This window comes from Arachis hypogaea, chromosome 13, assembly GCF_003086295.3.
Source record: "Arachis hypogaea cultivar Tifrunner chromosome 13, arahy.Tifrunner.gnm2.J5K5, whole genome shotgun sequence".
Taxonomy (NCBI): Eukaryota; Viridiplantae; Streptophyta; class Magnoliopsida; order Fabales; family Fabaceae; genus Arachis; species Arachis hypogaea.
The window spans coordinates 50,700,821-50,772,909 of NC_092048.1; the positions used below are offsets into that span (position 1 = coordinate 50,700,821).

Below are 72,089 nucleotides of genomic sequence, written 5' to 3' on the forward strand. Positions count from 1 at the left end.
TGTTATTTTAATTTTAAATCTACAAAGAGAAAAAAAAGGAACACAATGATTCGAAATAAATAATACCAAGAAACATTATTTTTATAAACAATCCACAAGACAAAATGAAAAAACATTTTGAACAAAATTTCTGACCTTGGAGTCACATTAGTTATGTGCTTCAAACAAAAATCACAGTAATATGCACCATTTTGAGGATAGATACCCTTTCCACACACACAAGCAGAATACCACCAACCTCCATCCTCAACAATACCTTTGATTGTACTAAAAATGATAAAAAAAAAAAACCCTCCTACGCAATGGACATTTTAAAATTTGTTAACAATATGAATGAAAAAATAGATTTGGAAATTGTTCTTTGATTTTCTTTTTCTGTTCATTTGTGTATTAAATAAATACAACTAACTCAAAAGATATCAACCTCATTGCTATCTTGAAGCTCTTCAATAGTGCATTTTCTAGTCAAACGCATGAAATCATCTTCCAAGGAGACAACTTTACCCTCATTTGCGATAAACAGTGGTTGGGTACCATTGACACCTTGCTCAATCATACTAAAAAAAATGATGCAAATACTTGTACTTTTTACTCTAGATTGGTTTTAAATAAAGAATACAATAAAAATAAACCATGCTAACCTCTGCGTGAATTCAACAACTTCAGGAAGATTAGGATTAAATAACATTTGAGTGGCATATATCACATTTTGAAGACCTACTTGACCTACACAGCAATACAAAAAGAGTCTAGCAAAGTTTATTGGAGACAACACATGGAGTAGCAATGAGATGTACAGAAAATAAACAATGTACCCCTAAAGAACTTGACTTTTGCAAGTTGAATGACAACAACAGGCTGCTCCACATAGCCAGAGGCAAGGAAATAATTTACTTGATTAACATAGTCCCCAAACAATGCACATCGCACAGTAAGACTGAAACTCAAAACGTGACAAAGAATGAAACAGAAAATAAGGAAAAAAGATTATTAAAAGATAAAGAGAAACCACCAGAAATGACTCAATCAACATACTCTTTTGAAGTTAATTCCAGCACAATCATTTTCAAAATTTTCCCCTCTTTTGCATATTCTTTCTCTTCTCCCACTGAAGTTAAAAGACCAATGACATCTATTCCAAATAAACACAGTCTATTAAATATTGAAAGGGTTTCTTTAAAAAACTTAAATAACAGAATAAAAAGATGATATATACACCAACTAAAAAATCATAATTTTGGGTCATGTTCAGCAGCTCAGAAAAAGGAAACATGTTGAAACAAGTTTTAGGGATAACATCTTCATCAACAGCTACAACAGTAATTGGTGAAGGAAAACCAATTTGAATTCATGAGAAGTTGCTCTATAACTACCATGATTTGACACAACAGTAAAGTATGCCATTCTATAAACTTGACCTTCAACTATATGATCCCTAAACCTATTAAGGAGTGGTTTCTTAATTGCAGCTTGAATTTTTCCACACTCGAAATGCAACAAAAGAACAAAATCATATTAGTGAAGTAAATATTTTCAAGTTAAAAACTTAACAAACAACAACTAACACAATATTTAAAAGAGAAGCTAATAGGGCGCGAACATGCTCATCAAGGAGGATCATTTCCATTGAGTTAGGAACCTCATGGTTACCAAAAGAGGGTACAACCCAAAGCCTTAGAACCCTAACTTTCAGCCTCCAAGCCTCTCTAGGAGGATGCATCTTAGAAATCATATCAAATGGAGGAGGCATTGTAGAAAAAAGAAAGCAGGTAAATAGAATTGATGAAATAGATGAAGATGTAAACAAAGAAATTCTGAAATAGATAGAGCTTAGCAGGAAATAGAAGACAGCAGAATGCTTGTGCATTGAATGTGGTTCACCAACCATCCTTTTATAGAAAAAATCCAAGACACAAGGCTGACCTTTTTGAATTCAAATTGAAGATGAAAATGGAGGGAAAACAAAATCTCAGTCCATATGCATCTCCATTCGATGAATGCTAGGGAAAACTAATCACAAAAGCAAAACCTGAACAACAAAAAAAAAAGAAAAACAGGAAAAACAAGTGAAAGTTTGAAGAAATCAACAAATAGGGACCAAAAATGAGATATCACACCATACCTACTACAGTGCACCTACATATCATTAGACCATAGGGAAACACAGTCATCAACTACCCCAAACAATGATTCTACTGATGGCAACGAGAGTTGGTAAACTTGTTAGGTAGGGATGCATTCGAAACAGCAAATGGATTTGAAAAAAAATTATAGACACACATCAATAAAATTCTGTCAATCACATCAACATTCATGAAATGAATCAGATTGAAACCTCATACCTTGATAATGATTCCCAAATTTTCAATGAAGAATATATAGCACAACCTTATTATGTGTGCAGAACACATTTTCATGGAAAATTAGCTGTTGGATAGATTTCTCTTTGGATGAAGAGATGTGCTAGTTAGACAAACAATACCATGAAGCCATTTTACTGGCACAAGCCCATTCCCTTGTAAATGAAGCACACAAATTCAGGTCAAACAGGTCTAGTTCTATGCAAGAGATGAAATATATAGCAGGTTTTGCATAATCAAAAAACAAAAAAAAAATTGAAATTCAATTGAGTTGACTAACCAAAGATTTCATCAAAATGCAAATAAATGACCAAGAAGCTATACATCAAAAGTACCATGATGCCATCTTAGTGTCACAAAACCCATTCTTTTCTCAATGAACCTCTTAAGTTCAGGGCAAAGAGCTGTATGTCCATACAACAGCTGAAATATAAAATAATTTTTACACAAACAACAAAAAAATGTAATGCAATTCAGTTGAAATTAAAAAATAAATAAATGATCAACATGCTACATCAAAATGCAAATAAATCACCAAGATGCTATCAATCAATTCCTATCAATGACATCACCACTCATCAAATACATTAGATAGAAGGAAATTCCCTACTAAGACAAACAGTGGACTGCTGCCATCTTATTGTCAGTAAACAAATTCCTTTCTCAATGACATCTTAAATTCAGGACAAAGATCTACATGTCTTTCCAAGAGCTGAAATATAAAATAATTTTTACATAAATAATAAAAAAAATGAGGATTCGATTGAGTTGAATAACCAAATCTTTCATCAAGATATAAATAAATCACCAAGAAGCTTTCAATCAATTTCTATGAATCACATCACCACTCACCAAATAGATTAGATAGAAATCCCATACCTTGATAAGGATTCCTACATTTTCAGTGAATAATGTATGGCAGAACATCAATATGTGTGCAGAAGATATTTTCAATGGAAGATAACCTAGTCCACATATCTCTCTTTGTAGGAGGGAATTCCTAGTTAGACAAAAAGTGCTTTTATGTAAACAATAAAAAAATAGAATGCAATTGACTTGAAATCAAAACATAAATAAATGACCAGGAAGCTATACATCAATTTTTGTCAATCACATTACTACTCATAGAATAGATTAGGTAGAAAACCCATTCCCTCATAATGATTCACACAACCCACATGCAACCACCAATCCACTTTATCTAAACTTAATGGATTTGTTGAATATACATAAAATAAAAAAATAAAAATAGATTCATCAAATTTTAATATTGGATTTAATGGCTCTACTTTCAATATAATTATTTGAGTGCTTCATAAAATTTGACATCAAACATAAATAACAGAACATGATTCTGAATGCAGAAAACATTATAAAAACTCAATTGATTTTTTGAATATACACAAAGTAAAAAAATAAAAATAGATTCATCAGTTTTCAATATAGGATTTAATTGGTATACTTTGGATATAATTATGTGAGTGTTTCATGATTCTGAATGTAGAAAACATTATAAATTCCTACATTCAGCCCAAACAATTCAAAGGGATTATTGAATGAGAATGGAAATTGGAATGCAAAACCTGAATAGGAGGGAATAAAATTGGGAATGTAAAACTTGAATAGGAGAAGCTAGGTTTATAAACTCAGTTTGGTGAAGAAACTTTGTCAATCACATCACCATGGAGAAAGCAGATTAGGTAGAAACCCCATACCTAGACAATGATTCACAAAACCAAACTCATGATCAATAAATATAAGAAAACGTAAGTAAGAAGACAATCTTTATAATCATTATAAAATCCCAAAAATTTATGAAATACACAAACCACATGCGACAAAAAAATTCAATAGGTAGCAAAAGGAGAAATGATAATCAGATCAAATTGTAAATAATGAAATGAAGAAGATGAAACAGATTCATAGACCATACTCAAAATTAACAGCAACTTCTAAAGAATTTAACCAAGAACATGAACCCAGAAATAAACCAAGTCAGATAGACAATTTGCAAATTAGGAATTTCAAAAACCCTAGACAATAAAACCTGGGTTAACCGTCGAACAGATACCAAAAATGATCACAATTTGCAAAATTAGAAATTTCACAAACCCTAGACAATAAAATCTGGGTTAACTGTCAAATAGATACCAAAAATGATCAAAATTTGCAAAATTAGAAACTTCACAAAACCTAGACAATAAAATCTGGGTTAACCATGGAAAAGATACCAAAATTGATTACAACGATGTACACAATGAAGGAAAAGAAAAACGATGAAGAGGAAAATAGGTTTGGATGCACCTGATTGATTGATTGGAGATCTTGAATTTGAGACTTCATTGGGAAATCGCTAACCCAGATGAACGGCGAGGAACCAAACTCCCAAGAAACAGAGCTTGTACACATCGTTTGGTAGGGTAGAGCAAAGGAGATTAGGAGAAGAAGGAAAAGGTCGTAGGGCTCAAAGTAATCATTAGCTGTTCAACCAAATCCATCAAGAAGGCAGGTTATGTGAGTGACTCGGTGAAAGGGATAGCTAATGGCGGAATGACAGAGGAGCACATGCACCCCTGAAGATGAGAAGCCACGCTGGAGAAGATGCCACGGTGGAGGAGAGCCTCCACCTGGGATTGGAACCGGCGTGGAACGCGGGGAGGTCTCCAGCTCGGAGATGAAACCACGGCTATCTATTGTTTTATAGATACACACACAAACTAGAATACAGGAGGAATCATCACCGACGTAGAATTTTTTGGAATTTTCGAGTTTTCTCTAAAATAAAAAACAAAAAGCACAAAGGAAGAGATCTATCTGCTCCTAGCATTATTAGTTGGTGCTCAGCTACGCATGGTCAGAGAAGTGGGTGAAGTCAAAGAGAGTGGGTGACTTATTTGCTGCCCACTCTCCTCCTTCTCTCTTTTCCTCCCCATCTTACCCTTTTTTTTTAATTTTTTCCTCTAAAACTCAGATGCACTTTCTTCATCCAATTTTGAAACCTTGCTGTCCCAATTCTTTTTCTCCCAATTTTTTCTCTCTCTTTTTCTTATTTTGATGATTTCTTTGACTCAATCCTCTTTTAACTTTGGAGGATAAATATTCGTGAAGAAACGGTGAGCAAAGATGTCATTGGAATCAAGAGGTGGCCAGCAGGGTTCTCAATGTCCCTGCACAAAGTACCTGAACTGGTGTCGTTTCACCGATTCCTCCTGACTCGGAAGTTATTCAACTCAATAGAAGCAGTAATTTCTATTCAAAGCTGGATTTCGAGAGTTTGATCGTTGTAGTGAAAAGCGATGTCTCGATTGGAGGAGGGAGTTCAACCAAGAGGCACAAGATGAATAACGATAGAGTGGTTCTCCCGATTCTTGAGCACTCACCTTCTGCCATCATCGTCATCCCCTGAGGTGCTGTCATTACCGGGGCTGCAATGGGCTTCTTCTTCGGCGTGTCTAAACGAGATCATGAGCGCTAGCGTGGTGAAGCAATTTGGAAGGTTTCTCTCTGTCGCTCTCTCTCTCTTTCTTTCTCTCTCTCTCTCTCTCTCTCTCTCTCTCTCTCTCTCTCTCTCTCTCTCTCTCTCTCTCTCTCTCTCTCTCTTGCTCTCTCGCTCTCTCGCTCTCACTCCCAAACCCTAGCTCTTCAACCTGGTTTTTTTACCTCCAGTTCGTACTTCTCTTTAATCTTCGCCAATTTCTTCCTTTATTGTTCTAAAGATCACCAATAACTACGATCCCATCCCACAATCCTAACCGTAGCTACTCGAATTTGTCATCTAAGAGCACAATGATGGTGATGACGCTGTTGGGATTCTGGCGACTCCAAACGAGTGACGCTCTTTTGAACCTCAACAATCTTGTTGACACATTTTGATCCGAGATCTCAACTGGCGTCCACCTCATGTACGGATTTTCTCGATCCCTGCTTCTGAATTTTTTATCTTTTTTATTTGGGGTTTCTAGCTGTGTTTTCTTTGCCCAGGTTTTGAGCTGTTTTATTTTATAAAAGTTAACTTATATCTAGGATAATAATTGTCAGTTGCATCATGATTCCATTGAATGGGTTTTGTTTCTTATGGGAGTTGCTAATTCATTTAGTTCTATTCTGTGTTTGAATTCTGTACTTCGTCAAATTTCTATTTCTCTAATAAGTTGATGCTGCACTTTATAAACTGATAGAGTGATGGAATCATAGATGCTCTTTGCAAAACTCATTAAACTTTTTGTGGAAGCTTTTTCATTCAGCACAAAGCTGTTGAGTGATGTTTGTTGTTTTGTAATGCTTCAGGTATTTTTGTCTCTTTCATTTGATGAAGATCTTGGGATGTCTGAGAAGAAAGACGAAAGAGAAGTAAGCATGAATTGATCGCTAAGATAAAAGAGGAGGTAATTTTTATATATAAATCACTTATTATGATTGTTCTGGTTATTGTTTGAGATAAGATTGAATTCATGCTTTCTATAGGTTAAAGCTGACTACAAGGCTGCATCGTTTGCCCTATGTGTTACGAAGATGAGACGAATGCAATCTAAAACACTCTCTACCGTGTTTGACACATATTTTTGCATTTTGAAGCACACAATACATGTTATAGCACCAGGTTTGTATTTATATAATATGTTTGTGTATTTGTATTACAGTGAGGCACCATTGGTTATTGGATTGATAGGGTGTAACAATTTTTATTTTTTTTATTATTTATCAGTTTCTTTACTTAAACTTTTTGATGTGTTTCTTGCACTTATGCTGAAGAGTACCTTATGCCCCTGCTGGTAACTGGCCCTCTGTAGGGTGCTGCAAATCCGGTTGAACTTCACTGTGAGCCTGTGAAGTCTCTTTACTCCATTGTGCAAGCATATGTGTATACGCATAGGGTTCAGTAATAGTATGTGAGTATTTCTTGCATATGATGCTCAAAAAAGTATCAAGACTCCCTTTTAATATCCAAACATTGTGATATGTCAGTTTAAACTTGATGATTTCCATATCTTTTTTCTAGTTTCATATATTGTTATATCTTACAATTTTCTTTTCTTTATTTTTCTAATTAAAAAAATTCATTCTTTTTCTTTTACAGTGTTTATTTTTCTCTTATGTTGTATTTAATTTTTGGGGTGGTTACTTGTCATATTCTATTTAAATGGATCATAATTTTCTTCACTTTCTTTTTCAAGCCTAAAGTAAATACTGGGACATCATCTGCTGAAGTGGAATTCCCCCATTGTTTGCTCCTTGTCTCAAAAGACTGGAAAAGTTTTCACATTTGATTGACCTTGACTTTATGTGGGATCTAATGAACCATCTCAAAGTACTTGCTTCTGATGGTAGTAACTCGGGCAATAGTTCTAAGAGGTGTCCAAAGTTTTTATTGTGACCGAACGTCTCCAATACTGTATTGTTGCTTTTAAAGTGATGAGGAATAATCTTTGATGCTCTGAATGTTGATTTGCAAGACTTATTCGTCCATCTTTACAGTTTTATATTTGAATACATGCCTGGAAGGTGAATTTAACATTTTCATCCATCTTTACACTCTCTTTGCTTCTGAACTTTTTATCTTTTTGATTTGGAATTTTCAGCTGTGTTGTCTTTGCCGAGGGTTTGAGTTGTTTTGCATGTTTATTTTTAATCAAGGTAACGGAGCTTCTAGACTAGCTTGAGCTTCCGCTGAGCGTTATCATCGGGTGTGTGGAGTTGCGGTGGCCCGTAGCCGTTGCAAAGCAAAGAAATATTTCGGCGGTTGCGTTTTGGACTATGTCGGCGTCGTTTTACTTAATGCTGCATCACCACAATGTGTTTAAACGACAACAAAATTTGTTGGCTACTACTCTAGGTAATGAGAATGATTTACAATCGTTCTTAGTTTTTAATTTATATTTTGGGTTCTTTTATTAATAAGTTGTGATTTTTCAACCTTTTCTGCATTTTCATCTTTTTTTCTACATTTTCAATTTTGGTGTGTGTATTTTTTAATTTATTCTACTTCTGTCATTTTCTGCATTTTTGTATTTTTTAGTAATTTTTTTTACTTTTTTTGTCAATAGTAGTTTTTTAATTATCTATTATACTTTGTTGCATTGAATTAGATAAAACTAGGATTTTTTCAGTGTTAAAGTCAATTTAAAATTTGTTTGTTATATCTCTACTTCGACTTAAATGTAAGCTTGTGGTGATCGAGGCTTTGGTCAATTCAATGATACTTATTTAGTGAGATAACAAGCTTAATAATTAACCAATTCGTTAGAAGGGGGAGGCTTAGGTTTTGATGGTTGTAAAATATAGTTAATTACTTTAAAATCTCCTTTTAGGTTTGTATAGGGACACTAGGACATAGATAATATATCAATTTTAAAATTTAAGAATGATGGAGTGTGTCGAGTGATGTTAATAGCAATTGTTCTGCCTAATTTGTTTTGTTTTGATGGATGGTTTATGTGGAAGTGATTAAATCCAAGCGACAATGGGCAACTAGCCAAGATCTCAAGGCTTTTATGTATAATCCAACTTTAAAACTATCTTATGTCACTTAAATAGCAATTTTTTAATTTAACAGAAGATTATGATCCTAATCAAGAGGCTATTGCTTAAGGGAATCTATAAATGATTTTTGCATTTAGTTTAACTAAGTTATGACTTAGGAGTATATCATTCATTTTAGTATGTAATATTTTTCTTTGGTAATTTTGCATGTGTAGCTATTGCTCTTGGTTAAAAATGAGTTAGTATCAACATATATTTTTTTAATTAAAGCATTATGCATACTATGTGGTTGGTTTGGATTTGATTAAGAGAGCATTTGACATTGCAAAATCTAATTGTCAATTTTCCTTTTAGGTTCAAGTTCCAGTTTTTCATCTAAAATCTAGGAAATAGAGGATGTATTGTATGTTGATGCGCCTTTAGATTATGCTTCAATTTTGATTTTCTCCAACCAAAATAGGTTAGCTTTTAGTAGTACAATATAGCAGTACTCATAATGTTTTTTCAAACTAATTGTGCATAATAAACATGTTAATATTGAACTCATAGTTCTATTTGTAAACTAATTGTACTTTCAATTAGTTTTGCTATTCATCTCTTTTACTCCGCTCAGCTAATTATTGCAGAGAAGAAGTTGTCTTCTTTAATGTTACACTACAAATTTCTTTTTCAATATAATCATCATTTTAGTCGATCTATTTTTTTTGAAACAAAAAGCTTATTTGAAAGTGTTGCAAGTCCTGCTATTCTAAAAGAAGTCTTACTTTAAATGGGTATGTCTGTTCAAAATAATGGAAGTGTTATCAGTAGCAAATACAATCTAACTATGTGCATGTGTGGTAATGAGAAAATATTAATATATTTTTTATGGGTAAGTTAAGTATAATTTCTATTAGTAAAATATAACCAAATAAGAACAGATCTAACACTAAATATTTCTCTGGTTATTGAACATAGGGGTAAATTATCACTGTTATTGATAAATACCTTTAGTATATCAGTGTTTGGTGATGCTAGATTTATCATGTTTGAGGATTTGCTATTGTGCAATATGAGTGAAGCATATATCTAAGAAAATATGATGCTTTAGTCACATTTGTGTTTGTATATTTGAATTTCTAAAGAACTCAATTTTTCTTGCCACAGGCAAGTGTGACATAGCATTCCATTTATTAGATGCTTACATTAAATTTAATTTAATATTTGCTATTGGACATGATTTTAGATGTGTTAGATTTTACCCTTTTTGTGCTTATTTGGGGTTGTTTTAAATCAATTCTGAGTAATTTTATTGTATACCATTTTTAAATAAAATTTTACGTTTTTTTTAAGTTCTTTTTTTGGAAAGCTTATAGTAGTTTGAATAGTTTATTATTTATATTAATTTTTTATTTCTTTTGGTCTTTTTTGATGTTATTGTTATTAAATGACACTAACTTATTGTTGTATTTACAGTATGTTCCAATCCGTTTAATGTATTTTGGGTGACTTATGTTCTTTCACTTTCTTTTTCATGCCATTTTTAAAGGCTTGGTTCTGGTATCGGTAACCTCTCACCATTTCTTCTCCTTCCACCATTTGTTCTCCCCTCTTTGTCGGTCTCTACCTTTTTTTGCACTTTGCATCGTCTCATTTCTAAAGTATGTTAGTTGTTTCCCTTTTTGGAATTTAACCCAATTTCCCTCTCATTCTTCTTCATCGAATTCTGAAGCTCACCACCACGTCCACTACTATTGTCACTGCTTGATAATGGCATTTGCTCATTATTTGGTTGTAATTCCCATTCAAGCTTTCCCAAAGATCCCAAAACCTTCCTTATTGATATCCACCATTTCCAATTTCATCAAACATTTTAAATTCTTAAACTTTTTCTAAATGTTCAGGTAATATACATATTCTTTGGTTTGTTAATTGATCTGTTATAAGATTTAATTTTCTTTCATCTTTTTAATTTTATAGTCTGTTGACCCTTGAGAATGATATCACTTCCAAACCACAATGATAGAAAGGGAGACTTGGTTTATCATTCTTACAGAATCAATGCGAGTTTAGGGTTTGATTCTTTAAACCAATTCCTTCAATTGAAATATTTGTTATCTAATGCAAAGTTATCTTATCTTTCAGGAATTTTAAGGGAATATTTGTTATACAAGTTAATAGATGACATAAGGTGTGATTTACTTAACCTTATATTCGTCTGGTGTATGGATTTTATGATAAATGCCTTTGAAAATATGGTTCAATCAGTGTTTGGAGATATTGTTCTAATATATTCAACTACTTAAAGTTTGTTAATATCTTATTTATCACAAGTTTTTATTGATACAAATGACTTTCTGTGGTTGATAGAAAGCAAAATAGAGATACTATATAAACATTACTTGATCCATGCGTTCCATATGGGTTGGGATATTGATGAATCCACATTTTATGATATTTATTTGCTATAATTGGGTGGATTTTATCAACTTGCACTTATCCATTGAAATAGCATAGTTTCATGATTTCTTCCTAAATTGTGCTTAAAAGTGAAAACATGCTTTTTAGGACTTTTAATTGCTAATTTTATTCACTTTAATCCCATTTGAAGAAGTGAGAAAAAGAGCACGCAAAAGAGAAGAAACCATGAAGAAATGGAGTTTGGAAGTTCCAGCATCCGTGCGTAAGCACAGATGATGCGTGCACGCGCACAAGTGCGAGCTCAGCGATGCGTACGCGTGATCCATGCGTACGTATGGGAGTGAATTTCGCCAGGTGACGCGTACGCATGACCCACACGTACGCGTGACCCGTGTCACGTGAGCTCATTAATTGCAAATCGCTGGGGGCAATTTTGGGGCTCCAAAACACAATCCAACTCATTTCTGAAGCTATTTCAACCCTAATTCAAGTGGAAGCAAGGGGGCAATTAGGTTTAGTTTTTTTATGTTTTTCTCTTAGTTTTCTAGAGAGAGAAGCTCCCCCCTCTCTCTAGAATTAGGTTAGATTTAGTTAATTTCTCTTTAATTTCATGCTTTAATTCTTGTTTTAATGTAGTTTCATTTATGTTTTCATGCTCTCTTGTCTTAATTCTCTTAGTTCTTCTTCTTAATTTTCCATTTTTGTCATTTTTATGTTTAAGGATACTCTTGTTAATTTTAATTTTAATTAATGCAAATTTATATTTTCAAGTTAATTGTAGCTTCCTTTAATTATTATTATTATTATTATTATTATTATTATTATTATTATTATTATTATTATTATTATTATTATTATTATTATTATTATTATCATCATTTTCTTGCTTTTGGTAGTTAGATTTTATTTTTGATATAATTTAATATTATTTTATTTTCATGCATACCAGGTGTTTGATAAAATGCTTGGCCTAGTTTTTCCTCACTCTTGGCTTGGTGTTGAGGACTTTGGTGACCCTTGAGTCATTGATGTCTATTCTTGTTTGATACATTAGAGTAGTTAGTTGATTTAGTTTCCATTGACTCTAATTCTTCCATTAATAGTGTTGACTAGGACTTATGGATTGGGATCAACTATGCCTATTTGACTTATCCTCGATGTAGGGTTGACTAAGTAGGATTAACTCTTCATAATCATCATGTGTTTGTGGTTGTAAGAACCGCAACTAATCAACCGGTTAATAAAGTGATTAATTGCCCAAATTAGACTTTGAAAAGTTAGAGTGAGAATTTGAGAATTTAAAAGTGATTTTCGGACTTAGTAGGTCTTTCTGAGTCATAAAATGTGCTTTCTGCGAAAAACCGTGAAAAACCGTGAACCGGCAGTTGAACCGGTCCAAGTCTGCCCGGTACCGCATGAGAAAAAGTAAAAACCAGAAAAAACCTTAGAAAAATATTAGAAGTTAAAAACCGGACCTTAATTTTAAAGGTTTGGCCCGAAGTTGGGCCAAACGGGCTAAAATGCTAGCGGGTTGGACCGGGCCCAAGTTGGGCCCAAGCCCAACATATAAAAGGCTCATTAAGTGAACTAAACCAGCCACAACTCCATTAAACACACACACACACTTCAGAAATAGAAAGGGGAAGAGAGGAAGAAGAAGCACTATTCACCATCTTCTTCTGAAGCTCATATCTTGAGCTATAGAGCGCCGATCGCTGCACCGTTTGCGGCTACGCGTTCTTGTAAAGAGCTCTACAAAATCCATACAAGAAACCGGAGAGGTAACCCTAAAATCCTTTCTATTATTCTCTCCAAAATTTTGGTTCATAGGGTTTGTGATTAAGTGAGTTTTTGTGATTTTAGATGTTTAGGTTTGTTCTAATCGTTGCTTAGCCTTGGGTTTTGACATCCAAATCTGTTGGAAGAGGTAAGAGCCATTAAACCCTTATGAACTTATATTTAATTGGAACCCTAGGTTGATTTGAGGTGATTTATATGTATATTGTTTGATTATTGTGGCTTTGGGAGCTTTTGGAACTTAATTGTGCTTATTGGAGTGGAAGTGAAAGCTTGGATTTTGGTTGAAAGCTCTTGGGTGCTCAATTTTGAGTTTTGGACATATAGGGGATCGGCCAAGGTATGGTTTCGGTTTCCTTTATGTAGTATATAATATTCATTGACACTTAGGCTAGTGACCCAGAGGATAAGATTGAATTTATATGGTTGTTGAGTTGTTAAATGATGATATGTGGTGATTTATGATGAATTAAAGATTGTTGGGTTTGAGTATGATGAATGATGGTAATATGATAATGGTGATTGATTGTGTAACTTGAAAAGGCATAATGATGATGTAAGTGATGTTGAATTTGACGATTTGGCATTATGGTTGTAAAAGTGTGATATATTGGTGTTGATGTTGAAGATGATGAAATGTGAAGGAAAATGTGGTAATGTTGGTGTAAATGGTGAACTTTGGTAATGTTTATGGAATGTGTATGGTAAGAAATTGTGTAAATGGTGAAGTTTGGTAAAATTGGGTTTTTGGTAAACTTTGCTCGATCATAACTTTTGCCTCGGTTTTTGAAACTAATTGAAATTTGTTTAGAATTAAAGATCTTTGAAACCCTTTAAATCGATATAAAGTTTGTGAAAATTGGAATTTTCTAGAGGAAGTTATAATCATTCAAAGTTAGTGTTAAAAATCTAAAATTCTGCAGAGTTGTAGAATTTTGTGATTTCTGATATGTGCGCACGCACAGCCTTGTGCGGATGCACAACCTGCAAAAATTTTGATCTGTTCAGACGCACACACCTGTGCGCATGCACAGGTAGGGAAATGCATTCTGTTTGCGGCGCTAGCACAGCTTGTGCGCGCACATATCTAAGGAAGAATTTCAACCTGTGCGGACGCACACATTGGGAAGGCCAGTCTGTTGGGGGAGCTAGCACAGGTTATGCGAGTGAACAGATCTTGGAAATTTTGACACTTGTGTGTACGCACACCTCTGTGCGTACGCACACATTTTAAAACTCAACCAGAACGTGTGCACGCACACTCTTGTGCGGCCGCACACGCCCTATTTCTCAAAATTTTATTTTGTTTTCAACTATTCTACCTTCCCAACAAGGTTGTAAGCTTCTCGAACACCATTTTAGGGCTATTGGGCCTAGTTTTAGAGTTTTGAAATATTTGGAAAGAATGTAGGGATAGTAGATGATATTAATTGGAGAACTTAGAAAACGGAGGCCTAGGTTTCTGGCGTGCTGAGGAATGATAAACTGTTGATGTATGGAAACTAAGATATGAATGGACAGTAGTTGAGATGAGTTGGGGACTCGGAATGTGATGATTGATCCATGTGTACTGAAAATGCTTTCTGAAAACCACTGAAATAATGTTTTTACTGAGATTATGAGACGCTATGCACCCGGCAAGGACGGTGGTTAATCCCGCCTGTCGAGGTAGCGGCGGCGGCGTAAGGATGGTGGTTTATCTCGCTTACGTTGAGATGTGAGGTCTGAGGCAATAGTATCCCGCTCGCATCCCTTCAGATCAATAGAGCGTGCAGGCGCAAAACCTTGGACAGTGATCTGAGCACTATATCTCGGGGGTTCCCATTGATGATTCCGAAGGGCGACATCTCCATGGAGATGTGTCGGGTTGGCAGTTGAACCAAAAATGTGATATCACAGCCAGTAGGACAGGCATTCATCATATGCATTTTCTATCTGTTTGTATGCTTTGTCTACTTGTAATGGCTTGCCTATTTGTATAATATGTCTAATTGCTATTTGAATTAATTGCCTTATATGTAGGGGTGTAAGTTACCGAACCGGACCGAAATTTACCGTAAAACCGAATCAAAATTTACAACAACCGAATGAAAACCCAAAAAACCGGTTTTTTCCGAATTAAACCAATCCGTTCGGTTCGGTTTTTGGTTGGCTCAGTAAAAACCGAACCGAACCAAATCGAACCGAAATATTGGTTCAGAAATCTTGTTTTTACACATTTACCCTTTAACCTAATATGCAATCCTCTAACCTCCCAATCCCTACTCACTCAGCGCAGCCATAACACAAGTCACAACCGCACAAGTCACAACCTCCATCTTTCTCTTCTATGACCGATTGCCTGAGACCCTGAGAGAATGAGAGCTTGAGAGAGCCAGAGAGCCAGAGAGCTGATAGCACCGTCGTCGAGTCACCGTGAAGGACGTCGTCGATCTCCATCACGGGCATTGCAAAGAGCTGTCTTCACGCCATCGTCTCACTGTCGTCGATCTCCGTCTGAGCCGTTCTTCTGTCTAGCAGTCCTCGTCACCGTCCAGCAGTCCTCGTCGCCGTCCAGCAGTCTCTGTCGCCGAGCCTTCTTCTGCAACTCACAATGTCGTCTTCTGAGGTTGGTAACTCGATTTTTTCACAATTTGTTGCAAGTTATTACTTATTAGATGTTCTTGTTGGTAGGTTGATTGAAAGTTTGTTGCTGTTGCTGTTAGTTGAATTGAAAATAAAAAATAAAAAAATTAAATAAAGTTTGTTGGTGGGCTGATTGAAAGTTTGTTGTTGTTGCTGTTCACAATGTTCTTGTTCGTTGATTTTTTTACAATTTATTCTGAATATTAACTCATATAACTAAAATAAAAAAATTTGGTGCTTACAGAGATATTTTACCTACTTTAGTCACTGATTTTGTCTCCCTGATAAAAAAATTTTGTTGATTAATCTTTAGGACTGGTTTTGTCTCCCTGATCTTTAGTTTTTTTAAAATTTATTGCAAGTTATTAGATATTTTTGAGTACCTTTTTCTGTCTATGAAGCTGAGGGATTTGGATACCTTTTTCTGTTTAAGTATCTTCATAATTTAATTTTTGGTGTTCTTTTTTCTTTAAGTTATGGATTTGGGATATTGTAGTTAGCCGGAAATTTTTAAACATGGCATGTCCTTATATCTGCATTATGTCATGCAGTATCCCATATTTAATAAATCAAGTTTAGAGGTAAAAATGAACGTGAATAGTAGTCCTCTTTAGTATTTTTTAGACCAAAAGACCAATAATTACTTTGATGCAGGTTTGATAACACTAACACAGAAAGATTAAATAAAGAGTACTTAATTTAGAAAATAAAGAGTACATAGCACATGGGTTTACTGTTTCTTTCACAATGGTTCTTTCACAATGAAGCTTAGAAATAGGTACATGGCACATGGGTTTACTGTTCTTCATTCAATAATTTAGGCTGCATAAGTGCATATATATGGCTGCATAAGTGCATATATATAGCTGCATATAATTAATATGTTTCACAAGTTTGAATGCTACAATTAATAATTTTTGGTGCTGTTGATGAGTTAAAATGCTAATTTTTTATTGTTATGTTTATATATATGCAGCCAACAAGCAATGAACAGCCCAATGAACCGATGCCTGAAGTTAGGGGTGAAAATTTTGAGTCCGTGGTACGTTCTTCAACGGACAGCGGCGTGCTTACCAAACCCTTGCCCCATCCAAGATCAAAGAAGAGGAAGGTTGATTCAACTAATGTGGGTGCAACTCCGGGAGTAACTCCTACAAATCCAGCTCCAAGCACTGTGGAAACTGATGAAGAGGATGGCAAGGATGATCCCAATGAAGGTAACAGAAAACCTTCTAGACCTAGATCTTGGACTTGGGAACACTTTACAAAGGATCCTAAGTCTAAGCCATCACATCCTAGGGCTAAAGGTAATTGGTGTGGTGCATCATATGCATATGACTCTCATAGAAATGGTACAACTAATATGTGTTATCATTTGTTGAATCAATGTAAAAGATTTCCTAGGGACTCGGGTGACCCTAGTCAAACAATCCTTACCTTCCAACAAAAAAAGAGAGGGTGAAGGGGTATTTACTGTCGTTACTTTTGATGCTGAAATGTGTAGAAAATCCCTTGCTAGGATGATAATTGTTGATGAACTACCGTTCAAGTTTGTTGAGGGGGAGGGATTCAGATTCTATATGAGTATTGTGCAACCTAGATTTCCACTTCCTGGAAGGATTACTGTTGCTAAGGATTGTTGGAATCTTTATATTAGTGAGAAGAATAAGTTGAAAACTGTGTTTAAACAACCAAATCAATCTGTTTGTTTAACTACTGATTGTTGGACTTCTGTGCAAAATCTGAATTATATGTGTCTCACTACTCATTACATTGATCATGATTAGAAATTACAAAAGAGGATTATCAATTTTTGTCTTATTAAAAATCACAAGGGAGAAACATTTGGTAGAAAAATTGAGAGATGTCTTTTGGGGTGGGGGATTTCTAGAGTGTTCACAATTACTGTTGATAATGCTAGTTCTAATGATACTGCAATATCTTATCTAAGAACTAGAATGGAGGATTGGAATTTACATCCTTTGAAAGGAGAGCATTTACATGTTAAGTGTTGTACACATATTCTTAATCTTGTTGTTAATGATGGATTGAAAGAGATGCATGAATCTATTAGCAAGATAAGGAATGCTATTAGATATGTGCGTGCTTCCCCTAGTCACATGAATAGGTTCAAAAATTTCATTAAGGAAGCTAGGATACAAGACAAGTGTACTGTTCAACTTGATGTTCCCACTAGATGGAACTCTACATACACCATGCTTGAAAGTGGTTTGAAGTTTCAAAAGGCATTCAAGAGGCTAGGGGAGAGAGATATAGAATATGCTCTAATGCAAGGTGGGATTCCGAGGAATATTGATTGGGACAATGCAAAACACTTTATAGAATTCTTGAAAATTTTTCATGATGTTACAAATAGTGTGTCTGGTAGTTTACTTGTAACTTCTTCTCAATATTTTCATGAGTTTTGTAAGATCTTGCGAGTGTTCAAGGAATCTTGTGGTAGTCGAGATCCATTACTTGGGAGTATGGCTGAGAGGATGAAGCTTAAGTATGACAAGTACTGGGGTAACATAAAAAATATTAATATGATGATTTTTATTGATGTGGTTCTTGATCCTAGATACAAGTTGGAGTTTATGAACTTTAGCTTTGAAAAGCTATATGATAAGGATGATGCTGATTTTTTGGGTGTAAAAGTGAAAGAGACCTTCCCCAAGATGTTTGAATGCTATGTGAATGCAAATAATGGGGGTAGATATTTTACTTCAGCAACAATGGATGGTGCATCAGATGTGAGAGTACCTGATGGCGACATGGCTGGTGATTTTTTCAAGCAGGTGCATTTTCATTAGATCATCAACAAGAATGAGGTGGATTTGTATTTGATGGATGGTTTAGAGAAGCCTCGTGATCAAAATACTTTTGACATATTGAATTGGTGGAAGGTAAATTCTAGCAAGTATCCTATCTTATCCCAAATAGCTAGAGATGTCTTAGCAATGCTGGTCTCGACTGTTGCTTCAGAATCCGCTTTTAGCACTGGTGGAAGAGTGCTTAACAACTATAGGAGTTCTTTAACTCCAAAGACAGTTGAGGCATTGATATGCACATAAAATTGGATTCGTGCTTCTCCAATGATAACTGATTTTGAGGAGCTTATTGAAGAGTTTGAGAAACTTGAATTAGGTATGCAAAAAAGAAATTTGTAGTTCCTTTTATGGTTTATGTTTATAATTTATAATCTATATTATGTTTATAATCTATATTGATTTTTTGTTTTATTTTTGTAGAAATTGCACCAACCGGAGAAGATGATGATGAGTCTGGTGTGGATTCAGATTAAGCATGGTGGCTATTTGGTTTTTATTTGTTACAAAGTGACTGTTTTAGTTTAAAGTGTGTTTATTTTTGTTGTTTTTCTAGAAATTTTTAGTTGTCTTTGTTTTATGTTTAATTAAGTTGAATTTGTATTGAATTTGGATGTGATATACTCTTGTTATTCTAGTTTATTGAAGGTTTTAAACTTTATTTTATGATAATTTTAATTCTGATCAATAGGTGTAAAAAACCCGAAAAAACCGACCGAACCAAACCGCAATTAGTTCGGTTCGGTTCGGTTTGGTTGATCAAACAGCTGCCAACCGAATGGTTGGTATTATTATAGGACCGATCAGGTCAGTTCGATTGGTTTTCGGTCCAAAACCGAACCAAACCGAACCAATTACACCCCTACTTATATGTCAATTCTTGTGTTTTACTTGCACCGTATATTATCTGTGTTTTCTACTGGGATTGAACAGGTTCGGAAGGCGGTGGCGATGGGATCGCATGGAGGATCGGTTGGTGAAGGCTGGGACAGCGATGCTTGGTTAGAGTAGAAATCCCTAAGATAGATTACCCGGTTCATTCAAGTTAATGTTGTTTTAATTATGCTTATTTGTTTTAGAATGCTATAAGTTTGAATCTTGTGATGGATATGGAGCTTAGGATTGTCTTTGGCATCCCGGGGTCTTATCCTACATCATTGGGCATTGTTACTATACTGAGAACCTCCGGTTCTCATACCATATTCTCTGTTGTGTTTTTCAGATGTAGGTCGTAACCCACCTTGGTGAGTTGCTTTGGATGGTGACAGAAGCGGATGATCTTGGATTCTTTTGGAGTCTTTTTAGTTTATTTTGTTTATATGTCTCTCACTTTGTATTTTGTTTAGCCTAGAGGCTTGTATTTGAGAGAACAAAACTGTATAAGCTGTTTTACTGTCTGGTTCTGTATATCTATATTTGGCTAGCCGGCTTAAACTTCACGAGCCGTGGCTAGTTTCTTATGGTATTAAACTATTATACTATTATCTTTGTTTATATCACATCTATTTCTTGTGCTTTAAGTTAGACGCTTTGTTAGTATGTTTTGCGCTTTGAAATCCTATTTTTAAGTATTATCCTTCATCGGGCTTCTAGTTTATATTATTCTTTCTATAAAGATATTATGTATGAGCTTAGAACTATCGTAATCTCTGATTAACCTTTGCTTTACGACGCGTGGTAAAACTTAAGCTAATTAGGGTGTTACATTTAGTGGTATCAGAGCGGTTCGTCCTCGTGAGCCTGAGGGATGGACTGATTGTGCTTCATTGCATACTCTGTGCCTCTTTTCTTTGATGCTATTAGGTTATCTGTTTGATATTGCATAGCATGCTTGTTTGTGAGTGCCTGTTGGGATGATTGAAGCACTAGGCTTTTGATATTGAGACTGATCACCTTGATATCGATTGTTTGGTGTAGACAGGAACCCTAATGGCCACTCGCGGGCGAGGTCGAACACGTACACGAGAAAGTAAGAACGAGCAACCGGCTGATAACCATGCTGAATTCATGCGGCCATGGCTGACTTAGCGAACACCATGGAAGATAATTCTGCTGCAACTCTGCAAGCTGTGCAGAGATTGGGCCAATCGGCCGGGAACGGAAACGGGAATGGTGAAGGGAATGCCAATGATAATGCTGAGGGAAACAGAGATAACACAGGAAGAGTTTCGATGACCTTGGCGACGTTCCTCAAGGTCCATCCGCTAACTTTTCGAGGATCCACAAATCCTACTGAAGCGGACCACTGGTTCTAGGCTATGGAGCGTGCTTTACAGGCGCAACATGTTCCCCTCAATCAGTATGTCGAGTTTTCCGCTTATCAGCTAGCGGGAGAGGCCCAACCTTGGTGGCAAGCAGAGTGTTGCTTGCTACAGCTTCAGAACGCCGACATTCCATGGGAGGTGTTCTAAACAGCCTTCTACAAGAAATATTTCCCTGAGTCTGCAAGGGAAGCAAAGGAAATGGAACTAATGCAGCTAAAGCAACGTTTCCTATCTGTGGCGGACTACACCAACAAGTTTGAGGAGCTCTGTAGGTTTTCTAGGGTATGTCAAGGTGCCCCGAAGACTTACGAGAGCTGGAAGTGCATTAAGTATCAGAGGGGTTTAAAGGATAGCATTATGACTGCTGTGGCGCCTATGGAGATCCGTGTCTTCTCCGACTTGGTGAACAAGGCAAGAGTGGTGGAGGAGTATGCCAAGACTGTGGCGGATCCGTTGATGAGAGGTATATGTCTAATTGGTGATAAGTCCTTAGTTGCATTATATGATACTGGAGCTTCGCATTCGTTTATTTCATTTGCTAAAGTTGAGGAATTAGGTTTGAAAGTGTCAGAGTTACCATTTGATCTACATGTACATACTCCACATCAGACAGTTATGACTAGGTCAGGTTGTAGACAAGTAGGTTTCAAGCTTGAAGGTAGAGATTTTGTGCATGATTTGATCTGTTTACTAATGGTGGGAGTAGAAATGATTTTGGGGTTTGAATGTTTGTCGAAGAATCGGGTTTTGTTGGACTGCCTTGAGCGGACCATTCGGTTTATGCCGGAAGGAGAGAATGGAGCAGTGGTAGCTACGGGGTATTATCTGAACTCTGTAATGGTGCATTGTAGTGGGAAGGAGTGTCAGGGTTATATTCTGTTGGCTGCTAATGCGTTGGGTGATGCCCAGAACTTGGATCAGATACCGGTGGTTAGAGAATTTCTGGAAGTATTTCCGAAAGATATCCCTGAGTTCCCACCTCAAAGGGAAATTGAATTTGCGATTGAATTGGTGCCTGGAGCTAGACCAGTGTCGATTGTGCCTTATAGAATGGCTATGATAGAGCTGGCAGAATTAAAGACTCAGTTGGAGGAGCTTCTGAACAAGAGGTTCATTCGACCGAGTGTATTACCGTGGGGAGCGCCAGTTTTATTGGTAAAGAAGAAGGATCGAGGAATGCGACTGTGCGTGGATTACCGACAGTTAAACAAAGTGACAGTGAAGAACAAGTACCTGCTGCCAAGGATAGATGACTTGATGGATCAATTGTAAGGAGCTGGAGTGTTTTTCAAGATCGATTTGAGATCCAGTTACCATCAGATACGGGTGAAAGAGGATGATATCCCTAAGACTGCGTTTAGAACACGCTATAGACACTACGAGTTTGTGGTAATGTCCTTTGGGTTAACAAATGCACCTGCTATTTTCATGGATTACATGAACAGGGTGTTTCGTCCCTTTTTAGACAAATTCGTGGTGGTTTCATAGATGACATCTTGGTTTACTCTAACATGGCAAAGGAGAATGAGGAACACTTGAGGATTGTGTTGCAAATCTTAAAGGAGCGGAAGTTGTACGCTAAGTTGTCAAAGTGCGAGTTCTGGAAGGAGGAGGTGAAGTTCTTAGGCCACGTGGTGAGCAAAGGAGGAGGAATAGCTGTAGATCCTTGATGAACGGATTTTTGACGGTCTAGAATTTCACAAATGAAACCTCGTTGCAAGTATAGTTTCTAAACCGACAATAATTCTTTCATACAAAAATTTGGTTGTCACTAAAACAAACCCAATAAAATTAAACCGAAGTATTTAAACCTCGGGTCGTCTCTCAAGGAATTGCAGGGAAGTGTTCTTGTTATTGGTTATGAGTTTTCTGAGAAATTTTAAGAGTTGGAGAATAGAAAAATAAATGATTGTAAATTAAAGCAATGAAAATTAACAAGAGAATTTATATAATTAAAATAAAAAGCCTTGGCAAGGAAAAGATTAGTCGGAAGTTCTATCCTTGTTGAATTTCCCAAGATTAATAGTAATAGGTTATTGTTTCTACTTAGTTAACCCTTACCGAATAAAGGAAAGTCAAGTATGGAGCCAACTTCTATTCACAAGTAGGGAGTCAAGTAGAATGATAAAGACTTCAATGGAGGTAGTAACTCTCTTCAATATCCAACTCAAAAGCATAAAACTAGGAATCCTAAAACCTAGAGAGAGGAGAGAGCCTCTCTCTCTCTAGAAAACTACATCTAAAATCTAAAATTATGTGAATGAATGTTGTATGAATGAATTGATGTGATTCCCCCACTTTGTAGCCTCTAATCTGTATTTTTTGGGCCGAAAACTGGGTCTAAAACCAGCCCAAAATCGCCCCCAGCGTCTTCTGCACTTTCTACACGTGGCACATGTCACGCATACGCGTCAATCAATTCCCTTGTGCTCTTCCTTGACAACTTCCACCTCTTTGCAAGCTTCTTCAATTTCAACCTCTTCCTCTTGGTAGTTTTCTTCCAATTTAATTTCTTCTTCATTGCTTACCAAGGGCATGGGAGGTTGTGCCTTTTGTGTTTTAATCTCCATGTCAAGTCCAATGGGAGAGGATTCAATTGTAGATAAGAATTCATCAATGATTGAATCCATCTCTTGATCATCCCCTTCAAAGTCTTCAACCATGATATGCCTTGGAGGTTGTACACCCTCCTCAATATCAATTTCAAAGTCTTGGAAGGAGGTTCTATGACTTGACTTTCCCATGGAGGTTACGCATCTCCTAAGTCTTCAACCACTTCCTCTTCTTCTATAATTTTGGCTTTCTCCACTTGCTCTAATACAAAATTGAACTCCTCCTTAATGTCTTCCCTCACCAATTCTTCAGCTACTCATTCATCTTCAAGGGTCTCTACTTCCACATTTTGAGCCTCCTCGTGCTTCTGTTGAAGTATGGGTGCTTGAACCCGATCCATTATGTCCCTAAGCCGATCCCTTCTCTCTTGTTCCGAGTCAATAGCATAATTGGGATCATGTTGCTCTTGGATTGATGCATCCACATGGGATATAAAAGCTTGGATAGTAGAGGTTAGACCAGTGAAAGTAGAGGTAATTGTGGTTTGAAGCTCTATTTGCCTTTGGCGAATAACATTAAGGGTGTTGTCATCCAGTGGAAGTTGGGGTGGATAGGAGAGTTCATTATTTTGGAGAAAGGGTTCATAATAGGAAGGTGGTTCTTCTTGGTAAGGATATAGAGATGGTGAATATTGAGGTGGTGGTTCTGGGTATGGCTCATATGGTTCGTATGGTGGTTGGTATGGTGGATATGGGTTATGGTCATATGGAGGTGAATGGTGGAAAAGGGGCTTGTGAGTATGGTGGTTCAGAGTTATGTTGAGGAGGTGGTTCATAAGCATATGGTGGGGCTTGTTGGTAACTACAAGGGGTCCACCATATCAATCGTCTTGGTACGCACCCTGGAATGGCTCTTGACCATAGTAATTTGGTAGAGGTTGGTTGTCACGAAAAGGTCCACCATAACCATTGTCTTGGGATGCATCGTAGAATGGTCGTTGCCCATGACAGATTAGAGGAGGTTGTTGCCAAAAGGGTTGATCAAATTCGGGGTCCCACACTTTATTTTCACACCTGTCTTGAAGTTGATCATCATTATTAGTCCATCCGGGTGGTATGACCGTAGAATTCTCAATTAAGCGACCAAAAATCCCCCTAGACCCAAGCAATCTAGCTTTATACCAACCCTTGCTATTAAGCTTCGAACATGTCACCATAACCATCTCCCTATTGCTCTTAAAGCCATAAATATTTCTAAGTTGACCATCCGTCTCAAGCAAACTATATTCAAGGGGAATAATAAAGCTTAAGTATAAAGAATTTACCCACTTGAATGAAAGAATAGATGGTGATGGCTTAGGGAGAGGTATCTCCAATGTCCTTGCAAGCTCTACTCCCTTATGGTCTTCCTTGTCCACTTCCACCTCCTCACAAATTTCTTCACTTTCAATCCCTTGTTTATCAATTTCATCTAACTCTTCTCCATCACTCAAATCATAAATGGGAGGAAGAGAAAAATCTACCTCCACATTGCTTTCCATCTCATTGGGAAAAGGTTCTTCAAAAAGGATTCACCACCAAGAGGGTTGGATGCAAGATCTTCATCTCCAAGGGAACTCAAGTTTTGCTCCACTCCTTCTAAGTCTTTCTTCAACAATTGTCTTGGAAGTTTTGCACTCTCCTCTTCAACATCAAATTCAATTGTCTTGGAGAGGTTTTCTATGATTTTAGCTTCCCATGGAGGTTCCGCATCTCCTAGGTCCTCAACCACTTCTTCCTCTTCTTCAATGATCATGGGCTCCTCCAATTGCTCTAATACAAAATAACATCCCTCATTTTCCACTGGAGTTTCCAATCTCTCCTTCATATTATGCTCTTCAATTGATTCTCCACATGTGGCCATGGGAGTGCCTTGAGTACTCAAGCATTGGGAGGCTAAAGTGCTTACCACCTTGGTCAAGGTAGCCACAAATTCTAGTGTCTCCCTTTGCATTTCTCCTTGCCCTTGAAGTATAAGGCCAAGGATTTCATCTATTGAGGATTGGGGTGGATAAGAGGGTTCATTGTCTTGGAGAAAGGGTTCATAATAGGAAGGTGGTTCTTCTTAGTAAGGGTATGGTGGTGTATATTGAGGTGATTCTTGGGAGTATTGATATTGGAATGGCGGTTCCATGTATGGCTCATATGGTTCAAAAGGTGGTTGGTAGGATGGATGTGGATTAAGGTCATATGGAGGTTTTTGGTGAAAAGAGGCTTGTGAGTATGGTTGAGGTTCATGTTGAGGATATGACTCGTAGGCATATGGTGGTGGTTCTTGAAAGTCACAAGGAGATTCACCATAGCCATTTGATTGGTATGCATCATAGAATGGCTCTTGTTTATAGTGTATTGGTGGATGTTGTTGCCATGAAGATTGATCATATGCATATGGCTCCACCCACCGTTGATTGTCCCATCCTTGATACACATCTTCATTGAAGCCCTCATTACCTACAAAGTTGTAATCACACTCATAGCCAAAGTGAGAATTCATAATAGCAAGAGAAAAGGAAAATAAACTCAAATAAGAAACAAAGAAGACCAAATTCTAAAGCTAACAAGAACTAACAAAGAAGCAAAAGGCAAACCTATTTACAATATTCACATATATACAATAACCAATAACATAACACCATTGCAATTTCCCGGCAACAGCGCCATTTTGATGAATGGATTTTTGACAGTTTAGAATTCACAAATGAATTCTCATTGCAAGTATAGTTTCTAAACCAACATTAATCATTTCATACAAAAATTTGTTTGTCACTAAAACAAACCCCTAAAATTATAAACTGAAGTATTTAAACCTCGGGTCGTTATCCCTAGGAATTGCGATAAAGTGTCTTGTTATTGGTTATGGAGTATGTTTTGGGGTTTTTGAGATAATAGAGAAGAAATATAAATGGCAAGGAAATAAACTAACAAAAAGGTCTTGGTAAGGTTTGGTGGTCAAGGATCTCTATCCTAGTCACTAACCACAACATGAGAATTGGCAAGAATCAATCCCATTAAGTCATCCTCTAACTAGGTAAAGGAAAGTCAAATGAGCTATATCAATCCAAGTCCATAAGTCCTAGCTCTCCACCAATTCAATTAGTGAGACCTAGAGTTAATGGCTCCCAATCATCAATCACTTGGACATTAGTAACTCAAGAGTTCCTAAGTTACCTTCCCAAGCCAAGAGCATAAAATTTTACCCTAACATCCTTCCAAGCATTTCATCAAACACTTGGAAGGCATAAAAGGAAAGCATAGTGAAATTGCAAGGAAATTAAATCTACACTACTCAATTGCAAGGAATTAAACAACAACAAATCAAATCAACAATAAAGAAACATGAATCATAAATTGCATTAAAGAAAAATGGAAGAAGAAAAGTGCATCAACATGAAAGTAGAGAATTACAAGAATTGAAATACAAAACTAGAGAGAGGAGAAGTAGAGGAAGAAGAATTGATAAAGGAAAAGTAAATCTAAGCATGAAATTAACTTAGATCTAAGAAATTCTAATCTAGATCTAACTTAATCCTAATTCTAGAGAGAAGTGAGAGCTTCTCTCTCTAGAAACTAACTCTAAACTATTCCTAATGTGTGTGAATGAGCTAAAGATGTGAATGATCCCCATTCCCCTTTAATCCTTGGTCCTTATATGCATTTTGGCGCCAAAGTTGGTTGTAAACTGGGCCCCACAGCTCTCAGAAATCGCTGGGCACATTTTCTATTTAAAAATCACGTACGGCCACCGACGTGTACGCGTACAGTGCGCGTGCGCGTCCCTTGCATTTTCGCGATCCACGCGTGCGCATACAGTGCGCGTGCGCGTGGATTAAGATATCTAAATCTTTGGCTTTTTCATGTGTTCTCCACTTTGCATGCTTTCCTCTTCACTCCTTTGATTCATTCCTAGCCTTTTCAACCTGAAATCACTTAACAAACAAATCAAGGCATCTAGTGGAATCAAAGGCGAATTAAATTTAGCTAATTAAGGACCTAGAAAGCATGTTTTCACACTTAAGCACAACTTGGGAGACAATCATGAAACCATGCTATTTCATTGAATAAATATGGGTAAAAGGTCATAAAATCCCCTAAATTAATCATAAGATAAACCCTACAAATGGGGTTTATCATTAACCCTTACCGAATAAAGGAAAGTCAAGTAGGGAGCTAACTTCTATTCACAAGTCCTAATCCTCTCCCTTGGGAAGGATTAGCGTTAGTGACTAGATAGCCAGCCAACAATTCCCAATTACAAATTAACTCTTGAGTCTTCCAATTCAAGGGTCTCCAAATATTAATCAATTCCAAAGCCAAGTTGGAAGCCTACTCCATTGACATGGATGCCAATTTTGCATACATGTAAAGAGAGTAGAAAGAAGACATGATAATTGGACTCAATTGAAAATAATCAAGAAATAATAAAATTAAATAGAAAAGTATCTTTGCATTAATTAATTCCAAAATCGAAGGTATCCATATAACATTAAACAAAGTAAATGGGGAATAAAAAGAGTAAAGGAAAAGAAAACAAACTAGAATGATAAAGACTTTAATGGAGGTAGTAACTCTCTTCAATATCCAACTCAAAAGCATAAAACTAGGAATCCTAAAACCTAGAGAGAGGAGAGAGCCTCTCTCTCTAGAAAACTACATCTAAAACCTAAAATTATGTGAATGAATGTTGTATGAATGGATTGATGTGATTTCCCCACTTTGTAGCCTCTAATCTGTGTTTTCTGGGCCAGAAACTGGGTCTAAAACAGCCCAAAATTGCCCCCAGCGTCTTCTGCCCTTTCTGCACGTGGCACATGTCACGCGTACGCGTCAATCATGCGTACGCGTCGATTGTCATCTTCGCGTGTCACGTGTACGCATCGGGTACGCCCACGCATCGCCGTGCAAACTCCGATTCACGCGCACACGTGAGCCATGCGTGCACGTCACTTCTCGCTGGTTGTCTCCTTTATTTCTTGTGTTCTTTCCATTTTTGCATGTTTTCTTTCCATCCTCTAAGCCATTCCTGCCCTATAAAGTCTGAAAATACTTAACACACATATCACGGCATCGAATGGTAATAAGAGAGGATTAAAATTAGTGAATTAAGGCCAAAGAAACATGTTTTCAATCATAGCACATAATTAGGAAGGAAAATGTAAAACATGCAAATTATATGAATAAGTGTGAGTTTAGTGGATAAAATCCACTCAATTAAGTACAAAATATACCATGAAATAGTGGTGCATCAATCCTTCTAAGGTAGAGGCAGTGATGGAATGGGAAAGACCGACAACGGTGACAGAAGTCAGAAGCTTTTTGGGTTTAGTTGGATATTACCGAAGATATATCAAAGGATTCTCCCGGATTGCGCTACCGATGACGAAATTAACGAGGAAAGAGGTGCCTTTTATGTGGACGTCAGAGTATGAAGAGAGTTTCCAGACTTTGAAGCAGGTTAACTTCAGCATTGTTTTAATCTTGCCAGAACCGCATGTACCATTTGAAATATATTGTGATGCTTCCTTGAAGGGTTTGGGTTGCGTGTTGATGCAACACCGGAATATGGTGGCTTACGCATCGCGTCAGCTGATACCACATGAGGTGAATTACCCCACTCATGACTTGGAATTAGCAATAATTGTGTTTGCATTGAAAATTTGGAGACACCACCTGTACGAAGTAAGGTTTAGCGTCTTTTCTGATCATAAGAGTCTCAAGTACATCTTTGATCAGAAAGAGTTTAATATGCGCCAGAGAAGGTGGATGGAGTTGCTTAAAGATTATGATTTCGAGTTGAGCTATCACCCTGGAAAGGCGAATATAGTAGCAGACGCTTTGAGTCGGAAATCCTTAACGATTGCTTGGATGAGGATTAAGGAAGAGGAACTAGTAAATAAGTTTATGGATCTTAAGCTGGATATTGGTGAAGTTTTCGGAAGGGTTTATTTAAATCAATTGCAGATCTCAAGCACGTTTAAATCAGAAATACAAAGGGCTCAGCAAGATGAGCATAAGCTTCAGCAATTGTTTCAACCAATTGGTGATAATAGATGTGAAGAATTCACTAAGGATGTGAAGGATTATGGAGATACAAGGGAAGGATCTGTATATCGGATGTCAGAAGTTTGAGACAAGATTTGTTGTCAAAAGCTCACAATAGTGGGTTTTCTATTCATCCCGGAGGCACAAAGATGTATTATGACTTGAAGAATATGTTCTGGTGGCCTGGGATGAAAGGTGATGTAGCAACTGTGGTATCCAAGTGTTTGACTTGTCAGAAAGTGAAGATAGAGCATCAGAAACCGTCGGGAATGTTACAACCACTTGAGATTCCTCAGTGGAAGTGGGAAGGAATTGCAATGGATTTTGTGACCAGTTTACCGAGGACTAGATCGGGATTTGATGCGATTTGGGTGATCGTAGATCGCTTAACCAAATCTGCTCACTTTCTACCTATCCGAGTGAACTGTTCTATGGAGGAGTTAGCAAGGTTGTATATAAAGGAGATAGTAAGGTTGCATGGTATGCCGTCAAGCATAGTATCGGACCGTGATCCCCGATTCACTTCAAGGTTTTGGGGAGCTTTCCAAAGAGCTTTCGGTACGAATCTATGTCTCAGTACCGCATATCATCCGCAAACTGATGGACAGTCGGAAAGGACTATTCAAACCTTGGAAGATATGCTGAGAGCATGTGTTTTAGATTAACTCGGAAGTTAGGACCGATACATGCCATTAGTGGAGTTTGCGTATAACAACAGCTTTCACGCGAGCATTGGGAAGGCTCCGTATGAGGCCTTGTATGGACGGAAGTGCCAGTCTCCACTTTGTTAGTATGAATCTGGCAAAGCAATTGTTTTGGATCCTGATGTAATAGCAGAGACTACTGAGAACATTAAGAAGATTCGTGCAAGGATTCTAACTGCTCAGAGTCGACAGAAAAGTTATGCGGACCAGAGGAGGAAACCATTAGAGTTTAAAGTGGGAGAGCACGTATTCCTTAGGGTTACACCGACAAATGGGATTGGAAGGGCGATTAAGACCAAGAAGTTGAACCCAAGATATATAGGACCGTTTGAGATTTTGAAGAGATTCGGGCTGGTGGCGTATCAAGTAGCTTTGCCACCTCATCTGTCTAACTTGCATGACGTATTCCATGTGTCACAGCTTCGTAAGTACACGTCGGATGCGGCTCATATGTTGGAGCCTGAATCGGTCGAGTTGAAAGAGAACTTGACTTTCCAAGTAACACCAGTGAGGATCGATGACACTAGTGTGAAGAAGCTCGAGGAAAGGATGTTCCATTGGTTAAAGTTGCTTGGGAGCGAGCAGGAATTGAAGAGCGTACTTGGGAGTTGGAGTCTGAAATGCGAAAGGATTATCCCGAGCTTTTCTCAGGTAATTCAAATTTTGAGGGCAAAATTTCTTATTTGGTGGGGAGAATGTAAGAACCGCAACTAATCAACCGGTTAATTAAGTGATTAATTGCCCAAATTAGACTTCGAAAAGTTAGAGTGAGAATTTGAGGATTTAAAGGTGATTTTCGGACTCAGTAGGTCTTTCTGAGTCATAAAATGTGCTTTCTGCAAAAAACCGTGAATAACTGCGAACCGACAGTTGAACCGGTCTAAGTCTGCCCGGTACCGCACGAGAAAAGTGAAAACCGGCAAAAACCTTAGAAAAATATTAGAAGTTAAAAACCGGACATTAATTTTAAAGGTTTGACCCGAAGTTGGGCCAAACGGGCTAAAAACGCTAGCGAGTTGAACCGGGTCCAAGTTGGGCCCAAGCCCAATATATAAAAGGCTCATTAAGTGAACCAAACCAGCCACAACTCGATTAAACACACACACACACTTCAGAAATAGAAAGGGGAAGAGAGGAAGAAGAAGCACTATTCACCATCTTCTTCCGAATCTCATATCTTTAGCTATAGAGCTCCGATCGCCGCACCGTTTGCGGCTACGCATTCCTTGTGAAGAGATCTACAAAACCCATACAAGAAAATGGAGAGGTAACCCCGAAATCCTTTCTATTATTCTCTCCAAAATTTCGATTCTTAGGGTTTGTGATTAAGTGAGTTTTTGTGATTTTGGATGTTTAGGTTTGTTCTAATCCTTGCTTAGCCTTGGGTTTTGACATCCAAATATATTGGAAGAGGTAAGAGCCATTAAACCCCTGTGAACTTATGTTTAATTGGAACCCTAGGTTGATTTGAGGTGATTTATATGTATATAGTTTGATTATTGTGGCTTTGGGAGCTTTTAGAACTTAATTGTGCTTATTGGAGTGGAAGTGAAAGCTTGGATTTTGGTTGAAAGCTCTTGGGTGCTCAATTTTGAGTTTTGGACATATAGGAGATCGGCCAAGGTATGGTTTCGGTTTCCTCTATGTATTATATAATATTCATGGACACTTAGGCTAGTGACCGATAGGATAGGTTTGAATTTAAATGGTTGTTGAGTTGTTAAATGATGATATGTGGTGATTTATGATGAATTAATGATTGTTGGGTTTGAGTATGATGAATGATGGTAATATGATAATGATGATTGATTGTGTAACTTGAAAAGGCATAATGATGATGTAAGTGATGTTGAATTTGATGATTTGGCATTATGGTTGTAAAAGTGTGATATATTGGTGTTGATGTTGAAGATGATGAAATGTGAAGGAAAATGTAGTAATGTTGGTATATTATGGCACAACAGGTTAATTTTGATGAAAGATGAAGTTTTTGAATGGTTTGGTATGATTTGGAATGTGTATGGTAAGAAATTGTGTAAATGGTGAAGTTTGGTAAAATTGGGTTTTTGGTGAACTTTGCTTGATCATAACTTTTGCCTCGGTTTTTGAAACTGATTGAAATTTATTTAGAATTAAAGATCTTTGAATACCCTTTATATCGATATAAAGTTTGTGAAAATTTGAATTTTGTAGAGGAAGTTATGATCATTCAAAGTTGGTGTTAAAAATCTGAAATTCTGCAGAGTTGCAGAATTTTGTGATTTTTGATATGTGCGCACACACAGCCTTGTGCGGATGCACAACCTGCAAAAATTTTAATCTGTGCGGACGCACACACTTGTGTGCACGCACAGGCAGGGAAATGCGTTCTATTTGCAGCGCTAGCACAGCTTGTGCGCACACATATCTAAGGAAGAATTTCAACCTGTGCGGACGCATAGGTCTGTGCGGACGCACACGTTGGGAAGGCCAGTCTGTTGGGGGCGCTGGCACAGGTTGTGCGAGTGAACAGATCTTGGAAATTTTGACATCTGTGCGTACGCACACCCCTCTGCTCGCACACATTTTAAAACTCACTGGAGCGTGTGCACGCACACTCTTGTGCGGCTGCACACGCGCTGTTTCTCAAAATTTTATTTTGTTTTCAACTATTCTACCTTCCCAATAAGGTTGTAAGCTTCTCTAACACCATTTTAGGGCTATTGGGCCTAGTTTTAGACTTTTGAAATATTGGAAAAGGATGTAGGGATAGTAGATGATATTAATTGGAGAACTTAGAAAACGGAGGCCTAGGTTTCTGGCGTGCTGAGGAATGATAAACTGTTGATGTGTGGAAACTGAGATATGAATGGACAGTGGGTGAGATGATTCGGGGACTCGAAATGAGAAGACGGATCCATGTGTACTGAAAATATTTTCTGAAAACCACTGAAATAAAGTTTTTACTGAGATTATGAGACGCTATGCGCCCGGCAGGGACGGTGGTTAATCCCGCCTGTCGAGGTAGCGGCGGCGGCGTAAGGACGGTGGTTAATCCCACTTACATTGAGATGTGAGGTCTGAGGAAATAGTATCCCACTCGCATCGCTTAGGATCAATAGAGTGTGCAGGCGCAAAACCCTGGACAGTGATCTGAGCACTATATCTCAGGGGTTCCCATTGATGATTCCGAAGGGCGACATCTCCATGGAGATGTGTCGGGTTGGCAATTGAACTGACAATGTGATATCACAGCCAGTAGGACAGGCATTTATCATATGCATTTTCTATCTGTTTATATGCTTTGTCTACTTGTAATGGCTTGCCTATTTGTATAACATGTCTAATTGCTATTTGAATTAATTGCCTTATATGTCAATACTTGTGTTTTACTTGCATCGTATATTATCTGTGTTTTCTACTGGGATTGAGGAGGTTCGGAAGGCGGTGGCGATGGGATCGCATGGAGGATCGGTTGGTGAAGGCTGTAGGACAGTGGTGCTTGGTTAGAGTAGCCTAAGATAGATTACCCAGTTCATTTAAGTTAATGTTGTTATAATTATGCTTATTTGTTTTAGAATGCTGTAAGTTTGAATCTTGTGATGGATATGGAGCTTAGGATTGCCTTTGGCATCCCGGAGTCTTATATCCTACATCACTGGGCATTGTTACTATACTGAGAACCTCCGATTCTCATACCATATTCTCTGTTGTGTTTTTCAGATGCAGGTCGTAACCCACCTCGGTGAGTTGCTTTGGATGGTGACAGAAGCGGAGGATCTTGTATTCTTTTGGAGTCTTTTTTGGTTTATTTTGTTTATATGTCTCTCACTTTTGTATTTTGTTTAGCCTAGAGGCTTGTATTTGAGAGAACAAAACTGTATAAGCTGTTTTACTGTTTGGTTCTGTATATCTGTATTTGGCTAGCCGACTTAAACTTCGCGAGCCGTGGCTAGTTTCTTATGGTATTACACTATTATTCTATTATCTTTGTTTATATCACATCTGTTTCTTGTGCTTTAAGTTAGACACTTCGTTAGTACGTTTTGCGCTTTGAAATCCTATTTTTGAGCTATATCCTTTATCGGGCTTCTAGTTTATATTATTCTTTCTATAAATATATTATGTATGAGCTTAGAACTGTCGTAATCTCTGATTAACCTTTGCTTTACGACGCGACGTAAAGCTTAGGCTAATTAGGGTGTTACAGTGGTCAATGACTAGGATAGGTAATCTTAGCTCCCAATCCTTGCCAAGAGGTTTTTAGCATTTGAATTTTCCTTTTCTTTGATTAATTGTCTTTGAATTTAATTGTTTTCATTGAATTTCTTGCATGTTAACTTACTTTCTTACTATTTACATTTCTTGCTTCTCTTGCAATCAATCATAGCCAATAATTGATCACTTAATTGCAACTCCTAGAGAAGACGACTCGAGAGTTTAAAAACTACTGGTTTATAATTGTTTTGGATTGTGATAATCCTTAGAATTAAATTTGATTGTTGGCCAATTGTTGGGTTGGGAGATATACTTGCAATGGCAATTCTAATTTGAGAAAAATTTCCTAACCGCTTTGGCCCTTACATCAAATTTTTGGAGCCGTTGCCGGGAGTTGCAATGGTGTTATATTATTGGCTATTATAAATATGTTAATATGTAAATAGCTTGATTTTTGGTTGTCTTTTGTTTGTGTTAATGGTTAGGATTGGGATCCCGGAGGACATTGGAAATTTAAGCATTGGTGGGGAAGTCAAGCACAAGCCACCATAGCAAGGGCTCTCCCAATTGTCTAACTTAAAGACAATAAATGAAAGTGCTAGGTGGGAGACACCCCACCTTGGTAACACCTTTCTAACCCTCTCTTGTATATAGTTTTAATTCATTGCATTTTGTTTCTTGTAGATAGCTTAGGTTTAGTTTAATTTCAAGCTTAATTTGATTAGATTTTAGTTTTGATCATGTGTTCTTGAGGAATAATATGTTTTGGGGTTGAAAAGCTATTTTGGATGTCAAGTTTGGTGCCTTAAGACACTAAATTTTTTTTAGAAAAAACAGAGCATGTGCGCGCGCACACACCTGTGTGTGCACACACCTCCCCAATTTCGCATTCTGGGTGTGTACGCACACTTATGAACACCCCCTGTTGGGAGCGCTTGCACACCTTGTGCGTTCGCATCCCCCTTCTTTTTTGCCTCTCGTGCGTACGCACGGACCTGTGTGCATACGCACAGATGGCGGATCAGGCGTTACATTCTGACGCTTCATTTTCTCAAAAAAAAAAATTTACCTTTCTGTGCGTGGGCACTCTTTCATTTAAGGCCTCTGCCCATGGCGTTCACACACATAGTACGAACACATAATCTTTAAAATTTTTCTTTTCACGCGTACGCGTCGATCTCCATTTTCGCAAGCATCACGCGCACGCGTCCCCACGCGTATGCGTGACCCCTTGTGCATACGCGCGGCCCTGTGTGCGTACGCACGCCCCTGTTTTCTCACCACTATACTTCTTTTCTTCTTTTCTTCTCTTCTCTCTACTTCTTCTCTTCTTTTCTCTTCTCATCTCTTCTTTCCCTCCTTCAACCACCACTCGCCACTATACTTCACCAGCCACCACATTCACCTTTAGTTAGTTAGTTAGTTAATTTGTTAGTTAGTTATTTGTTTAGTTAGTTAGTTTAATTTTCTGTTTTGGTGCTAAGTGTTGGATGATTGAGTTGATTGATTGATTCTGTTGAGATATTCCTGCTTAATTATTGATATTGTTAATGCTATTTATTTAATGGATATCCTTATTGAGGTTATAAATTGTTGATTAGTATTGAGTTATTAATGTTGAATGTTTTTACATACCAAGTACTTATGACATTACCTTCATGAATCCTTTTGGATTTCTAAATTGTATGTTTTGGCCACCATGTGATTTGATTTTATTATCTATTAATAGGCAATTTGTTCTTAGTTGATGCATATTTTGTTAGGTGATGCTCATTTCCGATTGATTTTTATTTAAGTCACCTACTTGATGCATTAACATTAGGAATTGTAAAATTGGATCATAAGCTTACCTAATGACACTTTTTGAGCTTTTTAAGCTTTGTGGATTACGCTTGCTATGTTTTTCACTTCATGCCAATTAGGTGTTGCTTTATTATCCAATTCACAAGTACCTAATTCTTGCTTGAATGCTTTAATGCTTCTTTATTGCTTGTTTTTTTATCTTGGCATACAAGTTTCTTTTTAAGCATCTCAAGCACACTAGAATGAGTGAAGTGCATGTTTATTTTGTCTAATTGTGGCATAGTCTTCTATGTTAATGTGTGTGTTCTAAACTGCACAACTTAGAATTCACACACTTCTTTTCATCAATGTCACAAACTAACTCACTCACTCATTCTAGTGAATACCACCTCATTCCAGCAATCCATGCTTCCTTGTTTTTGCATTTACTTGTATTTCCATCATGTTTTCTATTTTTTTCATGGATGATGCACCATTAAGCAACAAGGGAAGCGAGAAAAAGAGCATGCAGTAGCCGATCGATCCACCAGCTGAAGGTGGCAATCCGAAGTCGGCATACTCCCTTTGCTCACCTTTGAGTGCACGGAGGACCGTGCAAACCCTTAAGTATGGGGAGGTCGCCACTGATCGACGATCTTGGGTGACATACTCTAATCCTAACATTTTCACATTTTTTTGAATTCTTAGTTGCATTTTTCTTCTTGGTTTGCATATATATTTTAGAGCTTTAATTGCATTTTTCCATAGTCTATTGAATTTCTTTGCATACATATAATAAGCTTAGTTAATTTAATAAAATTTTCCAAGAAAAAAAACATTCTTGATAGGGCATTGATATCCTAATTGATTTAAGTTAGAACTTTTGATTGAAACTTGCTTGAAATGTATTGTGGAATATGTTTTTGAGCTAAGAACACATATGCATGTGAGTTTTGAGTCTAATTGTGTGGTTACATCATATTAACCACTATCTTCATTCTTTTGTGTGTTATTCTCCTTTTATGATTGTAATATTTGATTTGTTTGATTCTTTATGTCCATTGTTTGATGTGATTGAGGACATCTTTTCATTAAGCTCACTTGTCCCAACTAGCCTACCCTTTTATCTTCCCTTGTTAACCAACTTTGAGCCTATTTCAATCCCTTCTTGTTCTTAAAGTTAGCACATTACTAGCCTTAAAGTGAAAAACAAATAAATGTCCCTTATTTAGATCTTTGATTAGTTTAGGCTAGTGAGAGTGTATCATCTAAGTGTGGGGAAGTTTGAGAACTTTGGTTGAGGTAAAAGTAGATTTTTGTACCTTTATTGGAAATCTTGGGAATTGGGTACATACTCATGCATTAAATACTTAAACCATATGCATTGACACCTTTGTATATATTATGTATTGAAAAAAAAAATAAAGCAACAAAAAAAGGGGACAAAATGCCCCAAAGTAAAGTAACAATAACAATGCATAAGAGTTGTGATTAAAAAGAAAATGCATGAGTGTGTAAGAAAAGTGAGGAATGGGTAGTTAAGTTTGCTTTGAGTTTTATAGGTTGTTATGTAGGTTAAGTGAGATCTTAGACTAATCAAAGATGCAAATTTCAAGCACACTTGACCATATATAACCTTACCTTTACCCTAGCCCCATTACAGCCATGAAAAGTCCTCATGATACTTGTATGCATGCATTGAATAAGTGTTGATTGTTAGATGAAAAATAAATCTTAGAAAGCTTGATTAAAGAAGAAATGAGTAATCATCCTATGGATACACTTGAGTAATTAGAGCGGATACATATCCAGTGAGGGTTCAAATCACAACTAGAAAATTGATTAATACAGACAGATTTACAGACAGATTTAGTCTTTATTACAGACAGATTTTTTGTTACCGACGAAATTACCGACGGATTTTTTTCCGTCAAAAAATTACCGACAAATTTTTACCAGTTACCAACGGATTTTCCCTCTATAAATTCTCCATCCATTTCCCGCAAGCGACGAACTTTCTGACGAATTTTCCGTCTGTAATTATAGACGGATTTTTCGACGAATTTTCCGTCTGTAATTACAGACGAATTTTCCGACAGATTTTCTGTCTGTAATTTGAACTTTGGAAAATCATCTCACTCTGATTACAGACAGAAAATCCGTTTGTAAATCCGTCAGTAAGGTAAAATAGAATTTTTTTTTAAATTTTTCCATTGCAAAATGAATACTTTAGGTTTGTTTTCTAAATTTACTCCATCTAACACTGTAAATTGAAAAAAGAAAGCCAAAAATCACATAAATAAACATAATATTCATTACATGATACCTATAAAATTGGATGTTATTTTTCAACATCATTGGCCAACATCTCACTGTTTTAATAAAAAGATACCCAAAAAAAATAAGATGACCATCCTAATGTTACATGAATGTCACAAATTACACTTAGCACTTAAAGATAGAATAATCTAACATATTAATAAATAACTAAATTGCATCGGTAGCATCAAGCTTCACATTGAAAGTTAATCTTGATATCTCCTGACTGAAATAGAATCAAAACCCGAATTGGAATTGGAGTGAATTGGAATGCTTGAATAAAAATAAAGCATATTATTTAAAGCATTTTACACTCCAGAAGTAGTCTCTTTTTGCATGAACAATTTTCTATAAAAGAATCAATAAATAGAGAATCACATCTCTTCTTAGAAAGCAATAACCATGAGCTTCTTAAAGGAGGGTAAAGGAGGAACTGTAGTAAAATTTGAAGACATAATACCTCATAGTAGCTGAATGCAAGCTTGCTAAGTAGTAGCATTATCCAAAATAAAGTATACCTGCCATAACAAAGTACAATCATATACTTTAATACCAAAATATACAAAGAGCTAAACGAAAACTCTCAATTGAACCATTATCAAATAGTGGTTGTATACTTTAATGCCCCATTATCACTGCCAACTTCACTTCTCTATATTAAATGTACACACGACAAATTTTGCTTCACTCATAAAGGTACCTCTAGAACAATTTATGCCACAGAATCAAAACAGAGAAAAACAGAGATCAGAATAAAAATAAAATAATTAAAAAGTGGATTAATTAAGACTAGCAAATTTTAAGGCAAACCCTCTACTAGAATAAGCAAAAATGTGGATAAGACTAGCACATAGAGAACTTAATGACAACGAAGACTTCTTAATTCAACTAAAGCTTCACTAATTGTTAGTGTCAGTAAAAGTTGTGTTTCAGTGTCAGTAAAAGTTGAGAAAGCTTGATTGAACTCCTACAGATGGAAAGAAAGAATAAGAGATTGTGATTGGGGATGGAAAAGAAGAAAGTAAGAGAGAGAGAGAGAGAGAGAGAGAGAGAGAGAGAGTTAGAGTATTATTTTTATAAAAAATACTTCTAGCAGTGAAAAGATAATAAACATTGCATTGGTGTATTAACAAGGGAATGAAAATGGTGATGCAAAGAATTAGCATGAGTTTTGGGAAGATGAGAGCAAAAACACATAGATGAACATCCTGCTTAGTAAATGGCATAAATAATAAAAATATAAAGTTCATAAGAAAAAAAAAACAAGGTATATGGGTTTTGGCCATGGCAACAACTTCTCTGACCACTATGTATAAGGTAGTCTAAGTTTGTTGACAAGAAATCAAGACAGAAAAACCTTGGTTTTATGGCTATATGAAGAAAGAAAGCATAGTTACCTCTGTTTTATACTTCTATAGGCATCAACAAACTGGAACTCTCTCAAGCACTCTTCCCTCATTTCCAATAAATTGGCTAGGCCTAATTTCCCATATGCAGCAGCCTCCTCTATCAACCTATTGAATTGGTGTGTTAGTTTATTGAGAGAAGAAAACAAAAGCCAAGTACAGAATAAGCAAATAGATGCCAAATTTTCAACAATGGTACCAAACCATCAAAACATAATAGGAATGTCGGTATTACCGTGCCAAGTGAGCAGAAAATGCTCGAGCAAATGCATCACCCCTTCGTTTGGCATCATCTGTTCTGCCTTCACTTGCTACAGCCTATCATATTTTAATCGAGAACTTACAAGCATATACTGCCATGAAAGAAGTTTCACACAATTTGTTTTGAAAATTTACTTCAACCAAGATGGACAACACAATATACCCAAACAATAAAACAAATAAACGAAGGCTCTGATGCACCCCACTGTATGTTCTTCTCAAGAACAATAAGCATTTATATTATGTGGTCCAACCAATGGAAAGGAAAAATATGAAAGCTAAAGTATAAATGAGAATGCTTATCATTAACATTGCAATTAGTTAATAAATTCAGAGACGCAGACCAGAAAAAGCTTTTTATTGTGACGTATGTTTTAAATTTCCTTTCATCTTTTCTCTTCTTTTATATTCGTAATTTTTCATATGTATGTATGCATGCATGTATTAACATTAGTGAAAATTGATTATCAGTTTGATTATTGTAAGAAATGTCTATACACAGGTAGAACCTAATGGCTCTTTTTCGAGACAACATGATTACCTTGTCCACAAGATCTGGCAAGTGCTCTGACAAAATAGTGAACCAATATCTACATCAGTTGTGAATTTCATGTTAGCCATAAAAGCATAAAAAACTATGAATCATGGATCAAGTGTGAAACGATGGTCAGTTACTTACTCTAATTCACTAGGATCTGCAAGATCAATTGTATTAGGCTCATACCTGTACAAACACAATTCAATATCTGTTAAAACATTAAAAGAATACTATTACGACGACACCAGCCTTTGCCTTGTTAGGTTGGGTCAACTATGATCCATATTATAAAGATTCAGCAATATCTTTCATGTCATCTGTCAATTTCTTGACAAAATTTTCCTTTTTTATGTAGGTTTGGGACCCACTATATAAATATTTACAATAAATGGAGGGGACAAAACAATAACATATAACCACCTTAGAATAAGAACTTTGAAGTAGCAAAAAGATTCAGTGATGAATGACCAAATCTTGATTATTGGGTCTTTCAAGTATGGCAAGAACAAAATTATTTACAAAGATTTCATAAACAAGATTTGTTTCCTTACAATAACCACTAAATCTATGTGTATTGGTTCATGCATGCACTGCGTGTACACACACACACACAACTCTCCATAGGTATCACAAACAATTGAAATCAACAAAAAAATATAGGCAGCCCATCAGCCACCTCATTCAGCAATCAAGCTTACGTTTTTGGGTCTTCTAACAATGGGAACACATCCAAAGTGGGGACAAGATGGAGAACACCAACATTCAAAGCACTTGCATTGGACCGTAGAGAACTTCCTCTTGATAGTTGAACATCAAAACCACCAAGTCCAGTAGTTCCAGCAGCTGGTGTCATTGGAACAGGCGCAGTGATCTTAGTTCCCTTCCGCAAAAACTTCTCCATCCACGAAATCTGTGTTGGAAAGTCAGAGTTAGATAATGTAACTACCAAGAAGAAAAGAACACGTCTAATTGAAGTTCAAATTCATGGAAATGATTGATCAAAATGAAATTGAAATAAGAAGGAAGTACCTCTCGAATAGCTTGAACCTTCCATCAACAATAGCAGGGAGTTTCTTGAAAGGGTTGATAGCTGATAGAGACGGATTATAGAGGTTTAATTAAAGAGGTAGATAAGTGTCTTCGGAAGCATAGTAATTGTAACGATTACCTGCAAATTCGGGAGATAACTGCTGTCTTTTGGAGATTTCAACTTTAATCTCGTCGAATTCTATTCCATTAACTCTATTGAGAAATTAAGCATTAGCAGTAGTAGTAGCAGAATTCAAATTCCAGCAAAGAAATAACACATTGAAATAATTTTCAATTGGCTTCCATCATTTTCTTTTTGCTTTCTTTTTTCCTCTTAATGCCTAATGTTTTACAAATGAAATAACACATTGAACCAGATTAATGATGTAGCAAGCAACTGCCAAGTTACCTTTTCAACAAGGAGGATGTGAAAGAAGAAAAGCTGTGCAACATGCAAGGTAGCAATCATAGTCAGAATGGTGCAAACAGACTGAAAACAAAAGAAATGAAATATATTCCGATTTCCGAACACATAATAAAATAATATGTTATAGCAGTATAGTAGCCATGTACTAAGATAAGAGAAAGACAAGGCAGAATGCTTACCACCACAATGACAAAGGGAACAATAGAGAAACTACTTCCCAACTTAGAGGAGATGTCAGCAGAAAATTGCTTTCTCTCAACAAAACCATAGATAAGCACAAATATCCCAGTCAACCGTTGAAGCAAATCAGTAAGAACACAGTAAGAGGATTTGGCGATTCAACAAAAAAAAAAGGAAATCAAGTGAGAAATAATGCACAACTAAGCTTCTAATATAAACAAAGTATCATTTGGAAGATCCACAATAAACCATACAAAGTATTAAATCCAATAACAACAAAACAAGACAAATAAGATGCATAAACCAACGAAAACACTGACCAAAAATGTGGATAACTCGGTTGACATCTCCAGCATAAGACTGAATGAATGGAATCTGCCGCAGCAGAAGAAAACTCTACAACAAGCAACATAAAAAAAAGAGTTAATCCATTCCATTCCCTTGCTTTCCTCTCCATCTTATTCCATTCTATTAGCTTCCACTAATTACCAATCCAAACATAAATATGACATTGGTTTATCAGAATTTAGCACTCTTAGTACCTTGTCTGGATGAGGAAGGAGGCAAGACCCAACAGAAAATGAAACCTCTGACCTATCAACATAGAAGAATGAAGGAGTGGTTGAGAGTGAGGAATGATTGCAGCCCTCAATATGGGAATTTTCATTGCTTCCTTCTTCCTCTCCTTCACACACTGCCACTGCCATGAATTGTGAAAATGAACGTTTATCGCTTACGATAAAAGAAACAAAATTACAAAGTATGATATAAATGTTAAACAAAGTTACAAAGTATGAATGTTTATCCATATTGAAGAACTACTAAACTAAACAATCAAGAGATTTTTCTTGGTCTCGTTAGGCACCTGAGCAAGGGAGGCAGCACTTCAATTGCTTAATTAAACTACTAAACTAAACAAAGTATGAACGTTTATCCTTAATTGATCTGATCATCACTTCAATTGTCCCCTTCTTACCATATTTGCTACCACTCCTCCTTCAAAATTCTCTTTGTTTCTTCTCTAATGTAAACAAATCATTTTATCCTTCAAATTTTAGGGACATACATAACTCTGTTCTGGTTTTAAGACTTTTGCTAATTATTAAAAAGAAAAAAGAAAAGAAAGAATTGCTTGTTTGTCACCTGATCTGGAAAGGCTGAATGGAAAACCAATTCTTTCTGAATGGTGGCATGTCCCATCACCAGCACCATCCAATTCATCAGTTTGAAGCCGCTTCAATGCAAACAACATGGCGTCATCATTCGTCATCATCATCATCCATGGAAATTCATCAACAAAATAATGTTGTAAATTGCTCACCTGAGAATAATAATCACCAAAACCAAGATTCCTTCTACAACAACAACAACATCGATCATAACAACCTTCAATTTGACTCCTCAGCTTTGAGCTCAATGGTTTCATCTCCATCAACAGCAGCACCGAATTTCAACATGATCCAAAACGACAACAGTTTCGTCATAAGAGAACTCATCCGAATTTTATTGAAGATGACCATGGTAAGCATTCAGACAAGCACTGATTCAATCAACAGAGTAGCAAACACCTAAATTTTAACTAGAGAAACTATTCCAATTTTTTAAATACTTTCTCACCTCTCCCTGGAATTAAGTTCATCACCTAAACATAATCTCAAGATAAAATAGAAAACCCATAGCATCAAAATGACAGCCAACAAATAACAGCAGCTAATTGTTTCACAGCATCTGTGAAACCAAGCAAAATGCAAGGAAATTTCTAAAGCCTCAACTATAGACTATAACCTTTATATGACATACTCGCTCTCTATTAGTCACAAATGTTCCACCTTTCTCAGGATTTTGTGCTGTCACCTGCACTCCATTCAGGAGAGAACCTATAAAGAGTGATATCTGCTTTTCTTTAAACTCCTTATATATCCAAAGCATCCCAATTATACTCAACATAGTAAGAGTCATAAACAAATAAACTCTAAAAAGGGGGAAATGATGGAAAAAAAGTTGTTCTCACCGTTGTGCTAGAGCTTTCAAATCTTCGTGCAGTATCAACATATAGATACCTTGATTGTGTACAGTAATGAAGAGCAGAAGCAGCATAAACACAGATAATAATGATATACCTTGAAGGCGAAACAGGGGAAGGTTCACAACAGAATCACCATCCAAGAAAGCTGTTCTGTGGCGAGTGTCTTCAATTTCTGTGGCATGCAAGTATTATTAATTAGGTTAAACAGAAATGCATTTCTCTTCATAAAAAACTAACCTATATAAAAAAAAAGTACCACCGAGATATGTGTGCAAAGATGGTTCAGCTAAGTGAACAACACCATCACCATCGTCATCCTCGAGGCGGTCTTCCTCTTCCAAATATTGACGAAGAAAGTAGGTGTAGTCTTGTTCCACCTCATCATCTTCTAACAAAAGGTCCTGATCCTCCAGATCCATGGCTATTGTGCTAGGGTTTAGGATTTTGTGGAAGGGTAATTGAGCATAAATTTCTGTGTGTAGTTTGCAATTGGAGCTCACTGGTATGGGGTAACTGCATCGGTGTTAGATTTGAAGGGAAGAAAAAGTCGCTGAAGGAGGATTAGGGTTTGTCCTCGTAAAAGAGGGGAAGAGAAGGGACAGCACGGGAACAGCGATGATTGACGATGACGAGTGATAGAAGTCCCAAAGGTGTTGATGATGGAAGAATGTGGTGGATGAAGGCGCTGAGAAGAAAGGTTTGGAGTGTAAATGGAGTTCTCGTTTGGAGTGTGGAGAAAGGCGCTGATGGAAGATGACTCTGAAGTTCGCGGAGCTCGAGATGATGGAGGGAGAGTTGGATTTAACTCGATATTTCTGACAGAAAATTTTAAATTATAGACGGAAAATTGGTTTGTAATAATTTAATAAAATACAGCATTTTTGTCTCTTTAATTACAGACTGATTTTCTGTTTGTAACTATTTTCCACGAAAAAAATTAATTTTTTTGACAGAATTATCGACGGATTCTCTTTTCTATCTGTAATTTATACTAATTCATTTTTTTTGTTTTCCGACAAAAAATTTCTCGGAAATTCCGTTTGTATTTCCGTGGGATAAAATCCGTCGGAAATATCCGTCTGTAATAACTAGTTTTCTAGTAGTGAATGCTCAATTACATACATGTTCTTACCTATGCTTAATTCTTATCTTGCAAGTTTATAAATTCTTTTCTAGAACTTAATTCAATTATGGATTTAAATTGCTTTAACCCCCATGTTCATATATGCTTTCTTGGAATTTGATTTATTTTGACTAAGTAGTTGTATTCATGTAGATAGATTGCATATAGATAGTTTCCTTGCTTTGAATAAATATAATACCCCTTGTTTCTTTCTTGAGTATAGCATGAGAACATGCTATTGTTTAAGTGTGGGGATGTGATGAATCCACATTTCATGATATTTATTTGCTCTAATTGGGTGGATTTTATCAACTTTTCTTGCACTTATCCTTTGAAATAGCATAGGTTCATGATTTCTTCCTAAATTATGCTTGAAAGTAAAAACATGCTTTTTAGGCCTTTTAATTGCTAAATTTTATTCATTTTAATCCCATTTGATGCCTTGATTTGTTTGCTAAGTGATTTTAGGTTTTCAAGGCAAGTATGGGTTGAAGAAGTGAGAAAAAGAGCATGCAAAAGAGAAGAAACCATGAAGAAATGGAGTTTGGAAGTTCTAGCATCCGTGCGTGCGCACAAGTGATGTGTGCGCGTGCACAAGTGCGAGCTCAGCGACACGTACGCATGATCCATGCGTACGCGTGGGAGTGAATTTCGCCAGGTGACGCGTACGTGTGACCCTGATTTAACGAGATTTGCCATGTCGATGTAAAATTTCTTCAATTGAATGAATTCTCGTTGCAAGTATAGTTCTACACCAACAAAAAATCCTCCCAATCAAATTTTTTTTTTTTGGTTGTCACAAAGAACAAGCCCCAAATAAGAATTAACTGAAGTATTTAGACTCCGGGTCGTCTCCCTAGGATTGCAATGAGGTGGTCAATTATTGGCTATGAAGGGGCAAGGAGGTTTTGGTTTATAAAAGGGCAAGAAAAGTAAATCAAGCAAGCAATTAAAGAAAGCAAAATAAAGAAAAGTAATTAATAAAGAGAGACATTCATGGCAAGAATTGAGATCATAGGCCTTCCATCCTAGTCACTAATAATAATAATTAACAAGAATTTATCTTATTACGTCATCCCCAATGATGGAAGAAGATATAGGTTATCTTCCATGAGAGAAAATCTAACAAGACTAGCTAATCTCAATCCAAACGCCCTAATCAACTCACTAATTGGATTAGCAAGAGATTAGAGTCAATGGAAATGATATTAACTAACCATTCTAAATCACCAACATAGGTTGGGTTTTCGTGACTCAAGATTGCCTAATTACTCTTTCCAAGCCAAGAATGCTCAAGGTCTACTCTAAAAAATAACCAAGCATTTTGTCAAACACTTGGTGGGTAATAAAGGAAAGCATGGTAATTATGCAAGAATAATAAAATCTAACAACTACCAATTGCAAGGAAAGTAAATCAACAATTTAATTCATCAATGAAAGAAATATCAACATCAAATTGCATTAAATGTAAACCAAATTCAACATGAGTTCATCATTACAAAAGAGAGCAAAATGAGAAATTAACATTACAACTAAGAAAATCAAGATGTAGAAATGAGAAATTATAGAAGAAACAAGATGAGATTAAGTAATTAATTCAAGATCCAAGACAATCTAACCTAATCCTAACCTAATTCTAGAGAAAAGAGGGAGCTTCTCTCTCTAGAAAACTAACTAAAGGCTCATGTTGACTAACTAATTGCTCCCCCTTTGCTTGAACTTCAATTCTGCATGAAATACACTCAGAAACAAATTGGATTTGGGCCTGGGCAGCTCAAAAATTGCCCCCAGCGTTTTGCCTTTAAGTGAGTCACGTGAGAGTATCGGCGCGTACGCGCCATGTGTGCGTGCGCGTCGATTGGCTATTTCTTCATCCGCCCGGACGCGACGTGTACGCGCGTGCGCGTCTCTATGCAAAATCACTTCTGGGCGTGCGTACCTTGTACGTGTGCGCGCCCATTAATGCATTCCCAATCTTTGTTTCTTCATGCATTCTCCACTTTGTATGATTTTCTCCTCATTTCTTCCATCCAATACTTGCCTTATGAACCTGAAATCACTCAACAAACACATCAAGGCATCGAATAGAATTAAAGTGAAACAAAATCACCAAATTAAGGGCCTAAAAAACATGTTTTTACACTTAAGCACAATTCAAGGGAGAATTACAAAACCATGCTATTTCATTGAATAAATGTGGGAAAAGATGGTAAAATTCTCTAAAATAAGCACAAGATAAACCACGAAATCGGGGTTTATCAGACCCGTGTCACGTGAGCTCATTAATTACAAATCGCTTAGGGCGAATTTTGGGCCTCCAAAACCCAATCCAACTCATTTCTGAAGCTATTTCAATCCTAATTCAAGTGGAAGCAAGGGGGGCAATTAGGTTTAGCTTTTCTATGTTTTTCTCTTAGTTTTCTAGAGAGAGAAGCTCCCGCATCTCTCTAGAATTAGGTTAGGTTTAGTTAATTTCTCTTTAATTTCATGCTTTAATTCTTGTTTTAATGTAGTTTCATTTATGTTTTCATGCTCTCTTGTCTTAATTCTCTTAGTTCTTCTTCTTAATTTCTCATTTTTGTCATTTTTATGTTTATGGATACTCTTGTTAATTTTTTAATTTTAATTAATACAAATTTATATTTTCAAGTTAATTGTAGCTTCCTTTAATTGTTATTATCATTTTCTTGCTTTTGGTAGTTATATTTTATTTTTAATATAATTTAATATTATTTTATTTTCATGCACACCAAGTGTTTGATAAAATGCTTGGCCTAGTTTTTACTTAGTTTTTCCTCACTCTTGGCTTGGTGTTGAGGACTTTGGTGATTCTTGAGTCATTGATGTCCATTCTTGTTTGATACAATAGAGTAGTTAGTTGATTTGGTTTTTGTTGACTCTAAGTCTTCCATTAATAGAGTAGTTAGTTGATTTGGTTTTTGTTGACTCTAAGTCTTCCATTAATAGTGTTGACTAGGACTTATGGATTGGGATCAACTATGCCTATTTGACTTATCCTCGATGTAGGGTTGACTAAGTAGGATTAACTCTTCATAATCATCATGTGTTTGTGGTTAATGACTAGGATAGGTAATCTTAGCTCCCAATCCTTGCCAAGAGGTTTTTAGCATTTGAATTTCCCTTTTCTTTGATTAATTGTCTTTGAATTTAATTGCTTTCGTTGAATTTCTTGCATGTTAAGTTACTTTCTTACTATTTACATTTCTTGCTTCTCTTGCAATCAATCATAGCCAATAATTGATCACTTAATTACAACTCCTAAGGAAGATGACCCGAGATTTTAAAAACTCCCGGTTTATAATTGTTTTGGATTGTGACAATCCTTAGAATTAAATTTGATTGTTGGCCAATTGTTGGGTTGGGAGCTATACTTGTAACGCCAATTCTAATTTGAGAAAAATTTTCTAACTCGCTTTGGCCCTTACATCAGATATCCAGAAATATTGAAAGCCAAATTACTATAGAATTTCTGATGGCCTTTCATTGGATTTCTACTTTTGTTATTTTTTAGTTAACATTTCAACCATGAAAATCATACTCAAATAATATATTATGTTTAAAGTTTTAACATGCTAAAAGTAAATATATTTGGTTCTGTTTTAAGAGCCGAAAAGGGGTTTGGGTGGACTTGAGTTGGTTCAAAACTTAAAGGATGCTTTATTTAGTTTGTCTTTAAATGTGATATAAAGGAAAAAGGGTGTGGTTTTAAGAAAGTGTTTAGGTTGATGATTTCAAGAACTTTATGCTAATTAGTATGACATCCTGCCTAATGAAAAACTTATGGAGCTAACACAATGTAAATTACTTTTACTAAATGCTTTCCTATGTTAACAAAATATTGCAGCTTGTCCACCCTGATTGAAAACAGGATTTTCAGATAGGAAGACAGACTATAAAAGTGAAATTGAAGATGATTCAAAATGAAAGAATTTTAAAATTGTGTATATACTTCTAATCCCTTTCTGAATCACTCAATCTTGATATTGGTTGTGAATTGTGATTTGTTAATATTGGAAGTGTTTATGAATTTTTATGTTGGTACTTTTCTTTATAAAGTGATTCATTGATAAAATATCAAAAAATTTTAGTCTAATAAAGTAGGTGAGCCAATTTGTGCATGTGAGTCAAGAAGAGTAGCTGTGATGTACTTAGGTAACTTATGACCCACTCCTTTCTCTTTTGGTTTTTTTCTTCTGATTTAAAAAACTCATTTCTTTTTTAGTCAGAAGTCATTCAAAACAATTGAGATAAGCTAATATCTACCGTTATCGTGACATCATCGGTGAGTAGTATGGTGTGGATGAGGTGTTGTCAAGATTTTCTCCTAATGCTAGTGTTAATTTCAAGTTAGGTTTTTAAATTTCGTTCATCTTTAAATTGCCGCATGTCTGGGAGATTCTAGATTGTTTTTTTTAAGTCATACATATATCAATCTATAGTTTCATTGCAAGATCCATTTTATTGTTTCATCAATGGTAGTTTATATGTTGAATTCTATTGATGCAGAATTTTGCCCATTCATATGTTTCAGAATTTATTTGTTTAAAACATCTTCTTCAATATATCTATACATAACTAGCAACATTATAAATTCTTCACCGAGGTGGATTCTTCTCCCACTTTGAATTCTTTTTTCAAAATAAAAAAATGAATTCATTGTGTTTAGGTGGGGAAATTGATTCTCTTTCCTGATTTTTAGTGGACTCACACATGGAAAACCAAATTTTGGTGATTTGGTGGGTGAAATGACATCCTTTGCTATAACAAATAGTACTCTTTTCTGATTTTCAGTGTGCTCTCACATGAAAAATTAGATTTTGGTGATTTGGTGGGAGAAATGATGTCATATTATATAATATATAGTACTATCTTCTATTATTCTGTCAAAAAAATATTTTGTCAATGAGAATAGTTACCGTAACTTGTGGCCTCCTCTCATTCCCACTCTCCTTTTTCATTTTTTTTTCTTATTATAACTCTATAATATTAAAGAATGTGAGAAGAAGAAGATTTCACTAGCTCATTATTGTTGGGCTTGTAATTTTGTTGTTTTACTTTATGAATGGCAATATATTTTGGAGTTATGACTCATGCTTAGGGGTAGATATCTATGGATCTACTAAGGATGGAGACATATCAATTTGAATGTATGGCTACTTGATAGATCATATTTGTTTGCTATTTATGACAATATGAAATTTATAGAAAGTTTTTTCTTGACTTCTAAACTTCTTCTCTAATGTATGAATGTATATAGGGAATCATTCAATAATATCAAAGTTTAAAGCATTGGATCCTATCAGGAGGCTCAAACTTGATTTGGTTGAGGTGATTATTTTTAGTTTATTATTTTTTAGAGTCTTTTTTCATGTAACTTTTTTTATATACCTGCAGAATAGAGGTGTTGAGTTGAGGTAGGTTAGTAGGTTACATAAATTTGATAAAATTGTCTACCAAAAATTTATAATTTTATCTACTATCTTAGTATATTTTTAGTGTTTCTATCGTAATCTAAATTTTGGTAACAAGTGTGATTATTTTTTGCCCCTACCAAGAGCATACCCTTGATACTAGAAATTTTCACTATAGGTGAACTAAAAACTATTGAGATTAAAAAAGGCTTGTGATTTTAAAGAAATAAAAGTAAACAATTTTCTGATTGCCTCGGCTGAGAAAAATTGCTTCAGGCATGTGATTTCAGAAATATTTACCAAATTTAGATTCATTAAAATAAGAACACCAAAAGTGCCACTACCAGAAGTCCCACATCTACCCTCCAAATTAACATCTAATTTAATTTTTGAATGTACTTAGAATAAAACATAATGATTAATCCATTGCTGTGTCTCCTACTATTACTGATGAATTATGAATAAAAGATTTGATTACTATTAATGCACAAAGTAAACCTGCTTCCTTGAAAGACTTTTAATTTATCTTTGCTTCGATGCACTGAAATCTTCATAGTAGAGAGGATGCAATGTCTTACGTTGTAGTAGTTATAGGAGCTTAGTGTGTCTTCCATAGAGGAAGCAAAGAGTTCATTTGCCTCTGATCGGTTTCTTTCGTGTTGAGCATCGCACAAGCCATAGTGCAAGATAGAGTTGTCCAGTTGATTAGAGAGAGGAGGATGGAAGAGAGACGAAAGAGGCAGTAGCAAATCAAAGTCAGAGAAAAGAGACAGAACAAAGTGAGTACTTTTTTTCTTAATTTTTCTCTTTCTAAAATTTTAAGCTATGTATGTTTATTTATTTACATTAGTTGATGAAAACTTGGAATTGGAGGTAGTGGACTTCTTTTGACTTAGTGATTAAATTCTATATAGATTGATCATTGACGTAGTTGAATGAGTTGTAACTGTTTATATTATATCCAATGTTTTTTTGGTGGAGAGTGGAGGATTATAGCCTTTCTTTGTAAATTATATACTAGAAACAGAGCTTTATGTCTTTACTCTATGGTTATTTTCCATTATCTTTGTTTCGAAGATAAATAATTTGATGCAAAAATAACTATTTAATTATTTTCTATACAATTTTGTTGCAGTCGGGTCTTCATTCATGGAGACCCTGAAGGGGGGGTTACTGACATGGTCTTCAAAAATTTTTCACTTAAGGAAGAAATAAATTGATTGGTTTTATAAAGGTAGTGCTGCTGCAATATTCCTTGATGGTTGGTATATAAAGCATTCTTTTTTCTTTATTTATCTTAAATTATGTTTAAATACCTCTATGCACAGTGAATTTTTATTTCAAAATGAAGACAATTTTAACTTTTTTTTAATATATAAAAGTAGGTTGAAGCTTTTTATTACGCCACTTTCATTGAATCTGAGAAATTTAATGTTTTCATTGAGGAATATGATAAGATGAACATTGGTTATGATATCTTCCGTACTTTTATTTTATATTTATGTTTAGTATTATCTTGAATTAGGGTAATAATTTTTATGCTTTGATATTGTTACATGATGTTGTAACAAGATAGGGTACCGTGACTTTAATCTTATAAAGAAAATTACACCTTTTTAGTGATTCAATATTGAAGGTGAAACTTCCTGATAGATCAAGGATTGTTTATTTGTTGATCGTGTTAGAGATGGAAAAAGGTAAAAGATTCAACAATTATACTTGGAGCAATTGATGTAACATATTTAGTGTATTTCTGATTCTTTTTTCATTTTTCTCAAGCTTCTTAAGATTTGAAACGTCAATGATTTTTTTGGAGGAGTTGGGATATTCAATTGCCAAGGCGTTGTGTGGTGCAAAGTTAGAAAGAGGAATCTCATCCACGACAAAAATCCGGGAATGGTTAGCGGTGTCATTAGGGCTAAAGATATGGATTATTTATCCAAAGTCACTGATGAAAATTGGATTGAAGCTTCTATTGTATTCTCCCATGTTGATGTGTTTAATTTTTAGACTTTACATTATACTTTTAATTTAAGACATTACATAATTTAATCCATTTTTTATGATGTTAATTTTGTAAGAGATGTTATTAATATAGAAAGTTGAATTTAGATATGATGAAGATTCTGGATTAGTTACTATTGATCTGAGCGTGCTAGTGAAGGAGTTATACCAATGAAACATTTTTATTGGCTTTTGAATCAACCAAATAAGACTTAGATTAAGCCTTGCAACCACAAAATTACTGTTTTTAAGAGCCAGAAGTACTGAGTTATGTTCATATGTTCATAGAATAGTAAATGATTTTGCCATGCATAACATAATAGCTAAAAATTAAGAGCGTTATAAAAGAATCTCAAAAGTTAATGAATTATGAATTTAATTAAGATAGTCAAACAACACATTTATATTGATAACTTGTAGTTCTAAAATGCTTCATTTATTTTAGAAACTCAAGACTTCTAAGTGTCATATTTTTATTACATGTTAAAGACTTCATATAAGTTTCTTGGAATTTTTAATATTATTTTTCTTTTTTTCTCTTTCTTTTTTTTTTTTGATATCCTGTAAAATTGTGTATTATACTATTCTTTTGTCAAATTTGACAATATTAATTCAAAATAAGAAAATAAATGACAACCTAAATTTCATGTTGTTGCGGGTTGGAAAGGAAAAATATCCTTTGTGTAAATATCAAAACTCAAAATACACAAATATAAATACCTTTATATTTGTTTTCTTTCTCACAAAGTTAAATCCTAATATGTACGCATTTCGTTATTTTTTTATTTTTTTGGTTATTCATAAATGTATGAAGTAAAATTTTAATTAATTGTGTTTACTCATTCTAATTGAAATATCAAATTATTTATTTTTCATATCATATATAAAACCGTGTAAATGCACGGGGCATAGTTATCAGAACCGAACTGATGGCAATCGACCCGACTAAGTTATTAGGTCATTGGGTTAATGGTTCAACCGATGAGTCACTGGTCGAACCGTTTGACCCGGTAATAATTAAATAAATATATACAATTATAATAAAATTAAAATTTTGATGTATTATATTTAATTATGTAACACTACATCAGTAAAAATAATTATTCTTTATATTAATCGCATAAATAGTTATTCAAAAGAACAGAGGTGATTGTATTGATAATTATGTAAAATATCTTATATTGTTAGTATATCAAAATTAACTATAAAATAAACAAATACAATATTATTATGGAAGAATAAAAATAATATTTTATATTTTTTAAATTGTATTGCTTTAATTTAAATATAATTACTTTTACTATAATATATATAATTATTAGTCTTTAGTATGATAACTTAATAAGTGCTTGGCATTACTTTTATAATATATATAATTATTTATCCCTAATAATATTAAAGGAGAAGTTGCCATAGCGGAAGATCAACACCTCTTTATCTCAAAGTCCCCAAACTCAAGCCATACTGACGTTAATTTAAACAGAATCGGGGAAAAAAGGCAGAGCAATAAGGTTTAGAAATGGTGGCTCATGTAGCTAGGGTCACCTTCGTCACCTCCTTCATCTTCCCTCACATAGCAGCGGCTCTCCCAGTAATTATTCATGTTTCTTTATGTTCCTTTATATTCCTACCTATGTATGCTTATCTGTATTTAATTCTTTTATCGCTTACAATGTTTTTATGATTTAAAAAAAATTACTCGTAAAATTGGTAACGCTCTAACAAGACACATGCTCATATATTAAATAATAGTTAATACAATAGAAACCAAACCTGCATATGAATGTTAGCATGAGATTCCTCACCTTACCCTTGCCTGAAATTTTAGTGAAAATTTGATGAAATTTAATAATATTCAAGCTATAAATGCATGTTCTTGTGGCTGTTGGAATTTCGAACCTTAACCCTTAAATTGGGATTGATTTTGTGTTAAAATCAAGTGAAAAAGATGGGGTTTTAGTGGCTGCCAATTTATTATGAATTATGGTAAAAATCGGTTACTGAAAAGATTGAAAAACGGGTAAAAACAGAGAAAGAATCTGAAGAATTTACGAGAACATGAAAAATACTTTGAGTGTGATGAACATTGAAGAACACCTTTTAAATCTTAAAAAAGGCAAGGTGGAAATTATTTTGTTATTTAAATGGTTAAATTGTAAATATAAAAAATTTAGGGAGTTAAAAAAATATTAAAAGTTACGAAAGGTAAAAAGTAAATTTATGAAGTTAAAAGGTAAAAGAAAAGTAATTTTCGAAAATTTAATAATAAAATAGTAAATAATAATAAAATTTTAAATAATATTATTACATTAAAAAATGTTTTATTAAAAATAATAAAATAATACAGAAAAGACAATTTTTCGTAAAAACTTTAGGAAGACAACTTTAAGCCCAGAATCTCATAATTACCTTCATAAAACACTTAGGGAGTGGTAATAAGGCAAAGACAAAGGAAAGATAAAAAGTTGAAGAAAAGATAAAAATCGAAGAAAGAGTTGGTAAAGTTTTAATGACAGAAATAAATGGTGAGTAGTGAGCAAACTAGGAGCAACATAGTTAGTATTTGAGTTGCGCCTAGGGTTAGGTATTATATGAAAAGTTATACTAGTTCAGCATAGACTTAATGAACCTATGCTTGGAACAGACTGACTATTCATACCGAAACTGACATAAGCTATATATGTACAAATATTAACAAGATAACAAGTGCAGAATCAAGAGACAAAGAGAATAGAGAAAAAGAGGATGAGAATAAAGGGTTAAGCCTTGTGGTATGAAAAATTTTTGTATGTTCATCTGCTGCAGTGAGACAGTCAGATAGATAGTGGTATGACCATAAAACGCTTTCCTGCGGTACTGATCCATAATATATTCCTGTAAGGCAGAGGGGTTATTTTCTGCGTACAGAGGTACCGTGACCACCTGTTCCATCTCTGTAGGGCAGAGGGGTTATTTTCTACATACAGAAGGTGTCTTGGCAAGTAAAGACTGAATGCCACCCTGTAGGGCAGATGGGTTATTTCTTGCATGTAGTGTGTGTTGCCATTAGGAATGCCATAATCATTTCAGCTGCTTCGGGTTATGTCGGAAGCAGGTAGAAATCGACAAATGAGCTCATTACATGCACTAGGAGCAGACATGCATAATTCTTGTGTGCACATTATTCTCTGTTTCATATTCTCTGTGTTGTGCTTTATTTTCTGTGTTTCTCTGTTTGCTCTCTATTTTTTGCTTTCTTTGTTTTTTTTTTATTTGCTTTCTTCCTTTCCTCAATTTTCTGTAAAGTATCATGTGATCTGAAAAGCTCGACGGAGCCGATTAACATGACTAATTAACCCGACTCTACTAATAACTTCTCAGTTCTTATCCTTACTCTCCCTCTTCCCCTCCAGATGGAAATGAGTGTGATATTCTATGAGTTCGAGGACCCTTGCATTTACGAGGATCCAGTGCACCACAATTACTTCATCTTGGGAGTGGACCTCGTATTAAACGTTATACGTTACAAAATCATCCATTCCAATAAAAAGAAGTTATTTATCTAAGTGCATCTCTTTGGGGAGCTCTAGTGTTACTCGTAAAGCAGATGAACCAGAAGATGTACACCAAGATTAAGATAAATTATGGAGATACAAGAACAAAATTTGTGTACCTAATCCTGGAGATTTACAATAGTAAGCTCTCATAGAAGCTCACTAGAGCAAATTTTCTGTGCATTTTGGAGTGGCAAAGGTGTATCAAGATTTGAAGTAGATGTTTTGGTGGTCCAATTTGTCTACAATGACAGTTACCAGCAAAGCATCGGGATGGCACCATATGAAGTTTTCTATAGAACAAGATGTCAAATACCGTTGTGTTGGTATAACGGAGGAGAAGCTAGTATCGTGGGTCCAGCTTAGTGCAAGAAACTACTGACAAGATAAAAAAGATTCGTTAGAAGATCCAAACAGCACAAAGCCGTCAAAAGAGCTATGCTGATAATAGACGTAGACCCTTAGGGTTTAGAGAAGGAGACCACATTTTTCTAAAAGTAATCCCAATTACTAGAGTAGGTAAAGCCCTCAAGACTAAAAAGCTTAGCCCTCGATAGGACTTTTCTAAATACTTGAAAGAGAGGGCCCGGTGGCTTATCAAGTAACCCTTCCTCCTTATCTATCAAACCTTCATGATGTTTTTCAAGTCTCACAACTTAAGAAATATATTTCCGACGAGAGTCATGTTTTACAACCAGAGACAGTATAGTTACGAAATGATTTGACATATCAAGCATCACTAGTCCAGATCGTGGAAAGAAGTGATAAGCAACCGAAAGACAAAACTGTTCGCTTGGTCAAGGTAGCTTGGGAACGAAGACGAGAAGAGGAGCACACTTGGGAACTGGAAGACAAAATGAAAGCCGATTTTCCGCATCTATTCTTAGGTAACTAAAATTTTGAGGGCAAAAATTTTCTTTTAGTAGTGTAGAATGTAACAACCTAGTTTTTGAGTACGCGAGATCTTTTCTGAAGATACGAAGTTCTCTGGAAGATCACTGAAGGAAGTACCTCTGTTGTATCCTCAAGCATCTCAATCATCATTATCATTATGTCATCTTTAAGCCAGAACCTATTTTGAGGCAAGATCGACAACGCAGCCACGAAGAATCTAGTTTTTGAAAAGTACCGGTTAGGAGTGATAAACCACTATTTTATGGTTTATCTTGTACTCAATTAAGTGGTTTGATCAAGTCTTTGCACACTTATTCATACAATTCACATGATTTTACAATTCCTTCCAAATTTTGTTATATAATTGAAAACTTGCTTCCTAAGACTTTAAATTGTAAGTTTTTTATTCCCCTTTTATACCATTCGATGCCGTGATCTGTGCGTTAAGTGTTTTCAGGCTTTATAGGGTAGGAATGGCTTAGAGGATGGAAAGAAAGCTTGCAAAAATGGAAGGAACACAAGAAACTAAGGAGACAACCAGCGAGGAGTGACGCGCATGCATGGCTCATGCATGCGCGTGAATCGGAGTTCGCACGGCAACGCGTGCGCGTGCTTGACGCGTATGCGTGAGACGCAAAGTTGACGAACGACGCGTACACGTGACTGACGCGTACGCGTGATGTGCGCTATCTGCAGAAATCACAAAAAATGCTGGGGGCAATTTTGGGCCAAGTTTGGACCCAGTTTTTGGCCCAGAAACACAGACTAGAGCAAGGGGACAAGCAAAAACTCAACACACATTCTCATTCGCATAGTTTTTAGTTTTAGTTTAGAATCTTAGAGAGAAATCACTCTCCTCTAGGTTTTCTTCACATTCATAGTTCTAGTTTTTATGCTTTTTATGCTTTCGCTTTGGATTTTGAGAAGAGTCCCTACTTCCGTTGAAGTCGCTATTATTCTAGTTTGCTTTCTTATTCCTTTACTCTTTTAATTGCCCATTAACCCTGTTCAGACAAGGATGTTGCATTTTGGGATTTATTAATGCAAAGTACTATTTTTACTTTTAATTAATTTTCAGTTATTATTTAATTTATCATGTCTTCTTCTTATTCTCTTTATATGCTTATGAACGTTGTATTCATGTCAATGGAGTAGACTCCCAACTTGACTTGGGATTTGATTAAAAGAAAACCCTTGAGTTGGAATACTCAAGTGTTAATTTTGATTGGAAGTTGTTGACTGGCTCTCTAGTCTCTGACTCTAATCCTTCCTTAGGAGAGGATTAGGACCTGGGATTCAGAGTTGGTTAGTTAGTTACTTGACTTTCCTTTATTCAGTAAAGGATATCTAAGTAGAACAACAACCTATTACTATTGCACTTGAGGAACCCAACAAGGATAGAACTTCCGATTAATCTTCTCCCATTCAAGGCTTTTATTTTAATTATATAAATTCTCTCGTTAATTTTCATTGCTTTAATTAATTATTATTTTAATTTCCCGTTCTCCAACTCTAAAAATTCTCAGAAAATTCCTAACTAATAAAATAGCACTCTTTTGTCAACTCGTTGGGAGACGACCTGAGATTTCTACTCCCAGTATTTTTATTCTTAAATTGTGACAACCCTTTCTAATTGATAAGCGGATTTTTCGTCAGTTAAGAACTGTACTTGCAACGCTGTTCTATTTATAATTTCTTAATCGGCAATTTTCCGCCACGTTAATTTTTAGCGCCGTTGCCGGGCAGTTGCAATAGTGTGCTAAATTATTTGTTGGTGTATATATTTTTAATTTTTGCATATTTTTATTTTACTTATTTACCATGAGCTGTATGTTTCTTTCATTGAATGACGCGTTCACTGCCTGATCCGAGCTTAGCCACGTTTGATCCTAAAATTGAAAGAACTATTTCACGTATTAGGTGAGCTCGGCGTCGGTTAGCCTCTGAAGGCGAATCTGAAGTGCCATCTGAGGAAGAAACACGCTCCCTTTCTACTCATTCTGCTAATTTATGTGCAGGTAATATGGCAGAGCCCAGAAGGATTACTCTCCAAGAAGCAAGAGCTCCAAACTTTACACTGCAACTATATCAAGCGCGTCACCGAAATCTGGCTGCAGATTTTGAACTAAAGACTACGCTAATCAACTTACTGCCTAAGTTTCATGGCTTACCTACACAAGAGCCCATAAAGCACCTCAGAGATTTTCAGATGGCCTGCTCAACTACTAGGCATCATGGTGCAGAAAAGACTACTATTTGGCTGTATGCCTTCCCATTTTCTCTTGAGGGAAAGGCAAGGGAGTGGTTCTACACTCAACCTGAAGCAGTCGTTACCAACTGGGATCTGCTCAGAAGGGAGTTCCTAGAAAAATACTTTCCAGCTAAAGTTACAGATAGACTGAAGAAAGAGATTTCTTGCATTATCCAAGGCGAGTCAGAGACCCTTTATGAGTATTGGAAAAATTTTAGGAATCTCCTAGACTCATGTCCCCACCATAAGATTGATCAGATGGTGTTGATCAGCTACTTCACACAAGGCATGAAGCCTCGGGATAAGACTACATTAGACGCTGCAAGTAATGGTTCTCTGAAGAAGTACAAGACGGCGGCAGAAGCTTGGCAACTGATCACCGATCTAGCAGAGTCTACCCGGAATGTCAGGCACATGAACAACCATCCTAAGGCTATTGCGGAAGTTTCCTCTAGTAGTGAGACTACTGCTCTCACACAGACTCTGGAAGAGATGACCAACTTACTGAAGCAGCTATAGCTAAATCAACAACAGCCTCAGCCTCCCCTACAACAACAATGTCAACAGCTGGTTCCTCAAAGAGTGTGCGGAATATGTGCCTGTTATACTCATTACACTGATAAGTGTCTGCAGCTCCAACAAGAAGACAACACCTTGGCAGCTACTCATAATTTCTATGACCACCCGAATTAAGGATACTATCAACAAGGCGGCAATTATAACCAAGGTGGAAGCTACAATCAAGGTTGGCAAGATAACTCCACCCATGGATGGAGAGATAATCCCAACTAGGGATGGAGGGACAACTACAACAGAAGAGGCAGGGATAATAGTGGGAATCAGAGGTAGAACAATAATAATAGACAGCAGAACCAAAACCAGCCTTACAGAGCACCTCACCAAAGGCAGTCCCAAGTGCCTCAGAACAACCAACAGCAGGCCCCTCAAATCACTTACCCTTCTTCTTCTAATGATGAGATACTTCGTACTATTACGCAAGGACAACAAGATATTTAGAATTCAATTCACTCTTCCATAAATGGTCTTAGCTCCACCATCCAAGCTCTCATCTCCCAGATGGATTCACTAATTACTCCCAACAATCAACTTTCAAGCTCCAGTGTAATTCCTTCTCAACCTATACCCAACCCCAAAGGTGGAATCAATGTCATCACTTTGAGGTCCAGAACCACACTGCAAGAGAGGAGTCATGAGGAGCGAAGCTCAAATGAAGATACCCAAGTTGAAGATGTTGTTGAGATAGAAGATGCCGAAGAGGAAGATGAAGTACAGGACATGGTTGAAAAAGAAGCAGCTCAACCAGAGAATAGCGCACCAAAGGAAGCTGAAGCTACAAGAGGCGTCATCCCTATCCCTTTTCTACACCTTGCTAAGAAGTCCAGAAAGCAGATAGAGCTCGATCCAAAAGTAGTGGAGATCTTCAAAAAGGTTGAGGTAACCATTCCCCTTTTTGATGCCATTAGCCAGGTACCTAAGTATGCGAAGTTTCTTAAGGATTTATGCATGCATAAGAATAGAATACAGGATTTAGAAATTATTCCCTTAGGTAGCTCAATATCTGCTTTAATGGGTGATATACCAGAAAAATGTAGTGATCCAGGTCCATGCATGGTTACATGTGCCATTGAGGGTGTAACATTTTTTGACTGTATGTCTGAATAGGAGCGTATGTTAGTATTATGCCATTGTCTGTATATGATGCTTTGAGGCTCCCTCCCTTAAAAAGGTCGGCAGCTCGTTTTGTTTTGGCAGATAAAAGTATAATCACAGTTGTTGGGATTACTGAGGACGTGCTGGTGAGCATTAAGGGGCTCACATTTCCTATTGACTTCTATATTTTGGAGATGCCCCGTCATGACTCAGGAAGACCATCATCCATCCTGATTGGAAGGCTATTCCTGAAGACTTCAAAGTTCAAATTAGATGCCTTCTCAGGAACTTACTCCTTTGAGATAGATGGTAGAGCAGTGAGCTTCAACTTGGATGAAGCTATGAAGCACCCTCCGGAAGATCATTCCATCTTCCAGTGCGACATCATTGATGAGACTGTAGCTGCAGTCCACCAGGAAGAAGTAGAAGAGATGCACATGGAGCACGGTCCAAGTGTGGGGAAACCCTCTAAACACAATGAGGACACTTTGCCATCATCACTAGCTCTAGATGATCCAGTACCTAGCCATAAGCAGAAAATGGAATTAAAGCCCCTTCCACCCCACCTCAAGTATGCTTACCTTGAGGATAATTAGAAGCTCCCAGTTATCATTGCAAGGGAACTCACTTTCCAACAAGAGGGACAACTGCTTAGTGTACTGAGAAGACACAAGAAAGCAATTGGGTGGAGTTTGGCGGATATAGTAGGCATCAGCCCTCAAGTTTGTGAGCACAGAATATTTTTAGAAGAGGGAGCAAGGCCTGTCCATCAACCTCAAAGGCGGTTGAACCCCACCATCTTGGAAGTTGTCAAGAAGGAAGTGACCAGACTGCTTGAAGCTGATATCATCTACCCCATCTCAGACAGTGAATGGGTCAGTCCAGTACAAGTAGTGCCTAAGAAGTCTGGAGTCACAACAGTGAAGAATGAGCATGGAGAGCTCCTAACAACTAGAGTGCAGAATTCATGGAGGGTATGCATTGACTACAAGCGCCTCAACCAAGCTACTCGTAAGGATCATTACCCCTTGCCATTTATCGATCAGATGTTTGATCGTCTGTCATGTAAATCACACTACTGCTTCTTAGATGGTTACACAGGCTATTTTCAAATTCATATAGCTCCTGAAGATCAGGAAAAGACTACTTTTACATGTCCATTTGGAACGTATGCATACAAGAGGATGCCTTTTGGCTTGTGTAATGCACCGGCTACTTTCCAAAGGTGCATGATGAGTATCTTCTCGGATCTTATTGAGAGCTATATGGAAGTTTTCATGGATGACTTTAGCGTTTATGGTGATTCATTTAGCTTTTGCTTGGATAGTTTAGCTAGAGTATTAGACAAGTGTGTTAGTTCAAACTTTGTATTAAATTTTGAAAAATGTCACTTTATGGTAAAACAAGGTATTGTTCTAGGACACGTTGTTTCTAATATTGGTATTTCTGTAGATCCAGCAAAGTTAGATGTAATTTCTAGTTTACCTTACTCCTCCTCCGTGAGGGAAGTCCATTCGTTCCTTGGTCATGCAGGTTTCTACCGGAGATTTATCAAGGACTTCAGTAAGGTAGCGTTGCCTTTATCCAGACTATTGCAGAAAGATGTTGAGTTCGAGCTGAGTGAGGACTGCATAGAAGTGTTTGATAAGCTGAAGATCGCCTTAACTCAAGTTCCGGTTGTGAGAGGACCAGACTGGAGCCAGCCCTTTGAGATTATGTGTGATGCCTCCAACCATGCAGTAGGAGCAGCGCTGACTTAGCGCGAAGGTAAGGATCCTTTTGTAATTGCTTATGCTTCTAAGACCCTAGACGTTGCTCAATCTAATTATACTACCACTGAAAAAGAGCTTCTGGCTATTGTTTTTGCTCTGGATAAATTCCGAGCCTATATACTTGGTACTAAGGTGGTAGTGTACTCGGACCATGCAGCTCTAAAATATTTATTAGCTAAAAAAGAGTCCAAACCAAGGCTAATACGTTGGATATTGCTGTTGCAAGAATTTGATTTAGAATTCAAAGATAGGAGTGGTTCCCAAAATTTAGTGGCAGACCACTTGAGCCGCCTTGAGCACATTAAGGTTGACTCCACTCCTATCAATGATGCTTTTCCATTTGATAGCTTGCACACAGTATCTGAAGTAGTTCCTTGGTATGCACCTGTAGCTAATTATCTAGTTAGTCATACCTTCCATCCCAATTTTACTAAGCATTAAAGGGACAAGCTGAAAAGTGAGTCCAAATATTATATATGGGATGACCCATATTTATGGAGGTATGGTTCTGACCAGGTAATTCGAAGGTGTGTGCCTCAATCAGAATTTCAGTCAATTATAGAGGCCTACCACTCTTCTGAGAGTGGTGGTCATTTTGGCCCTCAAAGAACAGCTAGAAAAATTTTAGACTGTGAATTATGGTGGCCCATTCTTTTCAAAGATGCTACTGCCTTCTGTAAATCTTGTTTTCCATGCCAAAGGTTTGGTAATATATCCAAGAGGGATGAGATGCCCCAACAGCTTATGCTATTCTGTGAAATTTTTTTATGTTTGGGGCATTGACTTCATGGGTCCATTCCCAAACTCTAGTGGTTTCTTATATATATATTGTTAGCTGTAAACTATGTTTCTAAATGGGTGGAAGCAATTCCTACCCATACTAATAATGCTAACACTGTTGTCTCCTTTGTTAGAAACCATATTATCTGTCGCTTTGGATCACCACGAGCAATCGTGAGTGATCAAGGCTCTCACTTTTATAACAGGAGATTAACCGGTCTACTGAAGAGACATGGCATTTTGCACAAGGTATCAACAGCCTACCATCCTCAGACCAATGGACAAGCCGAGGTGTCTAACAGGGAGATAAAGCACATACTGGAGAAGATAGTCAAGCCTTATATGAAGGACTGGAGCACCAGGCTTGTAGACGCGTTCTGGGCCTATCGGACAGCATACAAGACGCCAATAGGGATGAGTCCCTTTCGCCTAGTATATGGAAAGGCTTGCCACCTCCCAGTGGAGGTGGAACACAAGGCTTTTTGGGCTGTGCGAGAATGCAACATGGGATTTGGGAAGGCTGGTGCTGAAAGAAAGCTGCAACTAGCAGAACTGGAGACCCTTCGCTTCGAAGCATATGACAACTCCAGGCTATATAAAAAAAAAGTGAAGGCTGTGCATGACAAGCATATCAAGAGAAGAGAGTTCAGACCTGGGAAACTAGTCTTCCTTTACAACTCAAGGCTGAGGCTCATGCTAGGCAAGCTGAGATCCAGGTGGGAAGGCCCCTATAGAGTAGAGAAGGTAGAGCCATATGGAGTCTTTCACCTGAGCCATCCTTCAAGTTCCAAATGCATCAAGGTCAATGGACATCGCTTAAAGCTATATCATGGTGAGAAGATGAAGAACAATAAGGAGCTCGAGAACTTCCTCTTGGAGGATCCACCAGCAGCAGAAAATTGAGCTTGTGGACCGTCAAACTTAAGGACGTAAAAGCAAAGTGCTAGGTGGGAGACAACCCACCATGGTATGTTCGTTCTTTTGCATTCCCAGTTTTATTTTCTTTTGTTTTTAATAGAAGTTATTTTAATTTCTACAAACTCATCTGCATTCTGCATTAAAAAAAATGCGCAGTTGATGCGCGAGCGTCTACGACGCGTATGCGTCATATGTGCCTGTGTAAAATAAATGAATTGAACAAAAAGTTAGGCTGGAGTGGTGCTGGACACATGCCTTGCGCACAAGCAAGTCCACGCGTACGTGTCCCTGACGCGCACGCGTGACCATGTAAAATTGGCGTAAAAGGTGTTTGGCCAGAAATTTATGATGGTATGGGGCTGGAATAGTGCTAGGAGCACAAGCCCCATCACGCGTACGCGTCCCTGACGCGTGCGCGTCGTTTTCCCATCATGGCCATCCACGCGTACGCGTCCCTGACCCGCACGCATCATATGCAATTTTGGCTCTCGTGCGTATCTCATATACAACACTGATCATCTACTCATTATCCCAACACACTTTGTTGATTTTGTGGAGCCTCGCATAGAGCGGAGATAGTGGAAATTTTTGAGGAAGCAGCCGCGAGAGGCCAACTTATCCTGGGTAGTTGAATTCTACTCCAACTTCTACTCACCTACTCTGCAGATTGTCTACGTTCGTCAGCAGCAAGTCCCTGTCTCCAAAAGTGCCATACAGAGAGCACTGGACCTTCCACCTAGTCCAGAAGGATGGGATGCTTATCAAGCAGCCTCTTTTAAGCGTCAGATGTATCAGTTCGACTAGGATAGCGTTCTTGGAGTTATAGCCCAACCTGACAGCAACTGGATCTATGGGCATCATCGTTCAAAATCCAAGAGCATCTCAGCCCAGTCACTCACCCTAGAGTCTCGCATGTGGGCACAAATTATGTCCCACTATATCTTTCTGAGCACTCACGAGTCAACCTTCACAGTAGACATGGCTGTCCTCATCTGGTGCATCCTGACAGAACAACCCCTCAACCTACCCCGACACATCCGGCAAGCCATGGGACACGTACAGATAGCGGGTAATCTACCTTTCCTCACCTTGGTCTCAGAATTAGTCTCCGCAGCAGGTGTGTCCTCTCGGGCAAGTGACACGAAGGTCATGATCCCTAAGGCCGACCAGTATGTCCCAAATGGGAAGTATATCAGGCCACCAGTCCCCTCTGCGAGCCAGCCTGTAGGCTCATCTTTGGATACTCCTCCTACCTCTACTCCACCATCATCTACACCACAAACACCATCCATCCATCAGATGTTCCTTCAGATCCTTGAGAGGTTCGACCGGCAAGACCGGCGGATGGAGCAAATGGAGCGTCGTAACAAGCGCCGATACAACTATTTGAAGGACCTCATAGTTGGTACACACCCACCTCCAGAACCATAGGACACCCCGGACTCCCCTTCATCCAGTAGTACAGAGAGCCAAGGCGAACCAAACACTGGAGGTGACGCTTCCAGCCCTCCCTTGCTCCTTACTGATGGCACGGAGGACCGTACCAAGCCTTAAGTGTGGGGAGGTCAGTCCTTGACTTCTGGAGGTAAGCTCTCTCTCTCTCTCTCTTAACACCAACATTTGACTTTTTCCTTTGTTAGATAGGATAGATTGCATGTTAATAATTATTTGCATGTATGTTTTGCTTGGTTAAAGTAATGAGTTTCCTTTCAAGACCCTTTTTATAGTATTCCACTAATTTAAATTGAAAAATTGTGTTAAACTTGTTTGAAGACTATAAATTGAAACATGAAGTATAGCTAAGAACACACAACCTGTAAGATTTGAGCTTAATTACATGGTTATATTATTTAACCATAATATTTTATTCTTGTGTGTTTTCTTCTCTATGACTGCAATCTATATTTGGTTCCATTCTATATGTCCATTGTTTAGTGTATTTACATGCTTGCATATGATTGAGGCCATCATTTGTTATTAGCTCACTTATCCCAAATAGCCTACCCTTTCCATCATCTTTGTTAGCCACTTTGAGCCTTTTAATCCCCTTTTATTCTATATTTTACCACATCACTAGCCTTAAGCGGAAAAATAATTAATTACCTCAATTGAATCTTTGATTAGCTTAAGTTAGAGAGTGTGTATTAATTAAGTATGGGGAACTGTGGGAACTTGGGGTTATGAAAGTGTGCTGTGTTTTATTGACAAAAGTATTAGGAATTTGGGTGCATACTCATGTGAGACCAGAAAAATTAAAAACTCATGTGCATTGATAAGTTATGTTTGCTTTTATGATTCAAAAAAAAAAAATAATAATAAATTGCAATATAAGTGAATAGATAAATAAGGGGACAAAATTACCTCAATGCTAAGTTCAATAAAAGATCAATGCAGATGTGGTGAAATTAAGGAAAATTTGATACATGAGTATGTGATGCAAAAGTGTGAATTATGGGTAGCTAGGCATGATTTTAGAGTTACATAGAGTGTGTGTGTGTTTAGGTGAGAGCTTAGGTTAGTCAAAGATTCATATTATATCTCACTTAGCCATACATATACCCTCACCCTTACCTTAGCCCCATTACAACCTTGAAAAGACCTCATGATGTTTGCATTGGTATACTAAATATTTGTTGATTGGTTAGATGAAGAACAAAGTTTTAGAAAGCATGATTACGGAAGAGTAGAGCGAATTAACCCTAGACACTTGAGCGATTAGAGTGCATATACACCACCAATGAGGGTTCAATGCTTGATTCTATGTTCCCTGCTTTCATGAGCTACCTTCTCACAAGTTTACTTGTCTTTTATTGTATAATTTGAATTAGTGGAATCTGATTTATGTTTGTCTTGAAGAGCTTATTTACTTTTGACCAAGTAAGACAAAATTATCTCAGCATATAGTTGCATTCATAGGTTGCATCTCATAAGTCTTACTTTCTCCCATTCATTCTTTATATCTCCTTGAGCTTAGCATGACGACATGCTAATGTTTAAGTGTGGGGAGATTGATAAACCACTATTTTATGGTTTATCTTGTACTCAATTGAGTGGTTTTATCAAGTCTTTGCACACTTATTCATACAATTTGCATGATTTTACAATTCCTTCCTAATTTTGTTATATGATTGAAAACTTGCTTCCTAAGCCTTTAAATTGTAGGTTTTTAATTCTCCTTTTATATCATTCGATGCCGTGATCTGTGCGTTAAGTGTTTTCAGGCTTTATAGGGCAGGAATTGCTTAGAAGATGGAAAGGAAGCTTGCAAAAATGGAAGGAACACAAGAAACTAAGGGGACAACCAGCGAGAAGCGACGCGCACGCATGGCTCACGCGTGCGCGTGAATCGGAGTTTGCATGGCGACGCGTGCACGTGCCTGACGCGTACGCGTGAGACGCAAAGTTGACTAGCGATGCGTACGCATCACTGATACGTATGCGTGATGTGTGCTATCTGCAGAAATCACAGAAAACGCTGGGGGCAATTTTGGGCCAAGTTTGGCCCCAGTTTTCGGCCCAGAAACACAGGCTAGAGCTAGGGGACAAGCAGAGACTCAACACACATTCTCATTCGTATAGTTTTTAGTTTTAGATTAGAATCTTATAGAGAAATTACTCTCCTCTAGGTTTTCTTCACATTCATAGTTCTAGTTTTTATGCTTTTTATGCTTTCGCTTTGGATATTGAGAAGGGTCACTACCTCCGTTGAAGTCTCTATTGTTCTAGTTTGCTTTCTTATTCCTTTACTCTTTTAATTGCCCATTAACCCTGTTCAGATAAGGATGTTGTATTTTGGGATTTATTAATGCAAAGTACTATTTTTACTTTTAATTAATTTTCAGTTACTATTTAATTTATCATGTCTTCTTCTTATTCTCTTTATATGCTTGTGAACGTTGTATTCATGTCAATGGAGTAGACTCCCAACTTGACTTGGGAGTTAATTAAAAAGAAACCCTTGAGTTGGAATACTCAAGTGTTAATTTTGATTAGAAGTTGTTGACTGGCTCTCTAGTCTCTGACTCTAATCCTTCCTTAGGAGAGGATTAGCACCTGGGATTCAAAGTTGGTTAGTTAGTTACTTGACTTTCCTTTATTCAGTAAAGGATAACTAAGTAGAACAACAACCTATTACTATTGCACTTGAGGAATTCAACAAGGATAGAAATTCCGATTAATCTTCTCTCAGTCAAGGCTTTTATTTTAATTATATAAATTCTCTCGTTAGTTTTCATTGCTTTAATTAATTATTATTTTAATTTCCCATTTTCCAACTCTAAAAATTCTCAGAAAATTCCTGACTAATAAAATAGCACTCTTTTGTCAACTCGTTGGGAGACGACCTGAGATTTTTACTCCCAGTATTTTTATTCTTAAATTGTGACAACCCTTTCTAAATTGATAAGCGGATTTTTTGTCAGTTAAGAACTGTACTTGCAATGCTGTTCTCTTTATAATTTCTTAATCGGCAATTTTCCGCCACGTCAAGGAGCTTTTGATTCTGGTTTCTGTAATTAGTCTCTGTTTGACGAACTGAAATCGATTTATGAGAGAAGAAACATAATAATATAATATTATTATTATTATATTTATATTAGAGCTACTTGAATAACATTATAATATTAGCTGATTTGTTTTAGTTAAAAATAGGAGATCGGTTTGACCGAGATCGTAGTCTACTAGTGTAGATTAACACCAGTACTCTCTGATGACTTTAGCAATACTAATAATTCATCATATATGTTCTATTCTCATATTAAACATGTTACTAGTTTCATTTATACTAGTAGGTTAGAAAAGAATTTTTAGATGTGTTTTTACGTGTGTTTCGATACATCTAGTTTTAGTAGTTATATACCGGAGATATTTTAATATTATTTTAAACCACCTCCAAGCCAACCAATCACAGCCCTCCTCCACAACCCCAAGACCCCCAAGGCTGGCTCATTTGCTCCTTGTGGTCGAAAATAGCAAGAGAGAAAAGAGAGAAAAGTTCTTAGTTCCAAATCTTCAAAGCTTGATTTCTTCTGAACTAAAACTCAAATCAAAATTCCAATTACACCAAAATGATCCTCTCTTCATTCTCTTCACAATTATATGACTAATCAAGGCTGGAATCAAGGTGAGTGGGCTGTTCTTTCTCCCTTTTGTTTCGGTTTTCAAGAAAAACATGCATGAACATGTGTTTTCTTAATGTTCTTCCTTAGGAATCATGTTTAGCTTGACTTGAGGGTTAAGAAACTTCAATTTTCAGCAAGGGTAAGGTGAGAAACCTCATCCTAATATTCATATGAAGGTTCAGTTAGTTGAGGATTTTTGTATTTAAAGTTGTTCTTGATGTGATTTAGGAGGAAAAAGTGCTCTAAGAACACCTAGAAGCTTAACCGAATTTAAGGTAGCAAATCAAGGTATGGTTTGGTGAAATTAATCTTGATTAATTTTTTGAGTTGTGTGATTATGATATGGTTTGGTTATGCTCGAAATTGATTATTTATATGAGTGATTCTTGTTGAAATTTGGTAAAAAATTGATGAAATTTGATGATATTCAAGCTATGAATGCATGTTCTTATAGCTGCTGAAATTTCAACCCCTAACCCTTAAATTGGAGTTTATTTTGTGTTAAAATCAAGTGGAAAAGATGGGGCTCTAGTGGCTGCAAATTTATTATGAATTATGGTAAAAATCGGTTACTAAAAAGATTGAAAAACAGGTAAAAACAGAGAAAGAATTTGAAGAATTTACGAAGAATATGAAGAACACTTTGAGTGTGATGAAGAACATTGAAGAACACTTTTTAGATCTTAAAAAGCACAACGTGGTAATTATTTTGCTGTTTAAGGGACTAAATTGTAAATATAAAAAGTTTAGAGGGTTAAAGTAAAAATATTAAAAGTTACAGAGAGTAAAAACTGAATTTATAAAGTTAAAAGGTAAATGAAAGGTAATTTTCAAAAAATTAATAATAAAATATTAAATAATATTATTTAAAAAAATAATAAAATAATGCAAAAAATGTAATTTTTTGTAGAAGCTTTTGGAAGACAACTTTAAGCTCAGAATCTCATAATTACCTTCATAAAACACTTAGGTAGTGGTAATAACATATTAATAAGGCAAAGACAAACGAAATAAAAAGTTGAAGAAAAGATATAAATCGACGAAAAAGTCCGTAAAGTTTTAATGACAGAAATAAATGGTATTAGTGAGCAAACTAGGAGCAACAGAGTTAGTATTCGAGTTGCGCCTAGGGCTAGGTATTATATGAAAAGCTACACTGGTTTAGCATAGACTTAATGAACCTATGCTTGGGACAGACTGACTATTCATACCGAAACCGACATAAGCTATATATGTACAAACATTAAGATGATAACACATGCATAATCAAGAGACAAGGAGAATAGAGGAAATGAGGATGAGAATAAAGAGTGGAGCCTTGTGGTATGATAATTTGTTGTATGTTTATTTGCTGCAGTGAGGCAGTCAGATAGATAAGTGGTACGACCACAGAACGCTTTCTTGCGGTACTGATCCATATTATATTCCTGGAAGGCATAGGGGTTATTTCCTGTGTACAGAGGTACCGTGACCACCTGCTCCATCTCTGTAGAGCAGACGGGTTATTTCCTGCATATAGAAGGTGTCGTGGCAAGCAAAGGCTGAATGCCACCCTACAAGACAGAGGGGTTATTTATTGGATCCAGTGAGTGTTGCCATCAGGAAAGCCATACCCATTTCAGCTGCTTCGGGTTACGTCGAGAGCGGGTAGAAACTGACAAATGAGCTCATTACCTGCACTAGGACTAGACATGCATCATTCTTGTGTGTGCATTATTCTCTGTTACATATTCTCTGTGTTGTGCTTTATTTTCTATGTTTCTCTATTTGCTCTCTGTTTTCTGCTTTTTTTGTTTTTTTGTTATCTGCTTTCTGCTTTTCTCTATTTTCTGTAAAGTACCCTATGGTCTGAAAAGCATGACGAAGCCGATTAACATGACTAATTAACCCGACTCTACTAAGAATTTCTCACTTCTTTTCCCTTCTCCCCCTCTTCCCTTTCAGATGAAAATGGGCATGATATTCTATGAGTTCGAGGACTCTTACATTTACGATGATCCATTGTACCACAGTTACTTCATCATGGGAGTGGAGCCTCATATTAGATGTTTTGCGTTACACAATCGTCCCTGGCATGATGGTCATCCTGGCTGCATCCAGACACACCTGGTCATCCCTTCTCTGATGGTTACACACACCCTATTCCAGCTCAACCTCTGTACCAGGCGGCACCTGAGCCTATCGTTTCTGAGGAGCCTAAGTTGGTTGGTGATTATGTACCTGCGATTCCACCAGAGTGGGACTTCCCTCCTGAGCCGATTCCTGATTTTTTGCAAGACAATGAGCCGGTACTACCGGATGATGGAGTAGTCCCTATACACGTGAACGGACCTTTGCT

At 36.5% G+C, this 72,089-nt stretch overlaps 2 protein-coding genes across 51 annotated transcripts; one reads left to right on the forward strand and one right to left on the reverse strand.

Annotated features, from left to right (window-relative positions):
• Positions 1 to 17,620: 17,620 nt before the first annotated feature.
• On the forward strand, positions 17,621 to 18,736 carry LOC112734214 (zinc finger BED domain-containing protein RICESLEEPER 2-like). The gene is made up of 2 exons (XM_025783445.1): positions 17,621 to 18,460; positions 18,569 to 18,736. Exons 1-2 carry the CDS (start codon positions 17,621 to 17,623, stop codon positions 18,734 to 18,736), a joined length of 1,008 nt encoding a protein of 335 aa, XP_025639230.1.
• Positions 18,737 to 38,337: 19,601 nt separating this feature from the next.
• On the reverse strand, positions 38,338 to 45,094 carry LOC112738344 (pantothenate kinase 2). Of its 50 annotated transcripts, none has more exons than XM_072211926.1 (17): positions 44,510 to 45,094; positions 44,348 to 44,425; positions 43,549 to 44,104; positions 43,371 to 43,461; positions 42,770 to 42,927; positions 42,548 to 42,623; positions 42,227 to 42,295; positions 42,030 to 42,062; positions 41,760 to 41,833; positions 41,621 to 41,681; positions 41,290 to 41,501; positions 40,733 to 40,777; positions 40,595 to 40,643; positions 40,028 to 40,110; positions 39,784 to 39,900; positions 38,847 to 38,904; positions 38,338 to 38,612 (listed from the first exon to the last, which is right to left on the reverse strand). In XM_072211926.1, exons 11-17 carry the CDS (start codon positions 41,490 to 41,492, stop codon positions 38,574 to 38,576), a joined length of 594 nt encoding a protein of 197 aa, XP_072068027.1. In that variant the 5' UTR covers positions 41,493 to 41,501; positions 41,621 to 41,681; positions 41,760 to 41,833; positions 42,030 to 42,062; positions 42,227 to 42,295; positions 42,548 to 42,623; positions 42,770 to 42,927; positions 43,371 to 43,461; positions 43,549 to 44,104; positions 44,348 to 44,425; positions 44,510 to 45,094; the 3' UTR covers positions 38,338 to 38,573. The 50 variants fall into 50 exon arrangements, 46 of the variants coding, with proteins under 46 accessions (XP_072068027.1, XP_072068034.1, XP_072068035.1 ...); XM_072211933.1 differs by having other exon boundaries at positions 42,030 to 42,110; XM_072211934.1 differs by having other exon boundaries at positions 43,549 to 44,081; positions 44,513 to 45,061.
• Positions 45,095 to 72,089: the final 26,995 nt, after the last annotated feature.

Coding starts and splice junctions, on each gene's coding strand:
- LOC112734214 (XM_025783445.1), top strand. CDS start 17,621: ATGGAGGATTGGAATTTACATCCTTTGAAAGGAGAGCATTTACATGTT. Junction 18,461..18,568: donor CTGGTGATTTTTTCAAGCAG/GTGCATTTTCAT, acceptor AATTGGTGGAAG/GTAAATTCTAGCAAGTATCC.
- LOC112738344 (XM_072211926.1), bottom strand. CDS start 41,492: ATGGAGAAGTTTTTGCGGAAGGGAACTAAGATCACTGCGCCTGTTCCA. Junction 38,905..39,783: donor TATAGAAGTATAAAACAGAG/GTAACTATGCTT, acceptor TTGTTATGGCAG/GTATACTTTATTTTGGATAA. Junction 38,613..38,846: donor TTGCATTCAGCTACTATGAG/GTATTATGTCTT, acceptor ATTCTATTTCAG/TCAGGAGATATCAAGATTAA.